Here is a 64,914-nt window from a genome sequence, read left to right as displayed (position 1 = left end):
ACTTATGTCTGTAAGTGTAGTCCTGGGTTTCCAGAAAGTGGCATTAGCATAATATGAGTTGCTGTCAGGAGGAAACCTCCTAACTCCATTTTTGAGGTTATTGATTTTTTTTGTTGCATAAATCACAACCTTTGTCTGTGTGTTGTTTCGGAAATATTGAACCAATGGAAAGTAGTAAAAAGTGCTTTGGACAAAACCACTTAACTCCATTGGATCGTCAAACTGTCTAAAGCAACTAACTCCACCACCTCTCCCCCTCTCATGGAAGTCATTAACAATATAAGTCACAACACAAACTTTGATGAGGCAGTATTGCTTTGTTTTCAAAATATTAATTTCCTGAAAAAAAGAGTTTGCTTGTTTCCTCGCGACAGCAGAGATATTTCCTGTTCTGGTTCATTTCCCATAAGTCTGTTTGATTCTCTATGGTTTGATTGTCTCAGGAGCAGATTTGAACCGGAAACACATATCAAGGTGTCATATGGGTTTCCGGTTCAAACCTATTTATATCCCACCTTGGCTCAGCCTGTGTCTTGGTATCTATTGGTTGATTGATCTGAAGTTATCTGTGCCACTGCATATAGACCCATGGGGCACTGGGTCTTTTAAATTCACACCTGAGCACATTAAAGCAAAATGCCTAAAATGTAGACTAAATGTAAAATATTCACCAGACACTGTGTACCGTCGTAATGTTAACTGTTAGTTGTTAGTGGCAGTGCAATCATTAGCCAATCTGTCTAGAGTAGACAATGGCACAAAGTGTGTTTAAATAAATAAATTAATACATATTATTTTACAGATACATTGTATAATTATGATAGATTCTAAATATATTTACATCATTAAACCTTTTTAAACATTTAATAAAACATATTTTAGTTTGTTATATATTAAATATATGAAATGTATATTCTCGTTCTGTATGGAAAAGCTGTATATTGTCTATTAGCTTCATGGTCATTGTTGTGTCAGTCTGATGTATGAAATACATTGTTGTGTCAGTCTGATGTATGAAATACATTGTTGTGTCAGTCTGATGTATGAAATACATTGCTTGGTTGTACAAAGTGAAATCCTAAACCTCATGCTCCAAAGAGGTTTATCAGCACACAGCTTAACCATTGCAAACATCATAATTAGGGATGGAGCTCGTTAATTTTTTATTGATAACGAGCACCTTATCGATCAGGCTTATCGAGCCAGGTTCTTATTGAGCCCACTATTGAGCATTTTCTATTATTTTGTTTAATGACAGGAGACGATAAATTCTGAACAGAACCAGTATCTTTTATCATGGCCTTCAAATACAGAACCTTTCTAACAGACAGAAGGCAATTGACCTTTTTACCAATAAAATAATATTAAAGAAACTGTTAACTGGTTAATATGTGTACCATCACTTTAAAAGTGCTGGTTAGCAGGTATCAATACACTTTTAGACAGACATGTCTAAAACATGATGAATGATATTCTTCAATTTATTAATGTTAGTAGTAGTGATTGAGTTAATATGTCCTTTTTGGGGAAACTTGTTATTTGTATTGACCCATCCATGGGTTCATCAGTTTGGGCTTCAGTGTCTTGCCCAAGGACAATTTTAAAACAAAGCCAGTGATGGAATAAGTGACCTTCCAGTTTCCAGATTGCTGCTCTACCCGAAGAGCCACAGTCATCCCCAATAAGTACCTTGCTTTTCCTGGTAATCCTAGTCACAATATTAGTATTGTTATTACTAGTGGTGGTGGTAGAATGAGTATAGACCCCATATCAGGTTGCAATAGAACCCAACTGCTCCAAAGACACAGGAAACACTTCAATGCGTTCCATCATGAGGTTTGTCTTCCAGTGTGGAGGTGCGTGTACTGTGACTCCAGCCCAAATGCTGTGACTGCTTGGCGCAGGCTCTCGCTTGCCTAGCTTCTCGCTTGGTTGCGCCTCACAATGACATTAAAGTAAACACACTCCTCAAAACAACTTGTTACGAAGGATATGAGATGTCACTCCGACGCCACTACAGTGACGTCAGAGACGACATCTTCAAGAATATAAAGATAAGGGCCTAGATAGGTTTGAGTGAGGTTAAGCTATTGATACTAAGGATACTAAGGACAACTATAAGATAACATTATCTTATCATCATATATCATATCATCAACCGCCTTCTTCAAGGATTCGTGCTCACCCCTGACCTCAGGACGAATCCTCGGCTCCACAATCGGCATCGGATTAGATTCCCGATTATAAACTGCTTTTGGAAGTTTCTTTCTGCAACCTGTGTCTGTGCACAGTCTCAATGTGTGTATGCTAATAACTGGTTTATTAGTACTGTAATCTCTCAAGATTGATTCGAATCTGTCAGCACCACTGCCCTAAACATGTGGTGTTAGAATAAACACACTGGGTGGAAGTGGACTAAGAAAGGGAATGAGCGAAACTGAGTTCCTGAGGTGGTACCCCCAGAGGCAAAAACGTTGTCTATGACTACGACCAAGATGTCTGGCTTGTGTTGTGGGTTATACCAGGGGTTTTCAACTGATTGTGAACCAGGGGCCACCACCTTAGAATCAACCTGGGGACCACTGTTGCGTTGGGTGGGGATATGGGCTAAGATTAATGCTTTTGTAACACTTACTATGCGGCCATGTGTATACATCCCACTGTTTCTCAACCAATTGTCCACTGACTACTAATAATTTCCTAATAATAATGACTCAACCAGACAATCCGCTGCACTTCGCCCTCTTGAGATTCTTACTCCCTTTTTCTGTTGAATTTCTTGACCTCCAATTTGTCAGTAAATTACTACATGGGCGGTCATCATAGGTCACCGTGTCATTCAGTTCACTGTTTCTCAACTAGTGGAATGACATTTTTAAAAGTTAACAAATCCTACATTACTAAATGAATGCTCAGGCACCACATGCAATACTTCCAGGGACCACCAGTGGTCCACGGACCACCTGTTGAAAACCCCTGGTTTATACCATTACCAGTAAGTAAGTCTTGGTCTCACTAAGTCACTGAAGTATGTAATCTACAGTCTCTACACAGTCACACTAACACACAGATCAAAGGTTAGCAAGAGTAGCTGAACTGCACTATTAAACGGTATGTGCTATTGCATAACACACTAGAGTCTGTCCACACACAATGCAAGGTCAGGTGCCAGAATTGTTATACACTACAGTGTTATAAGTAGATTATAATGCATCTTCAAGTAACCACCACCCTGACTAAGAATAAACCTGAGGACCACTGTAATATATAACATGGGGTCATCTTAAAATCGTTTCATATAAGCGTTGTGGTCCAAAAATAAACAAGCTGTCTCTGCGTTATTGTCAGGGAGGTGTCAGTCACTCATATATGATACAGTCTGTTTCTAGCGAAAATGTAACTAATTCAGTAGCAGTAACAATAGCGTTTTCTCTCAGTCAGTTGATTCTTCATAGCCATATGAGTGAAGCGGCCTGGATGATTTGTTTATTTTTCAAACACAGTTATTATATGAGGCGATCTGAAATCCTCCTATGGGGATTACAATGCAAATAAAAAGTACATGAACCTGTGGATTTGCGCCCTCTACCGATATTGACGTCAGACTTCGTTGCTCTATATGGGCACATTTCCTAATAATGATTCCTCAATCAGGCAATCCAGTACATTTCCCCTTCTTCTAACCCTTGATTTCCTGACCACCTCCTTGACCTCCGACTACCTGGTAGTATGACAACATCATCTTAGGTCACCAGGTCATTGTCTCCACCAGGCCGAAGGCATGGGGAGAGAGTATGTTTTGCACTCCGTCCGTCCGTCCGTGTGTCCGTGTGTCCGTCCGTCCGTCCGTCCGTCCGTCTGTGATCAGCTAATCTCCGGCACCGTTAACCCGCTCGATGCCAAATTTTGCACACACACTCCCTGGATGCCAACGATGAACCTCTGCCCCAAAAATTCCAGAACGGCCTGTTATAGCGCCACCAGGAGGCTGCTTTGTGCAAAACAAGTTTTTGGACAGTACACCTACAGATTTTGTCCAAACATCACGCAAATTGGTACACAGTCTCTCTAGAGCCATTCAACGAAACGGGTCTTTCAGTTTTCTCAGACTCCATCCTGATTGGCTAAGATTGGCCTCCAAAGTTTGCAGGAGTGCTCAGTTTCAAACAAAATGCTGCAAATCATGAACACATCGTGTCATTTCCATGAAATTGTGCAGGCACATTCCCACTAGGCCGAGGAAGAAATGCCACATGAACATTTTCAACTCAGCCTCATGGTGGCGCTATAACTGGCCGAAAAGTGTTTTTACCTCTAACTGCACGGATCTGTGGATAACTTTGTATGCCAACTCCCTAGAGGCCAAGGGAAAACCTTTGACTGGAATTTTTCACATCTGCTCTTTATAGCGCCACCAGGAGGCCGACATATGTAAAACACATTTTCTAATATTACTCCTTCAGATTTTATCCAAATTTCACGCAAATCGGTACACATGCTCTCCATAGTCATGTGATCAAGATGGGTTTGTTTGATTTATCATAATTCACCCTCATTGGCTACGATTGGCTTCTAAACTTTTCAGGAGTAGCCCGCTTTGTACAAATCGCCACAACTACTAAACGCAGCGTCCGATTGTGGTGAAACCGTGCATGCATATTCCCACTAGGCTGTGGTTGTGATTTCATCATACTGTAGAATATGTTATTACTTATAGGCCATATAGGCCATGTATGGCCTATTGTGGCCTACCATGTATGGTCTACTTGTGTGCCACGTGCAAGTTGGTACCTCGACAGAGTGCATTTCTAGTTTTATTTAAAGTCAGCAGAGCTAATTGATGATAATAACCAGATCTTATGTTAATGATGTTTCGGAGACAAGAAACACTTTCCTGGGGGTTTTACGTGGACATCATGGAGCCCATGGACACTTTGAAATACTAAAATATATGAAAACGCATTACCCACATAAAAACACCAGGAAAGTGTTTCTTGTCTCCCAAACATCATTAAAATAAGATCTGGTTGCAAAAGGGGTGAAGTGGCCCTTTAAGACGAGTCTACTCGTCATGAGCGCCTGCATAATTAATTTATAGGACGAGTATGACTGTGATTAGCATCAAATGTGTAATATGTACAGTAGATGTCCCTGTCTCCTGACACTGTCATAAGAATTTCGGTAACACTTGCAGATAAGGGTCATGAAATAATGATTAACTCATGATTAACTAATACATTAGTTAAGCATTAGTTAATCATTATTTCATCATGAATTAATGATGACTTCATCATGAATTAACTGTAGTTAGTTAATCATGATTCATGGCATTCATGATTTCATTTATAGATCAGATTTTTTCGCCCAAATCTATGCCCACGATGAGTGCTCAAAGGCGGGTAGTTTTAGTCAGCAGACGGTCTCTCTGGAGGTCCTTCCTGGTTGTCCCCAAGGGTATTTTTTCTCAATTCTATGCCCACGATGAGTGCTCAAAGGTGGGTAGGGGTCCCTGGTGTTTTATGGATCATTTTTGGACTCACCCATTTTGCCCAAATCTATACCCAGGATGAGTGCTCATAGACGGGTAGGGTTAGTGAGCAGACTCGGCCTCTCTGGAGGTAATTTTTCTCAATTCTATGCCCACGATGAGTGCTCAAAAGTGGGTAGGGGTCTGTCCGAAGCTCTCCCTGCATGGTGCTTTATGGATCATTTTTGGACTCCCCCATTTTGCCCAAATCTATACCCAGGATGAGTGCTCAAAGGTGGGTACCCCTACCCACCTAAACCACCTGGTGTTTTATGGATAATTTTTGGACTCCCCCATTTTGCCCAAATCTATACCCAGGATGAGTGCTCATAGACGGGTAGGGTTAGTGAGCAGACTCGGTCTCTCTGGAGGTAATTTTTCTCAATTCTATGCCCACGATGAGTGCTCAAAGGTGGGTAGGGGTCTGTCCGGAGCTCTCCCTGGTGCTTTATGGATCATTTTTGGACTCCCCCATTTTGCCCAAATCTATACCTAGGATGAGTGCTCATAGGTGGGTAGCGGTTAGTGAGCAGACTCTGTCTCTCTGGAGGTATTTCTTCTCAATTCTATGCCCACGAGGAGTGCTCAAATGTGGGTAGGGGTCTCTACGGAGCTCTCCCTGGTGCTTTATGGATAATTTTGGACTCCCCTCTTCAGAGGTCTCCCTGGTAGTTTATGGGTCATTTCTGGACATTATCATCATCATGAACTAGCTGTAGTTAATAGTTAGTTAATGGTTATTTGTACCCCAAAGTAAAGTGACAACATTTTCATCATGAACTAATCATGAACTAGCTGTAGTTAATGGATATTTGCACCCCAAAGTAAAGTGACAACATTTTCATCATGAACTAGCTGTAGTTAATAGTTAGTTAATGGATATTTGTACCCCAAAGTAAAGTGACAACATTTTCATCATGAACTAGCTGTAGTTAATAGTTAGTTAATGGATATTTGCACCCCAAAGTAAAGTGACAACATTTTCATCATGAACTAGCTGTAGTTAATAGTTAGTTAATGGATATTTGTACCCCAAAGTAAAGTGACAACATTTTTATCATTAACTAATCATGAACTAGCTGTAGTTAATGGATATTTGCACCCCAAAGTAAAGTGACAACATTTTCATCATGAACTAGCTGTAGTTAATAGTTAGTTAATGGATATTTGTACCCCAAAGTAAAGTGACAACCTTTTCATCATGAACTAGCTGTAGTTAATAGTTAGTTAATGGATATTTGTACCCCAAAGTAAAGTGACAACATTTTCATCATGAACTAATCATGAACTCTTGATTAACTAATCATGAAGTAATCATGAACTGGACATTTGGACACAAAGTCACATCAATATAAATAATAGTGAAATGCAATACTAACAATACAATACAATCTGAATCCAAAATTACAATTACAAGCTACCTTCAATTTTGCCATTTTTTATTTACAGCCACACCCTCCCCCCACACAGAAAACTAAAAACAAAAACACATAAGAACACTTCATAAAAAATATACCACAAAATAAATAAAATCGTAAATTACCTGGCTCTTAAAATATATTAAAAAAAGTCCTTTAACAAGGCCAACCAGAGGTGTTTTCAAATACAGTGCTTTTCACATCAGTGACACTAACTATTCTTCTCCAATTATGTAACAAACTAGGGCATTACAAAATAAAGATGACTTTGTATCCATAATTTGGCTTACTGCCAGTGTGCAGCACACATTTGGCATAAATTCACAATAAAACAAAAAACAATTACTTCTTGTATATAACAAGAAGCCTATTGGTCTTTTTTATATCCGATATAGTGCTGATGTAACCCTAGTTACGGACTAGTAATAGAGAATACAGGTAGTAGTAATCAATAGTGTGTATGTCAATAAATGGACTAGTATCAAAAGCACAGCTAGTGTTTTTAAGAGCCAGTGATGTATATCAATAACAAAGTGTTAAATGGCCACTTATTACCAAATAGACAGCAGTAATATGAAAAATAACAAACAAAAATAAAAGCCGGCAAAAATATGAAAACCCTTAGTTCCCAAAGTTTTTGTTGTCGTTGGGGCTCTTTCATCTGAATTGTGACATTGTTCGATTGGTCTTTTTCCTACCACACAAACCGTGAGGGAGGGGAATCAATGTTGCACCATCAGTGTCCAGACTTGGATCCGTTAGCTTGCCATCCAATATGCACTGGGAATTTATCTGGGGAATTGTTGGGTATGGAGACTGTGGAGCCTCACATGGACCTGGGCTCCTCAGTGGATGGGAAGGGAAGCGCTGTCCTCTTCTCCATGTGCTCCAGGGGATGAACATGGGGATCACCCAATCTAAAAATAAATGACCTATGGTAGATCGGACAAGATCCAATAGCATGTTATTCACACACTCTGTGTAAAATGTTTTTAAATCCCCATGAATTAGTACAACTTAACACCTTTTTAACTTGCATTAATTAGCTTAATCATTTTCTTTTTATAGTAATAATTTCAAATACATTGAAAACCATTCAAAATAATTCAAAGTACTTATTTTCTTTTACAATGTTTCAAATATTCACTATATTCAATGAACTGTTCCTTTTCCACAAAAATACTATGAAATGCTCCTTTAAGTATCACAATGCAATGAGTTAAATTGCATAAAGTGCACATTCAATCGCTTTACAGGGTGTTTTGTGCAGTAACTGAGGTATTCATGACTCAAATGTGCTTAGTATCTCTCCCTGGCTAGCATCAGGTGAGAGATGCACTAAAAATGTACATTCAATCACCATAACCCAAAATACTCATGTACAGGAATAAGTGTTTCAAAATGTAAAACACCATTTAAGATAACCATCTTTGTTCTACATTGTCTCACTCACCACTGATCAATGAATGAATGGGCTCAGACTGCAATGTCACCTGTACTACTGGCTGCTCAGTGATTTGCAATACTCGCTCTCACACTGCTCTGCAAAGTTCAAAATGACACAATATACAAATCAGGAGTTGTCTAACAACATTAAGAATGTGAATGATTTGAATTGGAAGATTATGTTTTAGTCTTACCAGGCAGATTGCAAAAGATTGTCTCTCTGTGTTTGTTTACAAGAGCACATGAAGAACCAGCCATGTGTTCAATTGAACAGGAAAAGGACGTTTTCCTGCTTAAATACTAACAGGAAGTGGAATCACTGGTAGGCTGGACACAAATGCTTACAGGCTCACTGATTGGCCACTGGCAATCACAGAGCCAGGTAATTTTAATCCTTTAAAACCTGTTAGACACCCTGTTTGTTTTGCATTTTTTCTCTTTCATGTAAATAGCTTTAGTTTTGTATTTTAAACAGACTTGTGGAGCAACATTTTAGAACTTAAATGTGTGTTATTTCAAAAGCATTTTAGATCGTTTTTAACACTTGTAAATTGGCTGCCTGCTTTCAAGCATGGGTAGGCTGAATTAAAAAAATACTTAATAGGATACATACGTTCATTTCAGTGATTTTTTTTACAGTGAATTAATGCATTTAAGTTATATACAATATATCTAAAATGTTGCTCTACAAGTCTGATTAAAATGCCAAGAAGCTATATACATGAAAGGGAAAACAAACAAACAAACAGGATGTCTAACAGGTTTTTGCAAAGGGTTAAAATTACCTGGCTCTGTGTAAGCGTTTATGTCCAGCCTACCAGTGATTCCACTTCCTGTCAGTATTTAAGCAGGAAAACTCCCCTTTCCTGTTCAATTGAACACATGGCTGGTTCTTCATGTGTTGTTGTAAACACACACAGAGGAACAATCTTTGCAATCCACTTGGTAAGACTAAAAAATAATCTTCCAATTCAAATCATCCACATTCTTAATGTTGTTAGACAACTCCTGATTTGTATATTGTGTAATTTTGAACTTTGCAGAGCAGTGTGAGAGCGAGTATTGCAAATCACTGAGCAGCCAGTAGTACAGGTGACATTGCAGTCTGAGCCCATTCATTCATTGATCAGTGGTGAGTGAGACAATGTAGAACAAAGATGGTTATCTTAAATGGTGTTTTACATTTTGAAACACTTATTCCTGTACATGAGTATTTTGGGTTATGGTGATTGAATGTACATTTTTAGTGCATCTCTGACCTGATGCTAGCCAGGGAGAGATACTAAGCACATTTGAGTCATGAATACCTCAGTTACTGCACAAAACACCCTGTAAAGCGATTGAATGTGCACTTTATGCAATTTAACTCATTGCATTGTGATACTTAAAGGAGCATTTCATAGTATTTTTGTGGAAAAGGAACAGTTCATTGAATATAGTGAATATTTGAAACATTGTAAAAGAAAATAAGTACTTTGAATTATTTTGAATGGTTTTCAATGTATTTGAAATGATTACTATACAAAGAAAATGATTAAGCTAATTAATGCAAGTTAAAAAGGTGTTAATTTTTACTAATTCATGGGGATTTAAAAACATTTTACACAGAGTGTGTGAATAACATGCTATTGGATCTTGTCCGATCTACCATAGGTCATTTATTTTTAGATTGGGTGATCCCCATGTTCATCCCCTGGAGCACATGGAGAAGAGGACAGCGCTTCCCTTCCCATCCACTGAGGAGCCCAGGTCCATGTGAGGCTCCACAGTCTCCATACCCAACAATTCCCCAGATAAATTCCCAGTGCATATTGGATGGCAAGCTAACGGATCCAAGTCTGGACACTGATGGTGCAACATTGATTCCCCTCCCTCACGGTTTGTGTGGTAGGAAAAAGACCAATCGAACAATGTCACAATTCAGATGAAAGAGCCCCAACGACAACAAAAACTTTGGGAACTAAGGGTTTTCATATTTTTGCCGGCTTTTCTTTTTGTTTGTTATTTTTCATATTACTGCTGTCTATTTGGTAATAAGTGGCCATTTAACACTTTGTTATTGATATACATCACTGGCTCTTAAAAACACTAGCTGTGCTTTTGATACTAGTCCATTTATTGACATACACACTATTGATTACTACTACCTGTATTCTCTATTACTAGTCCGTAACTAGGGTTACATCAGCACTATATCGGATATAAAAAAGACCAATAGGCTTCTTGTTATATACAAGAAGTAATTGTTTTTTGTTTTATTGTGAATTTATGCCAAATGTGTGCTGCACACTGGCAGTAAGCCAAATTATGGATACAAAGTCATCTTTATTTTGTAATGCCCTAGTTTGTTACATAATTGGAGAAGAATAGTTAGTGTCACTGATGTGAAAAGCACTGTATTTGAAAACACCTCTGGTTGGCCTTGTTAAAGGACTTTTTTAATATATTTTAAGAGCCAGGTAATTTACGATTTTATTTATTTTGTGGTATATTTTGTATGTTTAAGTGTTCTTATGTGTTTTTGTTTTTAGTTTTCTGTGTGGGGGGAGGGTGTGGCTGTAAATAAAAAATGGCAATATTGAAGGTGGCTTGTAATTGTAATTTTGGATTCAGATTGTATTGTATTGTTAGTATTGCATTTCACTATTATTTATATTGATGTGACTTTGTGTCCAAATGTCCAGTTCATGATTACTTCATGATTAGTTAATCAAGAGTTCATGATTAGTTCATGATGAAAATGTTGTCACTTTACTTTGGGGTACAAATATCCATTAACTAACTATTAACTACAGCTAGTTAATGATGAAAATGTTGTCACTTTACTTTGGGGTGCAAATATCCATTAACTACAGCTAGTTCATGATTAGTTCATGATGAAAATGTTGTCACTTTACTTTGGGGTACAAATAACCTTAACTACAGCTAGTTCATGATTAGTTAATGATGAAAATGTTGTCACTTTACTTTGGGGTGCAAATATCCATTAACTACAGCTAGTTCATGATTAGTTCATGATGAAAATGTTGTCACTTTACTTTGGGGTACAAATAACCTTAACTACAGCTAGTTCATGATTAGTTCATGATGAAAATGTTGTCACTTTACTTTGGGGTACAAATAACCTTAACTACAGCTAGTTCATGATTAGTTAATGATGCAAATGTTGTCACTTTACTTTGGGGTACAAATATCCATTAACTAACTATTAACTACAGCTAGTTCATGATGAAATGTTGTCACTTTACTTTGGGGTGCAAATATCCATTAACTAACTATTAACTACAGCTAGTTCATGATGAAAATGTTGTCACTTTACTTTGGGGTACAAATATCCATTAACTAACTATTAACTACAGCTAGTTCATGAGGAAAATGTTGTCACTTTACTTTGGGGTGCAAATATCCATTAACTACAGCTAGTTCATGATTAGTTCATGATGAAAATGTTGTCACTTTACTTTGGGGTACAAATAACCATTAACTAACTATTAACTACAGCTAGTTCATGATGATGATAATGTTCAGAAATGACCCATAAACTACCAGGGAGACCTCTGAAGAGGGGAGTCCAAAATTATCCATAAAGCACCAGGGAGAGCTCCGTAGAGACCCCTACCCACATTTGAGCACTCATCGTGGGCATAGAATTGAGAAAAAATACCTCCAGAGAGACAGAGTCTGCTCACTAACCGCTACCCACCTATGAGCACTCATCCTGGGTATAGATTTGGGCAAAATGGGGGAGTCCAAAAATGATCCATAAAGCACCAGGGAGAGCTCCGGACAGACCCCTACCCACCTTTGAGCACTCATCGTGGGCATAGAATTGAGAAAAATTACCTCCAGAGAGACCGAGTCTGCTCACTAACCCTACCCGTCTATGAGCACTCATCCTGGGTATAGATTTGGGCAAAATGGGGGGGTCCAAAAATGATCCATAAAGCACCAGGGACCCCTACCCACCTTTGAGCACTCATCGTGGGCATAGAATTGAGATAAATTACCTCCAGAGAGACCGAGTCTGCTCACTAACCCTACCCGTCTATGAGCACTCATCCTGGGTATAGATTTGGGCAAAATGGGGGGGTCCAAAAATGATCCATAAAGCACCAGGGACCCCTACCCACCTTTTGAGCACTCATCGTGGGCATAGAATTGAGATAAATTACCTCCAGAGAGACCGAGTCTGCTCACTAACCCTACCCGTCTATGAGCACTCATCCTGGGTATAGATTTGGGCAAAATGGGGGGGTCCAAAAATGATCCATAAAGCACCAGGGAGAGCTCCGGACAGACCCCTACCAACCTTTGAGCACCCATTGTGGGCAAAGAATTGAGTAAAATGACCCATGGGTACAACCAGGAAGGACCTCCAGAGAGACTGAGAGACCTACCCGCCTATGAGCACTCATCCTGGGCATAGATTTGGGCGGAAAAATTAGATCTATAAATCATCTACAAATCGTGGTTAACTAATGACGATTCATGATGAATCATCAGAATCATCATCATCATGAATCATGATGAATTCATCATGATTCATGATGAATTGTGATGAACTAATGATTAACTAATGCTTAACTAATGTATTAGTTAATCATTAGTTAATCATTAGTTCATGAACCGTATCTGCAAGTGTTACCAGAATTTCAATGTCAATGTCAGGATCTGTGTAGTTCCGTGAGAAAAACATACAGTTTGTATAGACATGCAAAAGTGTAGCTTTTCGGCGAAAATTGCCGTTTTTATTCCAAATAAGGCACTTGTGTGATTCATGCAAATCCGTTAAAAAAATGTTTGGGGGGGTGAGGGGGTCTGTGGGTGGGGGTGGAGCCCGAGCCCGCTGCCCGGAGCATTCTCTGACAGACTCACGAGACACGAACTGTAATGATTCTGAACGATATTCTGCTTGTATCTGGGCGGCATCATGATCATGATGTGCGCCACCGCTGGCCGCTCCGCGAAAAAAAACCTGTTTGTGTGGACGCGGGACTCGGCGGGACTCGGCGGGACTCGCCAGTCAATCCCATAGTTTAGCTGCAAGTGCAGCTGCTACTAGTTAGCATTAGCAACGTTAGCACCTTGCGTTATACTGTCTGTGGTGTGGACCATGGTGTGGACACGCCGGCGTCAGTTTCTCTCGCTGTGTGTGTGTGTGTGTGTGTGTGCTCGCGTGTGTGCATACATGCATGCGAGTAAATTAATAAAGCACGTGCACGTGTGTGCATGCGTGCGTGCGTGCGTGTGAGTAAATAAATAAAACGCTTGATACATACAACTTGTAGTCCTACACCCCCCCCAGGGCTTATATATACTAAATAGATATATTAAAAAAGAAAACATGCAGCTCAACTGTTGAATAAGGAGAGGATGTTACTCTTATCTACATGTCTTAAATTGACCACGGCTAAAATAATGAAGTAAACTGACCCTGTTCCAAAACTATTTTTATTATAATTTATTATTTTGCCAGTGAATATAATTTCTATTTGACATGATGTGAAGAGTGTAACTATAAGGGATTTTGAGATGGGAGTGTTGGACCTGTTTTTAAAAATCACACCTGTGTGAAGTGAGCGGCACTCTTACAGTATCATCATACATCATCCATTCATTGTCATTTTTGTGACAATGAATGTGTAGGACAAAAATAGCTGATATATGACAATTATTCTCCATTCATTGTCAATGGCATTTAGGAAAAATCTACACTATAGCTGAATATAGGAGGGGCTAGCACTCCTCAAACTGTTGGAGTAAATTAATTGTTCTATGACTATCAGGAAATTAATGTTAACATCTTGCTCAATACTGACTATAGATTTGTACTGATTTAGTAAATAATCATCTGTCATTTTTGAGTGGTGCAACCACTCTATAGACAGCTACAGTATGTGTGTGGCTGTGTCCCTGGGTCTGTCCCTGGCTGTGTCCATGTGTCCCTGGCTGTGTCCCTGTGTCACTGGGTCTGTCCCTGTGTCCCTGGCTGTGTCCCTGTGTCCCTGGGTCTGTCCCTGTGTCCCTGGCTGTGTCCCTGTGTCATTGGGTCTGTCCCTGTGTCATTGGGTCTGTCCCTGGCTGTGTCCCTGGGTCTGTCCCTGGCTGTGTCCCTGTGTCCCTGGCTGTGTCCCTGGGTCTGTCCCTGGCTGTGTCCCTGTGTCTCTGGCTGTGTCCCTGGGTCTGACCCTGGCTGTGTCCCTGGGTCTGACCCTGGCTATGTCCCTGGCTGTGTCCCTGGGTCTGACCCTGGCTGTGTCCCTGTGTCCCTGGCTGTGTCCCTGGGTCTGACCCTGGCTGTGTCCCTGGGTCTGACCCTGGCTGTGTCCCTGGCTGTGTCCCTGTGTCATTGGGTCTATCCCTGGCTGTGTCCCTGGCTGTGTCCCTGGGTCTGACCCTGGCTGTGTCCCTGTGTCCCTGGCTGTGTCCCTGGGTCTGACCCTGGATGTGTCCCTGTGTCCCTGGCTGTGTCCCTGGGTCTGACCCTGGCTGTGTCCCTGTGTCCCTGGCTGTGTCCCTGGGTCTGACCCTGGCTGTGTCCCTGTGTCCCTGGGTCTGACCCTGGCTGTGTCCCTGGCTGTGTCCCTGTGTCATTGGGTCTATCCCTGGCTGTGTCCCTGTGTCCCTGGCTGTGTCCCTGTGTCCCTGTGTCATTGGGTCTATCCCTGGCTGTGTCCCTGTGTCACTGGGTCTGTCCCTGGGTCTGACCCTGGCTGTGTCCCTAGCTGTGTCCCTGGCTGTGTCCCTGTGTCCCTGGCTGTGTCCGAGCACGAACATAGCGTTATAGTGTTTGTTCACCACCAAGTGTCACTGTTGCACAGCCTAACACACAGACACACACAGGCCGGGGAGGAGGGCTAGTACAGTACAGGAAGTAATTCATTTGAACATCTTTCTACATACTGAGAGCAGGGCTGGACTGGCCACAGGTCATACCGGGCATTTTTTTTTTTTAAGATCAGGCCGCCAGTTGATATTAACCTGCGGGCCGCATTAGGTGAAGGTGGGGGCCACATGTGGCCCTCAGGCCGCCAGTTGATATTAACCTGCGGGCCGCATTAGGTGAAGGTGGGGGCCACATGTGGCCCTCAGGCCGCCAGTTGATATTAACCTGCGGGCCGCATTAGGTGAAGGTGGGGGCCACATGTGGGGGCCCAGTGTGGAGGGATGGTATGACAGACTGACTGGTATAAACAGTGCCCCCAGTGGGGAGGGATGGTACGACAGACTGAATGGTATAAACAGCGCCCCCAGTGGGGAGGGATGGTATGACAGACTGACTGGTATAAACAGCACCCCTGGTGTAGAGGGATGGTATGACAGACTGGTATAAACAGCGCCCCCAGTGGGGAGGGATGGTATGACAGACTGGTATAAACAGTGCCCCCAGTGGGGAGGGATGGTATGACAGACTGACTGGTATAAACAGTGCCCCCAGTGGGGAGGGATGCTATGACAGAGAGACTGGTATAAACAGCGTCCCCAGTGGGGAGGGATGGTATAAACAGCACCCCCAGTGTAGAGGGATGGTATAAACAGCGCCCCCAGTGGGGAGGGATGGTATGACAGACTGACTGGTATAAACAGCGCCCCCAGTGGGGAGGGATGGTATGACAGAGATACTGGTATAAACAGCGCCCCCAGTGGGGAGGGATGGTATGACAGACTGACTGGTATAAACAGTGCTCCCAGTGGGGAGGGATGGTATGACAGAGAGACTGGTATAAACAGCGCCCCCAGTGTAGAGGGATGGTATAAACAGCGCCCCCAGTGTAGAGGGATGGTATAAACATCCCTCAACTGTAGGCTTGGGGCCACATGTGGCCCCCAGCCTACAGTTGATATTAACCTGCGGACCGCATTAAGTGAAGGTGGGGGCCACATGGGGGCCCCAAAGTGGGTTTAGTACTGATAAACACTTCGCCCGCGGCACAGCGCCGTGCCCCGCACACTGTCACCTTTTTCACCTTGGGCCTGTTTGCATGCCTGATTTATAGTACATACAGTTTGACTCTCCTGAGGGAGGATGAATATAGTCAATAATCTTACTGATGCTAACAGAGGAATGTACATATTTGACATCACAAGTTGCAGCTCCTTGACATAAACACACACCTGAGGTGATGGTGTGTGTGTGTGTGTGTGTGTGTGTGTGTGTGTGTGTGTGTGTGCGTGCGTGCGTGCGTGCGTGTGTGTGTGTGTGTGTGTGTGTGTGTGTGTGTGTGTGTGTGTGTGTGCGCGCGTGCGTGCGTGCGTGCGCGCGCGTGCGGGCGCATGTTCTGTATGTTCTCCGGTAGTAATCTATTTATTGATAGATAGATAGATATCCAATAGATAGATAGATATCCAATGCACTTGACAAAGATTACCATTCGTACATGCATATATTCATTCATACACCGATAGCGGATGCAAGGCAAGACTAAAACTAAATCACATTTTATTCACTCACTCCCAATCTTCCGCCGTAGTCTGAAAACCCACCTCTTCAGACTCCACCATGGCCCGTAGCACTTGCCCTAGCCTAGCCCCTTAGATAGCACACTATGTAGACTTAGATAGTATTTTAAACAGACTTATAGCTTGTTACGTAGACAGCTCTAGAACTGCACTTTATGTAGTCATAGCACTTTATAGTACACATGTATAATATATTATATGGTATAGTATGTATAGTTTACGTGATTGACTATCATTGCACGCGTTCATGAATGAAACAGCGCTCACGTGTCATCATGAACGCGCGCAATGATTGTCAACGGACCAGCGCTGGCCCAGCGCAGCAATAGAGCGTCGCAGTCCCGCCTCCTACCCTGGACCAGGAAATGAAACCCAATGCATTATTCTCATAGACATTTCTTAAAGTATTTATTTAAAGACGGTTACGCCACGGACAAAGCCAACTCGAGTCGTGACAACTCATGACAACACAAACAATATTTTGGACCAAACAAATAATTAGAAAGAAGAAAAAAACGGCAGGTTACAACACTTTTTTTGTTGTTTTTCTTCTTTGTAATTATTTGTTTGGTCCAAAATATTGTTTGTGTTGTCATGAGTTGTCACGACTCGAGTTGGCTTTGTCCGCGGCATAACCGTCTTTGAATAAATACTTTAAGAAATGTCTATGAGAATAATGCATTGGGTTTCATTTCCTGGTCCAGGGTAGGAGGCGGGACTGCGACGCTCTATACCACTATGTCCATTTGGCCTCAGGGTTTCCTCCGGGTGCCGTCTCTATTAATATATACTCTAAGGTTCGTCCATACGTACAGTATAGGTTTTTGACGACTGCATGGTTTCAACACTGGTTACAGCACTGTACAAGCTGCCCAGGTCGTCTTTTGAAAGGTTGTTGTGAGGTTTTGGGGACCAAAAGAGAACAATCTCAGTCTTATCTGAATTCAGATGGAGGACGTTTTGTGACATCCATAGGAAAGGACCATGCATCTATTCTAAACCAAGGGTGCCCTGAAGGTAGATCGCGATCTGAATCAGATCACACATGGTAGACCACATGACATCCCCCTAAAAATAAATAAATCAAATATTATAATAAATCACACCTGTCTGAAGTGAGGGGCGCTCTTATCATCATACATCATGCACTTTTTGGACAAAAAAGTAGCTTGTAGGAGCAGCAGTCGTACCCAGACAACAGAGAGCTACTAAACCCATTATTGACCTTATACCGACCTTGAAATATACCGTAGTTACGTCACCAATAATAGTGGTCCCTTATTGGCCAAGGCTCTTCACCGACATACCGACAGACATACCGACAGCCGATTTGCTCAGGCACATATGACGTAAATTCTCCATTCATTGTCAATGGCATTTAATGTTTGTGTTCAGACAGAATCTACACTATAGCTGTTTATAGGAGGGGCTCGCGCCCCTCAAAAAACTATTGTTGCCATCTGCCATTTGAATTAAGGTCCCCTGAGTGATTGACATCTGTGCCTGTCCACTCAGTCCACGGCTTCTATAGTAGGCAAACCCACAATGTAATACTTTGTTTTCATGAGTGTTAGGCGCAAACGTGAGTAGCATTACGAAGTTACATTAAAATAAATCCCCTCTATTTCCCATTCCAAGTGTGTGTCTGTCCTATATATGTAACGCCAGCGCTGCTATATTCCAAAGCCCCCTCAGGTACATTTTAAAAGTATTTTCAGCAATGGGATTATAATTTTTTTTGGTTGAGTAGCTCTTGTTGAGCTGGTCATTTTAAAAGTAGTTCTAAACTAAAAAAAAACATGTGAGCACCGCTGATCTAAACCATCCTTGATTCTTTGGACTTGCATCACAGCCACCCGATTCGGATGCCACGGCACCCTTCGTTGCCACGGACGGAGCCCACTTTGAGATGCACTGAACTAGACGGCGCTGGCTGTAGTGCAGTCAGTTATTGCATACAGTCCCATACCCTTGGTCTCGTCCGGGCTGACACCTAGAGGTACCCATCAATGTCGTTCAGGCCAAAAGTACCTCTGGTAGCCACACCTCTGATGGGTGGGGTTTAGCCTTAAGGGGTGTGTTTTTTTCACCCACTGTGTAATATAATAAATGGACAGTAGGTGGCAGTAGGACAGAGGCCACAGCAACTATACATTCCAGCTAAGTAATTTGCACTGCAGTTTTAGGGATTGTCATTGCTGCTGTCAAGGAGTGAAACAATATACCCATACTCAACCTTTTAATTTTAATTTACCGTAGTATCTCATATATATATATATATATATATATATATATATATATATATATATATATATATATATATACAGTTGTGGAAATGTAGATCTGCTGTTTTCAAAAGATTGAAAACTTTAAATGATACATTATGTACATTACATCTGTAATACAGTTGTGTATTCTTATGACATTAATTTCATTATATATTATTATAATTAGTTAAAAGCAGGCTCTGTACCCAAGTCTGTCCTCAGCAAGTGGTCACAATTTCAAACTGCCAAAAAAGTGTCTAATACTGTCACAATCACATAAATATACATACTAAATGAATGTCCCATTTTAGAAAGAAATGTTATGCGAAAAACCTTCTCAAGATTGGTAGTTAAGACCTGTTTCTACAAATACATCCATTTGAGTGAGGAGATGGAACTGGTTATTCTGCTTTTAGCACTATGTGCAGGAACAAAAGCCCCAAAAGTTGACTATACCCCTCCCCGAGGTATAACAAAACGGGACATCGTTTTTTCATATCTTTAGGATGTCCCGTTCATGAAATGGATTGTCCCGAGATTTACTTTTACTGCAAAAGTCTTAAAATGTATCCATGAAGTGACTCACCACATAGGCAATAAAAAACGCCTATCTGAAAGAGGGAGTTCCAAGTAAATCCTCTGTCATTTTTTACCTGCTGTTTGTTTTTACATCATACTTGCACAAATTGTCTACAGGTAGTGTGCCTACATCCCAGAACAATCAGAATGCCAATATCTGGTTCTAATGTGAATCAGCAGCCTTTTATATAAGGCCTTAAATTGGCGGAAATAGCAAAAGGTTTACTTTTCTGACATTCACTTGTAATTTTGGTCCTACTATTTATCAACAAAATGTGACATTGTTTTTTCATATCTTTAAGATGTCCTCTTCATGAAATGGATGGTCAGAAGTTTTACTTTTACTGCAAAAGTCATTAAATCCATCCATGAAGTGATCCCCACTGAGAGAAACGCCTACCCCACCACACACACACACACACACACACACACACACACACACACACACACACACACACACACACACACACACACACACACACACACACACACACACACACACACACACACACACACACACACACAAATATTATATATTTTTATGTTTACATGGAAATGAGAATGTATTATTTTACTGTCCAATGACACAGGCCAAGTTATTGTGGAACATCCTAGTTGGATATTTCTGATGTGAAATGGCACAAGGGACCCCCACAAAAAGTCCACCCCAAAATGGTGCCCTTTTCTGGGGGTTGGGCACCTTCCCCCTCAGTGCTCTCTGCCCCCAGGATGCCAATATTTGGTTCTATTGTGAATAAGCAACCGTTTATATAAGGCCTTATTGTGACCGCAGGTCGCGTTTACTATGAAATCGTACATTTTTGTCCGTCAGTCAGTGTAACACTCTAAATCCCCATACATGGGAAAGCCCCAATATATGGTGCCCAGGTCTCATAACATCACGTGGCATCGGAGATCCCTGATGTCATAGTAAATACAACCTGATGTCGCAATTAAGCCCATACAGTATATGGAGATCCCTGATGTATCAATATTGGCCAGCAACTCTACATCTGACCTCAAACCGCGCCCGGCAGTCGGCGAAAACTAGAGTTCTCAACAGGCCTGAAAATTAAGGCCCAGCTCATGGGCCCTCATCAAACCCTTTACACTCAAGACACTGCCCCCGCTGCCACCCTTAGATCTATATGGAGCTGACCTGTTCTGACATTCCATATGTTGATCTGACCTCATCAAACCCTGTACACTCAAGACATGCTCCATATATGGCCAGTACATAATTCATTCCATATGTTGATCTTACCCCCCATGCCAAAGCGCCAGCGCTCGCCCAGCAGTCACCCAGGTGTATGCGTGCACGTCACCTCGCCCTTTATGACGCGGTCGCTTCTCACCCTCAGGCGTCTTATAAGTGGATCTATCTATCTATCTATCTATCTATCTATCTATCTATCTATCTATCTATCTATCTATCTATCTATCTATCTATCTATCTATCTATCTATCTATCTATCTTTTTCTTTTCAAGAGTTACTTCTAAATGTTCTAATCCTGATCTAATACTGTAAAATGCCTATACAAACTTAATAACAGGAAATATATTTTGATGCCATGTTTTTAGTTTACTCACATTCATGTGGAATCTAAGGATGTTTCGAGCCTATGCCTCAAAAAAGCTGGAATGACAAAATATTGTTATATAAGGCAACATTGTTGTATGCTAGATGTATAGGTGTGAGTGAGGCCTAACGTCTTCTATGGTACTACTTATTAATCAGCAGCTTATTCTCAATGTCATCTTGAGCATTGTGGGGGGAACTGACTGACTGGGGCCAAATTGGTTTCCATAAGCTGCTGATTGTTGATTATTCATTAATAATGGCACACACAGGGGCACGGTGGCACAGTTGGTAGTGCTGTCGGCTCACAGCTAGAAGGTCCTGGGTTCGATTCCCGCTCGGGGCGCTGTGGGTGCTGGCGGCGTGTTTCCTCCTCCGCGTCATCAGTGCCCATACCCGAGGCGGGGTTGGCGAAAGGGGCTTTCTGTGTGGAGTTTGCATGTTCTCCCCGTGTCCCCTAGGGTAGGTACCCTCACAAAAAACATGCAGTAATCCTGGTCTCTAAACTGGCCTCCCCCTGGCCAGCCGGGGTGCCTGATGGAGGGGAAAGGAACTGGTTGGAATAACGTGTTCCTTCCACGCGCTACGTCCAACCAGGGAAACTCCCACTGTCAGGTGTAAAGGAGCAACTTGGACACTCAGGCATGAAGGAAGCATGAGTTCAAGTCCGTTGCTCTCCCCATGTCCCCCATATATGGGGACTAGGTTGGCGGAGGGTGTGTAGAGCCCAGGATCACATTAGATAATTGACACAGGGGTGAAAAATGGGTTACAAAATCGTGGGATCAAAATTATTTAAAAAAAAAAGAATGGCACACACAAAGCTGTGAATTCTACAGCATTAAACCATACTGCATTTAGGCTATATGGACCTATAGAATACAACATCAATGATTGATGATGCTTTCAGGTGTAGCGATATTAGGTCCATCTGAGAATAATAGATTCTATATGAATATGAAGTGGCTGGGTAAAAACATATTGTCTCCACTAGGCCGAAAGGCATGGCATCTCTATGTTTTTCACCCTGTCTGTCCATCCGCGTGTGTCCTTCATCTGTTCAATAAAGAAACAGTTCTTTCAGATTTTTCATATTCCATCCTGACTGGCTAAGATTGACTTCCAGCCCACAATAACCTGTAATTGGTCTGGCGGAGACCTGTACTCTTGAGTGTAACACCTATGATTCTAACCCAGAGTGCCTATAAAACCCTAGCCTGGCTAATAAGCCAGACTCAAATTGCCAGAGGCAATTGTTTTTGACAACGGCTGATTCGTTCTGGCTTATTAGCCAGGCTAATAAAACCCTGCTCATGTAGGGTAGACACTGGGGTCACTGTATGCACTTTTTTTGGTGCAAAAAGTTAATTGAAGAATTGCATGACTTTTGCATTCAAAGTAAATAGATTGATGGTTGATACTGCAGTTTCTATGCTTTTGGCTATTTCTGCCTCTAATAAGGCCTTATATTAAAGCCTGCTGATTCACTATAGAACCAAATATTGGCATTTAGGTTGCTTTAGGATGTACCTAACTAGACCATCTGTGCAAGCATGACATAAAACCAACCATGCAGCAGGTAGAAAATGACTTGGATCTCCCTGTGTCATGATTGAGGCGTTTTTTCATTATGTGGTGAGTCACTTCATGGATTAATTTCATGACTTTTGCAGTAAAAGTAAAACTTGGGACAATCCATTTCATGAAGGGGACATCCTAAAGATATGAAAAAACTATGTCCCATTTAGTTCTACCCCTGATAAACACTACCTGTAGACCATCTGTGCAAGTATGATGTAAAAACAAACAGCAGGTAGCAACTGCACTTGCAACTGCACTTATATGGCCAGGGGCCAGGCACAGGACAGGATTAACCAGACTCCTAATTGGAAAACGGATGCCCACCAGGCTGGGTGGATGCAGCCAGGGTTGTTACGCTTTATCAACATACTCAAATATTGAGTTTGGGGTTTAATGCAAATATGAATGCAAGCTGTTTTTCTCCTAAAATAAGCATGACTACAGTATATAAAGAGCATGGTTTGAAGCAGGACGTATACATCGAGTCGATCAGCTTTGATCATCTGACGATGACATGGCCGCCAACCTCCGACTCCTGTGTGTCCTCATTGGTCAGTATCCAAGCTTGTATTTCAATAACATAACAACAAGGACCATATTTTATATTCGGAATTGATGTGTATGATGTGTTTTGTTTTGACGAGCTGTGTGTGTGTGTGTGTGTGTGTGTGTGTGTGTGTGTGTGTGTGTGTGTGTGTGTGTGTGTGTGTGTGTGTGTGTGTGTGTGTGTGTGTGTGTGTGTGTGTGTGTGTGTGTGTGTTTCAGTGCTGGCTGCTGTGTGCTGGGAGGCTAACAGTAAGAACACCGAGAAATGTAAGTATAGGGCCTACACTTCTGTCTTCAACAGGTTGAATAATTAATGTTGGATCTTCAATTTAATTGCATAATTGCATTTTAGTCATGTGATCAAGACGGGTTTGTTTGATTTATCATAATCCACCCTCATTGGCTACGATTGGCTTCTAAACTTTTCAGGAGTAGCCCGCTTTGTACAAATCGACACAACTACTAAACGCAGCGTCCGATTGTGGCGTCCGATTTGTGTTAATGCAAAAAAAGAGAGAGAGAGAGAAAGAGAGAGCGCAGTGGCTGGCCACATGGATGAAATCAATGGTCAAAGTACATTCAGCAGCAGATAAGATTAAGGTCTAGCTGCAGCATATAGACAATCAAACACACTGGACATGACCACCATGTGGTTAACCAGAGCCCTCAGAGCACACAGCACAAATAGGCATTCCTCATCAGCTTACTGGCCTCTGAAAAAGTGCTTACTCAAAAATGCACATGCAAACCGGTTACATACATAGACATGCATTTTATTCGCACACACGGAAACATGTACACCACGGACAGACACATTTGCATACATTGCACACACACACACACACACACACACACACACACACACACACACACACACACACACACACACACACACACACACACACACACACACACACACACACACACACACACACACACACACACACAATGCAGAAACAAGCAAAGGCTGTCCACTGTCCAGCAGGGACTCAAAACCTTCCCCCTCCTCCTCTTACACTCTTTTTTCTTCTTCCTCCCTCCTTTATTCTCTCTCTCCGTTGGGAGGTGGTCTCTGATTTAATCAGTAACCTCAAAGAGGTGTTTCTTTTTGCCTCCAACCCTGTGCTTTCATAGACCGACTGTCACTGTCCCCATGTCGACAAACAGAGCAGCCTCCTTCTCTTCCCCTGTTCCCTCTCTCCCTTATTCTGTCTCCCCTTTTCTCTCTCTCTCTCCCTAGTCTCTGTCTCGCTTTCTCCTTTCATCTGAATGGAGAAACCGGCCGGTCCAGATCCGTCTGCCAGCCGGCCGCCGGTTGCCGGGGCTCCTGATTCCATGGGGGCCCGTGCTGTGGCCGGGGTTGAGGGAGACGAGACGCCGGCCGTCAGCTCCAAACTGTTCCGGTGTGCGTGGTTGCAGCGACTGCTACCTTTGGCCTACAGGGAGGAACTGTACCATGTCCTGCGGCTTACAGGCCCGCTGGTGAGTAGGGGAAAGTTGGGAGCACAGCGGGGGGTGCTGTTAATGCTCCCCTAGTCTGCAGCTGCATCCACGCTGCCCTGTTTGGACAGTCTGTGCACTGTACGATTTAACATGTATATGTGCCCTCTACCCCCATTAGACAAAACAGTACTTTTATCTGATCAATATTTTATTCCTGATGTGCATGGTGTGCATTTAAACTTCCCTGTCTTGTTTGTCTCTCCCTCTCCCTGTCTCCCTACAGCTGATATCTCGGATTCTCAACTTCTTCTTGTCATTTGTGAATACCATATTCTGTGGTCATATAGGCAACGCAGAACTGGCTGGATATGCACTGGCCTCAGCGGTATGACTTAATACTGCTATTACTACTACCACTATTTCTACTACTAGTACTAATAATAATATAAATATTCACATTCACTACTGTAAATGTACATCATGTAAAATCATATGGATAGAGAAGGGACAGATGGGGACAGAGTGGGGCAGAGGGGGACAGGGATCAGGGATCTCCTGTGGTGGGGGTCAGGGAGTGAGTGTATTCTGAATTGATGCTATCAGTGAATCCCCACTGTTCATTTAACTCTGTGAGTGTACAAATTAAACCAATTGGGGGGGGGGGGGGGGGGGGCAGCCCCTCCAATGCGTGGCTTTTGAAGATTACGTTATGTGGCATTCAAGTCTATGGACTTTTTAATGTTTGTTCAAAGCACTTATGCCGTAAATTATTTGCCAGCCAAGTCTATGGTCTTTAATGTTTGTTTAGGACACTAAATGACAAAGTAAGACACCATATGGCTGATATATAAATAGTGGGTGCCCCTCACTTCACACAAGTGTGATATCTGCCCAGCTTTGTGTCTGTGTATCACAGAATGTGATGATTTGATTGGCTGAGCACTGAATGTGATGATGTATGATGTTGTATGATGATAAGTGCGCCACTCACTTCACACAAGTGTGATTTGTGTTATTTTAATGATGACTCGCTGTAGAGTGCCTAATAGAGTGTTGGGCGGACAGTGCAGTGCAGATAAAGGAAGAGCTGCTCTTGCAGGTTTCAGTCCAAAGCCAACTGGGGTAAAGTCATAGTTCTGCAGGCAAGAGTCTTAACATAACTACTTAACTACAGTACATAACACTGCTTAACTCCATAGACTAACTCACACACACTGACTGGTCTGAGCACAGTGCCCTACTTTTAAAGTGGTGTGCAAAACGTAAAGCCAGTGATGCTGAGGGGGGAAGTCTAGACTGGTCTGGGAGGTTCTCGTTGACACTATGATAACCTCAGTGTTGTGTTGCTACAGTCCACTTCAAGAATAGCTTGTCACTGCACTCAGTGAACACTGCACAGCACTCATTAGACATCTGAGGGCAAAATAGACCCAGGTTGGTCATATAAAAAATATCACTTAACCCCAAGTAAATTGATAAAGGTTTTTCAATGGATTCTAGTAGTATTGGGCAGGCTAAATGACATACAATTGAGATATAGCCATGATAAGCTCCTGCAGGTGGCAGCCATCTTAGACTCCATCTTGAAAACGAGCCTTTCCAGAACGTATATTTTCCTAGATTTTTGAGGGGAGCTCACGCTAGCCCCTCCAATGCATGGCTTTTGAAAATGACGTTATATTGCCGCCAAGTCTATGGGCTTAATGTTTGTTTAGGGCACTAATCACAAAGTGTGACGTCATGTGGCCAATATAAATCCATCTTGTGACTGGTTTCAATTTATACAATAATACTGCATTCATGTCTTATGTAACGTATATAGTGGCAGACTGGCAGTGAATCTGCAATGAATGAATGCCCCTCATGTGGCAGTCACAGTGGGCGCCCATCACATCACACAAGTGTGATTTTTCATTTTTCGTATGCATGCCCAATACTACCAAAATACACACGTACACACAGAGACGTGGTGCATTTACAGATCGATAATATATAAACAGAAATAGCTGCTACTTCTGTGAATTATAGTATATAGATACTATTAAGTGGGAGTGACCCAGGTAATACTGCTATAGTCACAGTCTCTGTGAAATAAGAGAGGTGAGGATGAGATGGTTTGGACATATGCAGAGGAGGGATAAGGGGTATATTGGGAGAAGCAAGTTGAAGATGGTGCTGCCACGTAAGAGGAGACCCAGATGGGAATTAGCCTAACCCTAAAGAATAAGAACGAAAAAGAAGAAGACAGTCTCTTTCTCAAAATGATAGGAAGAGCACTGGAGTACAAATGCATTATTCCATGTAAAAATGTTGCTTTATGTTGTGCCTACTTTGCTCTGCAGGGTACAGAAAATCTCTTATCTATAAGCTCACAAAGGGTTGCAACCGTAACCGTGATCATTGATGCGTTGTGACTGTGAGCTTACAGATCGGCTATTTTAAGTAGTTTTGGTCTGTGACATCGTTGTACAACAAAGCATAAATCGAGCTTTGCAATAAAGCAAGATTTAGCATAACTGATGGAGAGAGTGCTCAGAGAACAATGCCTAGGTTGAAAGAATAATGCCTGGATGTGAAAGCTTAGAACAAACAAAAAGGTAGGAGTGCACACCAGTAGTGGGGAGGTGCTGACCGCAGGAGATGGATGTGAAAGCTTACAATGGTACTAACATGAAATGAAATTTCAACATAATCATGTAGTAAATTAAGTGAAGCCACTTTTAGAATACGCAGATGGAGAGAGTAAGATGACTCATCCTGTCGTCGCAAAACCAGAACAGGAATACATTTAGTTAATTTCCCTACATTATGGTGGTTCTGCCTGCCAGAACAGAAATACAATCTGCTGGTTGATCTGCTCATACTGTACCTTAAGAGTTATACTTTTTAATTTGTCTTTTTTATTTTGCATGCAGTTCACTTTTTTCATGTTCTTTATTTGATTTAGATGGATTAGTTACAGCACATGTTTATTTATTTATATCAAATTTTGTTTTAACCAGTATAGCTGATTTCAATCCCTATTAAGTTATTATAGCCATTTTGCAACCTGGAGACTACAGCCAGAGGCTATGTCTATCTGGGGTCCTTGGAATGGAGCAGTTTAGGAAGCCACGAGTTGAATTAGAGGGGAGGTGAAAGTAGGGTCCAGTCTGACTGACCAGCAGTGGGTAGCCCTCTAATTCAGTGGTTCTCATAGTGGGGTCTGGGGACCCCCAGGCGTGGAGGGGTCCCAGGGATCGAGTCTCCAGCAAAAGTAGTTAATATAGCACCACAATCATTTAACCACTTTATCCATTTATGTTAGCCATTCAGAAATAGCAAATGCTTGTGTGTGTGGTTAATGACCGGTTTAAACATTTTGCTTCTTGGAAACATGACCAAAATAGGGACACCAGGTTGAAAGTAGTGCCATGAAGGTTCAAGGTTCAAGGTTTCTTCATTGCAATAATAATAAAGCTGCAAGCAGCGGTGACCGGGCCCTCGTGCGTCTGTACACGTTAGGGGAAATATCAACCAATCAGAACTGGGAACAGAGCTAATGAAGGATAAAATTATGACAAATGATAGAAACTATGACATACTGGCCAATCAGAAGAGTGGGACGGGGATAATTGAGTCCAATTAAGGACCAAGTCCAATGACACCACCCACAAGTCTGTAGGACAATCAATTCAATACTTAGATCTTGATCTTGTAAATCTGCTATTTTCACTTCCTGTTTGGTGTTGAAGTTTGACACTTCGCCACAGTCACGCCATTTTACGTAAACTCACGCTTTTGATATCTTTTCATTGTTAAAGTCTTTTGTGTACGCTGATCGAGTTTGATTTGGAACTGACCATCCTGCTAGGAGGAGTTTGTTAAAGTGTGACCCGTGAAAATGGCATAAATTGTGCCAAAACGCTACAATAAATTCAACATGGCTGACTTCCTGTTTGGTTTAGGTCTAACAAGATACAGGTGTACCGATTTGTATACGTGAAACCTTATTGTGCAGTGGAGCTTTAACCACTAACTTTTGTAGCTAACCTATTGAGCCATTAGGCTCAACTTTTGGAGTACGTTTTGCGCCTCAAAAACGTGATTAATTCAGGGGAATAATAATATGAATCATTGCAATTTCAATAGTACTACTGTGCAGTGCTTGGGCTCAGGGGGGGGGGGGGGGGGGGGGTTATTTCCCAAGCTTACTTTTTTATTTTTCCTGCTGGCTTGTTTGTTCATAAGTCTGGGTTGACAATTCCAGTGGTGGTATTGGTAAACAGATCTTTATCGAGGTGTATGTATGGTCACAGGTTATCTCGGATGAGATTACAAAACCACAAAGCTTGAGGTTACTGGTATGTATGAGAGAAGTGGAACAGAGTTCCAAAACTAATCTGTACTTCCGCTCTGGACCAATGGCCCAGGATGGTCAGCATCCACAGTTTCCCCCACAATCTCTTTTTTCGCTCACTCCCCCTACAACTTGTTCCTTATGCCTATTGCCCGTGTCACTCCACGAGCCTCACAGTAGCACGACAATGTACAGTATCAGTATACATTAGCCTTTCCATCACATCCTGTATCTCCAAATTGTTGATTGAATTTTGCAATTGTTGTCAGAACGGTTCCAGAGATAAACATGTATAGTATTTGTGATTAAGGATTCTTGCCTGTGGGACAAAGTTGACACAAACAGACTGACTGACTGACAATACAATACAATTCTCAGTGTTCATTAACTCTGTGTACACATTTGTACACTCAGGGTTACAAATGGATGATTGAACACTATGTTTTACTGTGCAGGAGAGGGACCAGACAGGTGGAGTTGTGGACATGTGCTGTATAGAAAGTTTATTGGAGTGCAGCTCAAAAGAACATTCTACACTCAATGAACTCGAGCTAAGACCGTTCACATGTATTCCAAGGTAGAGAGGTTCAGCCAGATGAACAGACTGTAAAAAACGGATTCATGCTGTGGCCCTGTGGGTAGAAAATGCAAAATCAAACAGTGTGCCAGATACACAGCGAAGCGAACTTATTGGTGGACTCATGCAGGAGCAATATTGTCAGGGGGCCTTAGTCTTCGCCAAATATTGTTACACATCACAGAGAAGTAGCCGATTAGCTGCCGATCAAAAGGACAGCCATGCCCAAGCGCTGGTATATGGCATTGGAATTTGGACCGACGGCTTTTTATTCCAAAGCATTCCAATGGTGCTTATTATTAGTAACCCTAATCTGAACATCTGAACAGCCTATTGAAGTTTCAGAATATTGGGCTGTCATAACACTGGACAGGCCCTTCCCAAACATGGTTGTATGCATCTATTGTCTAATTTTCCATTTTGTTTTCCATTTTGTCAGACTATCAACGTGAGCACAGCATCCACAGGCTTTGGCCTCGCTGTTGCTTGTGACACACTCATTTCTCAGGTGAGCACAGTACTGTATGCTATTATAATAATACAATAATAGTTAATAATGGCATCATAGTGCCACCCATGGACAGGGTTTAGTATTGAACTGATATAAAGCCACTCATTTAGATGCCCAGACCTTACAGTATGCTTGCTCTTCTACTAGACCTATGGCAGTAAGAACATGAACCGTGTGGGAGTGATCCTCCAGAAGAGCATGGTGATACTACTGCTGTTCTGTCTGCCCTGCTGGGGTCTGCTCATCAACTCACACAGCCTGCTCCTCCTCCTGCAGCAGGAGGACGAGGTAGCCAGGTAAGTTCACACACAGATGAGACAATAAATACTTTGCCAAATTGACCCTTGGTCAACGGAGAGATGGCGCTTCTGGTCTTCAGGCAGCAGGATACTCGAAACAAATGCATCCATATTGTCATTTCCATGATCTATTAATTGGACACCTTATCTCATTCTTGGGTCATGTGCATGCATTACAGTACTGTACGTGCATACTGCATGTAAGTAATAATAATGGTTCCTTCGGAGTTCGGAATAGAAATGGACAAGGACACATTTACGGAAATAAATACAAAATACACATTATTTGTACTGAAGTGATAAAAGGTTTGTACTTTTCTAGAATTGCCCACCTGTATGTGATGGCATTTCTCCCTGCTGTTCCAGTGAGTGTATTTTACTAAACTTCTCTGCTAGAAGCTATATGAATTAAAATGTTCTGTAAATAGTATTGACTACCTCTGTCATTTTCTTATTACAAAGTATACACTAGCTTTCTTTAATTTGAATGACAATACCTACAAGTCAGTGTATTGTACAGTACAGAACATAACAGACATAAGCCTAGCCAGCAAATCATATTGCTGGCTATGCAGCAAGTATACTACATAGCATGGTTCCGTGTTTGAGATTGTATTATACGCAGGGGTAGGGTCTTCGACGTATAGCAGAGCACGGGCGTAGGCGGCGGTTCCGCATGCGTCACTGTCTATGACTTGCACTTGCCCAACTGAACTGTGCACGTATATGTGTATGGTATATGTAGATTGTCTGAGACTGAGGGAGAATTTATTCCTGGAAAATATATTTTAGTTAAAAATCTACATGTAAGTGTGTTTGTGTTTGAGAGTTCTGCTGTCTGAATATTACATACCCCCCTACAGGCTATGTTCCTGCATCAACTACAGGTTTCTTACCTTCAGAATCAAGTAAGGGTTCATTACTACGGGCTGTGTTGAGAAATACAAACAACCTCTTTAAGAAATATTGACTTTGGTCTGACTATAACCTCCCCTGTGACTGTAAATTCTATTTTGTTTTATGGGACAGGGGATCATTTTGCCCCAGATGTACACAGCTGCAGCAGCCAACATCGTCAACGTGGCTTGCAACTACGTTCTGATTTTCGTCCTGAAGATGGGCGTGATGTAGGTGTGCCTGTGATTTGCTCTTCCTGTCCTCCTCACACTGTTTTCCTCTCCCCATAAGCCCAATTTATGCAAGTAAAAATAACGTAGCATCAACACTTTAAGTCCATCAATTATTAAATTCCTTCCTTTTTAAATTAATTGACTTGTCAGTGTGAATTGTCCTCAAATATACTAGCTTAAGAATACTGTAGGTTATTATGTTAAATCTGAACATCTACCGGTGGTGAAACACCTGTGTGTGTGTGTGTGTGTGTGTGTGTGTGTGTGTGTGTGTGTGTGTGTGTGTGTGTGTGTGTGTGTGTGTGCGTGTGTGTGTGCGTGTGCGTGTGCGTGCGTGCGTGCGCAGAGGAGCTGCAATAGCTAACGGCCTCAGTTGGATCACCATCTGTCTGCTTCTCTATGGTTATATCCGTTGGAAGAAGCTTCATAAACAGACATGGGCAGGTGAGATATAACAAAGCATGCATAGTCAATGTCATGCATGCCACACACGCAGACGAGCTATTAAATAGAGATCAAACATAGAAGGAAAAGCAATCACAATCATCTCTGTCTTCTCTGGATTGTGTGTGATTCTTTGGCACTCCATCTAGGCTGGTCTAGTGAATGCCTTCAGGACTGGGGTTCCTATATGCAATTAGCCATTCCCAGCGCTCTCATGGTCTGCTTTGAATGGTGGATCTGGGAGGTAGGAGGTTTCCTTGCAGGTCAGTAATTGAGAGTCTGTATTTGTGTATCCTGACTTTAAATGGCATATATATGCTATAATATATATATATAGGTCCGTTTGGAACCTCTATAGCTCATCTCGGAGCTAAGCACAGCAGCATAGATATAGAGCTTCCAAACGGAGCTAGTTGTATAAGGCAATTGCAATTTAAATAAATTGTGTTGTGAAGTGTAATAATGGGTTCTATATTAGGCGTTTTTGCTCTGGCGAATTTAGTTTTGACGACTCATACATAACTGTAGAGTGTATGGCTTTGCATGCTTCCTGATCTTTAAGCATGATGAGGGTGAAAGTTAACTGTATGACAATTTAGCCCCCTACAGTACCTCTTCTCTGCTCCAAAAATATTAATAAACTAGCCTACATATCCATTGTGGAACAATCTAGTGTTACTTTTTCTTGGCATTACAGTTTGTATTTTGATTGCTGCTATTCAAAACAGTCAGTAATGATGAAACCCCATCACCCGGCTGGATTGCATTGGTTTTAAATTAATTTGTTACTATAATGTTCATTTACATATTACGCAACACATTATGGAGTTATTTCCTATCACACAGGTGCAGAGCCACAAGCTGAATGTCAGCTGTAGTCTGTGCTGTTTTTCTTTAAATGAGAGATGCCATCAGACCCAAAACGATCTGATCATTCGCCGTAACCGCTGGTCTCAACAAGTCAGCTCGGTCTGTCACGGCCTTAGAGCCGTTGTTTTGAGTATATTGGTTTCACACATATTTGATTTGTACCAGTATTACTTATAGCCAGGTGACAGTTTCTCAGCAAAAATAAATAATCATAAAAAAATAAAAATGCAAGTGCATTAATACTGAGTGGTATTACTGTTTAGGATTAAATCCTGAACATTCTCTAATACAGGGATATTGGGAGAGGTGGATCTTGCGGCCCAGCATGTGTTGGTGGAACTGGGAGCCATTACATATATGGTATGATCACCTGTCATTCTATCACAGTGGTTCTCAAAGTGGGGTCCGGGAACCCCCAGAGATCCTTGAGGGGGTCCCAGGGGGTCATCAGCTAAATTGGTTTAACCACTAACCCTATCTAGGCCTGCACATGATCGGCTATTTGATAATGGCCGATCTACAAGCTCACAATGAGTTGTCAGCTTGTACAAAGAAAAACATACAATTATTGGAGGTATTGGAGAACACCTTTAAAAGTAACTGACCTCCGGTATCAGTTCCCTCTAGGTGTCCATGCAGCTGCCTGCGTGCGCGTTGGAAATGCCCTCGGGGCTGGTGACACTCCAAGGGCCATCGTTACCTGCAGAGTGACTCTGGCTTTGTCAGGTATGAGGAACAGAGGCATACACACGCACACACACGCACACACACGCACACACGCACACACACACACACGCACACACACACACGCGTGCGCGCGTTAAATTGTATATTCTTTCCTAGGCATCCTTGCTGTGTTTCAAGGTGTTGCTATTGCTGCCTCCAAGAATGTGATTGGCTACATATTTACCTCAGATGAGTGAGTAAGGCTTTATTTATACTCTGTTGTATGAAGAAGTATAATCAGGCATTACACAGCACGTGTTCCTGTCATATTAATATTAATATTAATATTAATATTAATATTAATATTAATATTAATATTAATAATATACCACAATACATTTAATAGATGAAAATTATTGAAATGTCTCCTTTCTATATCTGCAGAAAAATTGTGGCGATCGTTTCAGAAAACCTCACACTTTACATTTTCTTACAGTTCTTTGATGCACTATTGGTAAGTTTTGGGGACTTAAGAAAAAGGTTTTTGTGATGTTTGGGCTAAATATGTTCCTCCAATTCAGCACACACAACAGCCTCCTGCTGAGTCACTGGTGATTCTATGTGTATATCGAAAGGCATGTGATTTCATCCCTAGGACCAACCATTCCAAAGACCAACCAGTAGGGGTCAGTATAGTGACAAGACAGCACAAGTGTGTCTTAAAACTGGGAGAAAAAGGGGAACATGTGTCATATTAAGTAAAATATCCAATCAAGCCGTGAAAGGAAGGAGTTTTCTCGATCACTTTGTTGGTTTGTGCTTCTCTTATTTATTTCTGTGTATCTTCAGTGTGTTTGCTCTGGGATCATGGTGGGTGCTGGAATGCAGAAAATTGCTGCATTGTCTGCAGTGTCCTACTACGTTGTAGGGTTGCCAATAGGAATAGCACTGATGTTTGCTGCCAACCTCAGAATATTAGGTAATGGCTAAATACACACACGCACGCACGCACACACACACACGCACACACACACACACACACACACACACACACACACACACACACACACACACACACACACACACACACACACACACACACACACACACACACACACACACACACACACACACACACACACAGGTTTAGCAGTACAAGTACACACTAAAATGCACAGTAATATGTCTCCCTTTGTTTCACTGCTGTCACATCAGCTGTGGTTGTGAATAAGCTACTCATTTTGATATTTTCCTGTGTGTGTGTGTGTGTGTGTGTGTGTGTGTGTGTGTGTGTGTGTGTGTGTGTGTGTGTGTGTGTGTGTGGCGTGCGTGCGCATATGCTCTCCCTATGTCAGGCTTGTGGGTGGGTATCTTTATTTGTGCAATATTTCAGACCAGTTTCTTCATTCTCATCATCTTTAAAATGAACTGGAAGAAAGTCACAGCGGAGGTAGGATGTCCCCTGAATCCCATAAGCCTATCATAAAAACCTGTCTTACCATTTTAATTTGCCAACAACACACACACAGTTTTATGTACTGGAGAAAAGAGGATAACCTGACTTCTTTCTCATCTGAACTGGGAAACAAGTTGGACAAACTGTGAAAGTCAAGATTTCTCTTTTTGAAAACCAAAAAGAGAACACTCAAAAAAGTCCAAACTCAAGCTATGTCTAATATGGGGTCGTCACAAGTCTGTCACAAGCAAATACGGTTGATACGTAGCTTAATCAAGTTATTAAAGTCTTTTCAAAGTGAGTCCTTGCCCGAGTGTTCTAGAAATTTGCCCTTTGATGGGACCCCCTTTTCATACACGTATACAGTATTATATTTGTGTGTTTCCTCATGTGACTGGCTCTCATGTGCTTTTGCAGGCACAAATGCGGGGTGGCAAGACAAAGATTGTCACATCAAACCGTCCTGTTATTCAGCTGGTGACAACACTCCCTGATGTGTCTGACTGTCCTAATACAGTAAGTGTTTTTATTTAACAATACTGATCTGTGTCACTTAACCAATTGAACCCTAGCATCCGTATTCTGGTGGTGGGGGGGGGGCGTCTGATCTACAAGCTCACACAATAGCTCATTTCTCAAACTCCGAATGCTAGAGTCCGTTTATCAGCGTTCTCCCTTAATCATCAAAAGAGCTTCCGTGTCCCAGACAGTATGGTTGGAAGCATTTGAATTTTTTGGGAGGCAACAGTCTGGCACCATTATCCTTCTGATAATTGTGTGACAATGTATATGTATTTTTACATAATGTTTATTATCAATAAAGAGGTCAAAGGCATAGAGGGAACGAAGAGCAGACCAAGTATAGAGCCGACACCAGTCAAGTTTACGTAGTTGGAACAAATTACGAGTTATTTTTTAAATCTGTTAGACGAAAGGGTCCTGGTGTGTGGTGTCACTGAGGTTCAGAGCAAATAGACATCTGGGAATGGAGGGAATGCATCATCCCCATGTCATCCTCTTCGTGGATGGAGACAGCATGACTTTACCATGCTTACATGACTTTAGAAGATGGCATCAGAGAACATGTGGAGGTGGAGGTGACATCATGCAGAGTTGCAGTTAAAGTTGTTGTAGGGCAGGCAGTTGACATAATGGTGACAGCGAGGGCAGCCCTCTGCAGGGCGCCCTTGAATTGCTTCTCACAGCATGTCCGCGGTGAGCAAACCGAGTCCCACTGTTGGAGAGACAGTCTGTCATCCAGTTAAGGTATGGTCTAGCTGCTTCACTCCCACAGCAGTTGGGAACAGAAGGCGTTAAAAACAAGAAAGATATCAAAGAACATACTTACTGTATGCCAACAACACACCAGTACATTCTGGCATCCCAGAATAAGTGTCCAGTTATTGTGTAATTGCCAAGATATCATTCCGTTTAGGACATAAGGTTTTGTTTGTTGTGGTATTACATTCTCCACCTTTTTCCTTCTCTTAAAGGCCCAGCTGGTGGGTGATGGATTTCCTGCTGGCTACAGCACTGTCAGCACCCAGGATCGGGATCTGAAACAAAGGCCTGAGATGGATGGCAGCAGCAAGGGCCTCATGGAGACACAGGGAGAAACAGAGGGTGGTAAAAACCCAACTCCTCAGCTCTCTCGCACTCAGCTGATCATCCGACGAGGACTCACCCTCTTGACCACAGTTCTCATCCTGGCTGTAGGCATTACTGTGCACTTTGTCTTCCCCCCACCAGAGGTCTCTGCTCAGAGCAGGAGCAACTTTACCACAGACTGGGCAAATAACTCCACACCAACAGCTTACCTGGAACTGACCACACACCCCTAAGCAGTATTGAATGTATATGTCTTATGGTTCTACGATCACAAGCGGAACCTTTTAGCCACATTTCATACACTGCAAAATGCAGTGTTCATTTAAAGCTCAGATTTCTCACTCAAGTGAGAAGTCAAACCGAGATTGGCCTGTGACCCAGCAGACATCTACTAGTGTTTGTGGTCATTTTGTTCCCTATGTTCTGTGAAATAATGGCAACTGAAAAGTTTTTTTTTGCTACGAACTGCATGTGGGAAAAAGCCAGTATACCGTGTCAAAGGATACAGCCGTTCTCAATTCACCATGGCAGCTTCGAGAGACTGAAAATAGATGAATTGAGTCAGCAGGTGTGTACTGCATTACTGAGCACATTCCAACAGAAAGCCATAAAACACAATATCTTCATTCTTACAGTCTTGTTGTGGTTGGGGTGGTACAGTGGAGGGTGGGGATTAAGCAGGACAAACGGTACATGGCAAAAACTGTTTCTTATTATATTTCAAAATATGTCATATACTGTATGGGAGAAAATACATTTTGAGAGGTCCAAAATATGTACAGTATCTAAAATACATTTTGTGAAAATATTCCAATATAAAATGTTCAACTGTACGTTTGACCAGTTTTTATGGGGTAGTGCAAAACCCTGACCAATGATACATACTGTACTACTGTATGCAGTGTTGGACAAGCTACAGCTCACTCATTTTTGGGACTATACCAGGTCCTACCAAAACATTTCAACACACTCATTTAAAAACTGATTTATACTTATATTTATAGATTTTATACTGAAAATATATTCTTAAAGCGTATGATTACATACATAGGGTGATTTATACAATGTTTTGGTCTGGTTTCCTTTTTCTTTTCTAAACTTTCCCTTTGAGAGAAAATAACCATGTGTATTGATATTCTGCCACTGATTGTAACGAGCTATGCATCCCATAATTTGTTCCAGCTGCATTATTATTTTTAAATATCATACAGTTAAAGTTAATCTCTTTTACATGTATCAGCAGATTTTTCCCGAAAACATTTTAACTGATTCCGCCACACCACCCCATATACGCAACTAGAAACTACACATTACATCGCCATGAACTTATAATCATGAATCATAACCAATCAAAAAAGGTGGCAGAAAGCACCTATGTATGTTTAAATGTAGCCATGTCCGTAGCTATGTCTGCAGATAAATATTTTCTCTTCCTAACCACACACACTGGAGCTACACCTATATAAGGAGCTACTCCTCTACTAACGTGGAAAAGGTGACAGTAACGATAACGATGTTACCTCTCTATGAGGGAGAATTACAAATATTCTATATAAAAATAACAGGTCAGAGATTTGTGTGCACATCTTATGCCTGTATTTAGGCCAGGTGCTGGACATCATACTAGGCATCAAGGCGAGTATCAAGGAGAAAAAATAACATAGGCCTACACTTGTTTTTTAAGCTCTGAGGACGTTTCGAGATCAGGCAAGGTAAATCTTTTCAGGTTTAAACAACATTAGGAAACAAAACGCAAACGCCCCAAATATAAAATGTACAAGCAACTTTACAGAAAAACAAGCCAGAAGTCACTCATAATAAGCAGACATGGCAACACTGTCAAACAATCCAGACAGATTTCACAGGCCATCAAAAAGGTTTCAAATGTAAACACTAAACAGCTACTGATAATTCCTGCTAAATATAGCTCCAATGTTCATGTGGTAAATTTCATAATTGTATCTAAAAACTTTTTTTTAACAGTACCGGTATTTAAACTTTTACCCTCATGTAACATATTTACAGTTTACTCACTTAAGTGGCACCATTGTGAGACAAATCAGGCATTGGACACAAAACATATACCTTCAAATATGATGTGATGGTCAACTTTGAAGATATGTCTGTAAAACAAAGCAGCTATAATTTTGTAATTGTGTGTGATGAGACATTGCATGCAGATGTCTAAGTTAATATTGTCCTATTATGATAGTCCATGCCGATAACCTTGTCGCTTCAACAGGATTTGCCGAATGTATTCAGTGCAACTGAGGAAATTGCTTAATGATAGAGAATCCAGCTCAGTTGTCATGAAAAATACTGAATGTATGGGGACATCATCATACAGGAACGCCTACTGATTGTCAAAAAACTACTTTCTGGCCTTGACAGCCCATACATCCAAATATAAAAGTCCTATATGATTGCATTAAATAACGTTAAACTACATTAAACTCACTTTGCCACTCACTTTATGCACGTGCATACCCTCTATTTATTACACCCAGTTTTATGAAACAATAAAATACAATCTATGAACAATTATGTCTTTGAGGGCCTGTGAGGCCCTGGGTGTGCGACTGTGCGTCCACACCCATGTACTTTTAGTGCTTCTCCTACCAATAAAGAAATTCCTTTTTTTCTGATGTTTCAATACCACTCAAGTATGCCAATAAAATTACTCGAAGAGGGGAGGGGCGGACTGAAGGAATGCTGACAGGAATCGATGAGGTGAGTAATTTGTAGAATAGGAAGGAGTAAGGCAGTGGGATGTGGGTGAACATATTGTTGTAGCATATAAAAGGATCTGCAGATATCACCTGAGCCTCAGTCTAGCCTACAACCTCCCGCTGACACGGAGAGAGACAACCTGGGGTAATACAAAGGTGAGAAAGCTGTTTCAGAGAAAAGTAGGCTATTTCTCTTGTATGAATCTTTTGGGATTTTCATTTTACATTTTGCTGTTTTCATTTAGCATCAATCCAGACCTCACCAGGAAGTGTAAAAACATTTAATTCATCAAATGTGAATTTAAAATGAGTCACAGCGAAATTTTAACTAAAACGAACCAACACCTACTGTAAAAGACACTTAGGATATACTTTATCATACTCTGGAATTGGAATACTGGTAATACCGGTGTTTTTTTTTTAAATGTATTTTGCTCAAAGTGTATTTTAACCCATAAAACGTTATAGACACCGTAGGCTATTATTTGTTGACGGCCTACTTTTGTATTAAATACATATATGCACAAAATCTTGTTGCTGAAGCATAGGTCGGTTGAAGAATTGCAAGAGAAGCAGGAGAAAAGACCACCATTCATTTGGAAGCACACTGATGGTTTGGCTTTGTTAGAGAGACGGAAATACCGGTAGTCCCAAAATCAAACTAGAACTGCACTCTGTCGAGTGCCTACTTGCGCGTTGCACACAAGTAGGCCATAAATGGCCTACTAGTGCGCAAGCAGAGCACGCAAGTACTGTCGACCGCTACGAACTTTCAAATCTCAGCCTCTCTGTAAAACATTGAACTTAAAAACTAAAGTCTGGTTATAACTGGCTGTCAATGGTGACATAATTACGATATGTTTCAATATTGGTTGGGTAACAGGTAACATGTATACATGTATGTAAGTTAAAAGTACTATACTGTGGTCGACTGGCTTTTTTATGTACGTATGCTTGATTGGTATCAACGTCCCGGCATTGGAATAAAACATTGGAATTAAATACTAAAGTCGGTTTATAACTGGCTGTCAATGGTGACATAATTACGATATGTTTCAATATTGGTTAGCTAACAGGTAACATATATGTATATGTAAGTTGTAAGTTGAAAAGTACTATACTGTGGTCGGCTGGCTTTTTTATGCGTATGCTCAAGGTTATTTTTTTATTAGTGTCCCCGAAGGGCAATTGGTTTTACAGCAGGTCATAAGGCTTGAAACACATATACAATACATCAATCAAACCAAACTTATTGCTGCTGGTCGCTGCGTGCGCTGCGCCCGGCCTACTTGCATCTTCAGAAGAAAGGGGGATAGGGGGGGTTGGGGGGTAGGAAGACATCACATCACATTACAATTATCATTGTATAGTGCAGGCACGGAATGTACTTGGGTGGGGGGATAGGGGGGGGGGGGGGGGGGGGGGTGGTTGGGGTCGCGGGGGCTTGGGCCAGGCACAAAAAAGCTCTCCTCCTACGCATACCATCGAAAGGGATGAGCTGCGCGGGGGGAGGAAAAAAAGATAACCTAGCTGGAGCAGGGGGGGGGGGGGGGGGGTGGGGGGGGTAGAAGGCGGCTGTATGTGTAGACATGTGTGTCCATGAGAAAAAGTTCGGTGGAATAGTTCATTTCCCATGTGTTTGTGTAAGTGTGTTCCTGGCATATCTTCCGAAGGTCATGTCACGTTGCCTCAAAGTCCTGCGTTATCATGGCGGGTTCAGTGGAAACTAACACGGCCCAGTCTGAAGACACAACAGGTGTCAGGGAGGAGGGGGGGTGGGGGTTGAGGTGGGGGGGGAGGCAGAGGATTCTTTTCTTGCGCTGTCTCTTCGTGTGGAGATTGTCAATGGGGGGGAAATCCAGATTCGTTTTTAGAGCGAGGGATATAGCAATATGGCTATTTCTCCTCTCTGTCCGTTATGGCTCTCTGTCCGTCATGTCTCTCTGCAGGGCGCTGACCTTTTCCAAGATCGTGTCCATCTTCTGATGTAACTCCCCAAGTGCCCTGCCCAGCTCGGCCACGGCAGGCAGCATAGGGGCTCCGTTCAGCGCTGCCACTTTTCCAATTCTTCGATACACAAGACTAGTGCACAGCCCGATCAGCAGAAATCCTGTCAGCGTAAATCCAAATAGATATACCTCTTCTACGCTGATAATCTCCATGCACATTACACGCCAAGTCTTGTAGTCTTGGGTATAACTTGCGGGTGAAGATCCATCAGGGTATTGAGCGGGCTCTCCAGAACCCAATTTACATGGAAAAATGTTGTCTATCACGTACAGAGACCAGCACACTAATTCCATGAATAGTTCCATGTTCTCGGAGGTATATATACTGATTTTGAGTGTGACTTAATTAAGATATGTATCAATGCCGGGGTATAACAAAGAGTAACAGTAGACAATACATATGCACTTCAGAATGCTATAGTACTATATTAGGCTGCCCCGTGGGCCGTGGCTATACAGTTTTATGGGTCATAAGCTGTGGGAGGCTGAATTTCGAATGAAACCAGAGCCAAAGAACAAGGAAAACATGGTAATAGAAGAATACAAACGTCATCATCCATGATCTTTTCCTTCTTTCCAGGTTGACTGAGGGACCACTAAAATGGAGCTGATTTTGAAAGCTGTTTCCCTCCATTTGCTGCTTTACTGTGCATCTCAGGCATTAGGTGAATCTCCCTTCTGCTATTAACATTCCTCTTATTCATACATGTGTGTACATTGATGGTTTAATACATTTCCCACTGCATCTTTCTCTTCCTTTCCCTCTCATCTATTACCCCCCTATTATCACCCTATTATCTTCTCCTGCCCCCCCCTCTCTCTCTGTCGCTCTCTCTCAAATTCGTATAAAAAGCTTCAATGTGTTTCACATTGCCAAAGCATACATGTAACATTTAACAACAAGAAATATAACAACAAACAAGGACAGTGATATGGAGAAGCTAGTGAGGTTTGTTTTTTCAGCCAGATGTGCTCTCTCTCTCTCTCTCTCGCACGCACGCACGCACGCACGCACTTGCTCTTCCTTGAACCACTGCACTTGACTCCTTGCACCTTAATCCGTGTCCTAGCACCTTGAATATAATGTCTTTAAGTATAATGCAGTACAAAACGGCTGCTATATGATACGTGAGATTATATCTTATCTCACGTATCATTTATAACTATGTTTTTTGTGGGAAAAGCTGAGAAACCCTTTGGTTGGCAGTGTGTAGCAAAAGCTTGTAAATAAGCTAAGAGAGCCTTCAGTTCTATACCGTTTGTAGCAAAACTTGTAAATATTTAAGAGCCACACAGAAGAAAACTCTTTACCTGTACTTTTAGTGGTAAAAGCCCTCAAACTTTCTTTCTTTTCCTGCCCTAATTTCTCTCTGTACTTTACCTCTTTTTAAGATGTGAAGATCGATTCTCAGCCCGAGGTTGGTGCTGAGGGGTCTATCTGGGCACAACTGGATGAGACGGTATCTCTGAACTGCGTGACTCTCCCTGAGAACGAGGTGGAGTGGCGGAGGAACGGAGCTTTGGTTCAACTCCTAGATGGCAACAGGAAGGGTCGCAGCAGCCTGTGTGTCTCTCCTGTCATCCGCGAAGACGCTGATGCAACGTTCTCCTGCCAGCTAAGAGGAGACGCCAGTGTCAATGCCTCCATCACCCTGAATGTCACCTGTGAGTCACTTTCAAGTGTGTGTTGCTTTGATTTTCAGAATACAAGCAAGCAGATTAAGGAACAATCCAATACACTCATAAAAGTCAACAAAACATGTTGACTTTTATAAATACAGTCCTAAGTCATTGAAGAGTCTACTCACCGATGAGGACACACAGGAGTCGGATGTAGGAGGTCAAAGCAGGACAACTGATGTATCCAGCTTCCAGCTTCAAACCGTGTTTCTTATATGCTAGTCCTGCTTATGATAACATTTACATACATTACATTACATTACATTACAGTCATTTAGCAGACGCTTTTATCCAAAGCGACTTACAATAAGTGTATTCAACATAGGTAGGGAACAAAAACTACTAATCACCAGAAGTCTTTAGTGCATTTTCTGCAAAAACAAGCAACCAAGAGTATACCTAGCGCTAAGGTAAAAGTGCAATATATCAGCTACCTATTTCCTTAAACAGATGAGACAAAATAGCTAAATCAAATGAGCATGAGCTAAAACAATTAAGTGTAACGACTAAACAAGATCCAATAAACAATACAACAATAGAAAACAAGCGTTCGTACAACTAGTTAACAACAAGTAGGTCAGGCAGAGAGGAAGGGTAGTGTTTCCTGAAGAGGTGGGTTTTCAACCTGCGGCGAAATATGGGCAGTGACTCTGCTGTCCTAACATCAGTGGGAAGTTCATTCCACCACTGTGGGGCCAGAACAGAAAAGAGTCGTGACCGTGTGGATCGGCCAGAAGGACCCTTGAGTGACGAGGCAATCAGTCGCCCCGAGGTGGCAGACCGAAGTGGTCGGGCAGGGGTGTAGGCATCGACCATAGCCCGGAGGTAGGAAGGAGCTGTATACACTTACACTTTGGTGCATACTGTTTGGGAACAAACTGTCTGCACCAAATGCAATGTTTGAGTACCGGGTAAGTTTATTACCTCCCATGGGGCGCCCTTGGGGCGCATTTAGTTCCATTATAATTTTGCATGTTTTTTTTGTTTTTTTTCAACAATGTATTTATTGATTTTCCCTTTTCCCACACAAATGACAAAAATCAACAATGAACATTACAAGACAATTACTCATATAAAGAAAGCAAAACAATAACCAAAAAAAGAAAAACAACAGCACTACTCCTCTTCAGCTCCATCCATTAAATTAAATTGTTCTTAATATATCTTATAAAACGGCCCCACACCTCCTGAAACATTTCTTGTTTGTCCTTAAGAATGTATGTAATCTTTTCCAAAGGTAAACATAAAGACAATTCCTTGAACCACTGTGCAATACTTGGTTTGTCTGGCCTCTTCCAGGTCAATGATATCACTCTCTTAGCTTGTAAAAGACATATATCTATAAACATTTGTTCATTACGCTTTATCTTGTGTCCCTCTGGATATAGACCGAGCAGGAAGAACTTTGGTTCTGGTATAATAGTTATTGACAAAATCTTCTGTATTTCCTGCCCGACCTTCCCCCAAAACTCCATCAATTTTGGACAGGACCATAGACAGTGGAACAATGTACCTCTATCTTCACCGCATCTGGTGCATACATCCGGAATATTACAATTATACTTATTAAGTTTAACTGGTGTGATGTACACTCTCATAAGTCAATTGTATTGTAGAAGTTTTAGACGAGTATTCCCAGTCTGGGATTGAGCTTGTGCACAAGCCGTACTCCATTGTTCCACTGTTAAATCCTCCTGAATATCTGTTCTCCAGGCATTAAGCATATCTTCCGAGGACTCTGGAGAAAAGTCAACCAATAGAGCATAAAAATCTGATATTATCCCCCTTCCGAATGGGTCATTAACCAAAGCTTTCTCCAGCACAGACATGGATGGGGCCAGCATGGATTGCTCCAGATTAGTTCTAATAAATTCCCTCAATTGCAGATATTTAAAGAAGTGTTTGCGAGGGATATCATAATTTTGCATGTTGGTCTTTTTCAAAGCACTCAACCCCAGTAGGCTACTTGGGTCAACATATAGATACTCCTGGTAGAGTACTACTCAACTACAAGTGAAACTACAGCAAGGGGCAAGGTTATTTGTCACTGTTCTAAAATCTAAATTATCGATTCCATTCTCCTGCATGAGGACCACACACACTGACTGAGTGGTACAAATAGGCCTACAAAATTACCAATAATTGACCCCTTCCCAACACACACACACACACACACACACACACACACACACACACACACACACACACACACACACACACACACACACACACACACACACACACACACAGCAAATAGCCAAAGCCTTAGCATTTATCTTCCTGCCTGTCTCCCCAAGATGCTCCAATGCTCTCTGGAACGGAGAATGTGACAGTTGAGGAAGACGCAGAGCTTTTACTGCAGTGTGACGCCCGTGCCAATCCACCAGTGTCAGTGTCATGGCAACAAGACGGAGATCCCCTGGACCTATCGATCCGCGGCTTCATAGTGACCAGTGACGGCATCACGACCCAGCTGAGGGTCCGCAGGGTGGAGAGGGAAAGGCATCAGGGAACATATGAGTGTGTAACAGTATCTACCATCTATGGGAAACGCAGCAGGCTCTTCCACGTTGAAGTCACTGGTCAGTGTATACAAGCAGACCCATGGTGAACCTTTGTTTTCCCCTCCTGTGTCCCCTCCTGTGACAGACGATCTATCATGTGTCTGGCAGTCAATTTCCTCAGTGTGCCTTTAACTCTCTGAGAGTGTAAAACTGTCAGTTAAATTAAGTATTTTTCTTTGCATTCACCTGTTGTCCCAGGCCTTTATGGTTCACTGGTTATACTTCTCCTCCTCATTAATCGACATGTTCTCCATCTACAGACAAAACTATCAAATTCCCTTTGATGCCGATAATTGCAGGGGGGGTAGTGGTATGCCTTACCGCTCTTCTTGCAGTTGTCTCACGATGGAATCGAATTGTGAAGGTAATACACACACGCATGCACACAGCAACGCACGTGCGCACACGTGCACACACACACACACACACACACACACACACACACACACACACACACACACACACACACACACACACACACACACACACACACACACACACACACACACACACGTGCACACACACACACACACACACACACACCCACACACACACACACACACACACACACACACACACACACACACACACACACACACACACACACACACACACACACACACACACACACACACACACACACACACACTCATGTAATTTAATGTAGGTTTAGGGTACCCTGATACACTAACACGTATGTAATTGTCCTTCTTTGTTGCCAGTGTTGCAAGTGAAGCCAATCCAGTGACCCAGGCCATTTGGCAGCATGTTATGTCAGCCTGCACGTTCTATTCCATGATCAAGTGAGAGAAGTTGTGGAAGGACTTCCACTGTACAAGAGACTTAAGGAAACCTTTTATACACAATTGTATTAATTTATTTATAGTTTGAAGCGTATTAAAGATAACTACACGCTCTAAGGTTTCTTATGCAGTCTGGTCTGTTATTTTAGACATGTGAATGGTACTATATAAATCTGTCAGAATCCCAAAGTATCTAAATACGTTTAATTCTGTTTTGTTTTTTTGCAATTGATTGAATTCCTAAATAATTTTGCGGCGACAATGACAATCTCAGAGAATTCTGGTGTGTGTTTTCAGTTTCCCCATCCTTGAAGATTAACCTCTGACTCAAGAACATTTTGTTAGGGCCCATTAAAAATCTTGTTACACATTTACTGTCACTGAGACAAAGGGACACATTTATGCTAAAACACACGCCTCTACAAGACATGGTTCAAGGTCTAAACTAGGTCATACTGTCCAAAACAATAAAAGAATGCTTAACAGTTTCTCATAAAACATTGTTAATACTACTCAGTTTATTGATGTGAACCAGTGGTAGTGATGAAAAACTGCGGTGTACTGTGCTCTGCATATCACTTCACTGTAGGTGAAACTAAACGTATAAAGTACTACTAAGTAATTCATCTCAATCATTTCATTTGTAATTTTGTAGAGTTTAAGTGGAGAACTAGAGATGCTGCTTGTTCACAGAATTTTATATTAATTCATGAATATCAACAAAGGAAGAAGTAGGAATACTAGATATAAAACAAAGGAGGGATCAGCATAGACTAGACTAGAGTATAAACATTAAAACAGGATGAGCAGAGTGAAAAGCAACAGCCATCTCTTTACAGACACCTCCTGGTGGTTCATTTCATCACAAATCACTTATTTCCCCCCCTTATTCTCAAACACTGAATTTAAGAATTATCGCATACATATATATTATGTCTTTGGCATGTGTTTCTACTTATGATTCATTCTCATAAAAGAATCCTCCTTAAAGAATGTCTATGGACGTTTTCACACTGACAACAAACATTTTGGGTCTAAAATCCTATTGCAGTGTTTGTGAATCAGTAGCTGACAAAAAAGGCCTGTGTGCCATTACATATCTGTTATGGTTCTAGTATGGCACCTTGAACCTGCCGCCATCACATTATTGTTGCACCTTAAACACTTTTGTCTTACCTCATGTACTAAAATGTACCTACCTATACATTTTATATTAATATATAATTATATTTATAATACTATATCTAGATTTATTTTTCTCCTTATGCTCCTTCCTCTGTATCATTGCTTTTCTGAAAACTACAGTGGAGCATGAATAAAATCATTCCATCCGTCAAATTCGACCCTATTTAACAACAGCTGCAAAGATGTATACCTTCATTGTATGATCTTATCACACATACTGCTTCACAAACTGGTCATTTACTGGTACAAAAGTCATCACACCCATAGAAAAACTTTTCAAGAGAGCCATTAAGGTATTTGATTAAAGAAAAACAAAGAAAAACAAAAAAGAACCTCATATCATCATTGCACCATTTTGGAAAAATATCTTTTGAACTTTGAAAATTTCAGAAATGTCAAAAGTGCCTGTTTTATCTGTCTAAATGATTTGGCCCCTCCTCCTCTCAAGGAGTTTATACACAGGAAGAGAGACAGCGGTTAGCCGGTTATGGTACCATATCTGTATCCAGACCAGGGGTGACTGTGAGGTAATAATATATATGGCAGAAAGTCTACAGTCAAAATGTTCTTTCCATCAAAGGTTGTCAATACTGGAATGAGCTCCATGTCGCACTGAGGGAGATCCACACTTTCACAGCTTTGAAATTTCACAAATTGAAACAGTGGCTAAAAAACAACCAGTCTTGTGACCAGTAAGACTGAGACACTCTACCGGAATAATGTAACTTCATTATGTTTTGTTTGTTTTTTTAAATCAAAGGCTACTTAATATCCAATATCCAAAGTGCAGCAAGTGCCTATATGAAGTGTCTTCAGTGTCTATATGAACTGTGGAATGAACTAGCTGGGGAGTGCATTTCACATGGGGTTTGTTATAGGCCTATAGACGACTTGGTACTGCAGCCTGGAATATTTCTCATGCTATTTTAACAGGCATGAGATGTGTTTTAACTTTTAAATGATACATCTTGCAGGAAAAGAGACAATGAGAGCTTTACAACAGAAAGCCAACTATTAGGGGACTATATTAAACTATTAGGGCATTTGAGCATGCCTGCCAGTCACAATGTGGGACAGGGTCCCAATTTGTGGGACGCCTGAAGTGAAAAAATGAGCTGTCCCACGCAAAGGGCGACATCTGGTCACGGTGACGGATGACGGTTAATTATGACAGACTGACCGTCACCATCCACGACCACCGGGGACTAGTATGGAGGGCGGCGGGAGCCGGGATTTAGCAGCACTGGATTTAGGATTGTTGCGTGGTTACGTCATTGGTCTGTCTACGTCTGACTTCGGTGGTCCACCCACCCTATGCACCGCCCACCCACCGCCAAATCACCAAATTCAAATAGTGGAAAGAAAGAAAGAAAGAAAGAACCCAACGCGGAGCGGCAGAGAAAAGTACACTCAAACTTTTACATTAGACGGTAAGTTCCGGCAAAGTTACTTTTTACTTTCCGCTTGTTGTTTTATCTATCCATGGGATGGGTAACGGAGAACATGTGGAATCTCAGTGAGCACATTGTGATCGAGTGTTGGGCTTGGATCTAACGTTAGCAGCTTAGCAAAACAAAGCCTCCAGAACCGCGTGAGATCAGATTTCTTAATGGTTTGTCAATTTAATGTGATTTAAATGTGCTCGTATTAAGGATCGGTACGTCCTCTTTTACATGTTTTACATTTCCAAATGTATATTTGCACATGAATAGTTGATTCACAAATATGACATTATCAAAAACTATAATGAGGCTATGGATGGGGATAAATATGAAATTACATACAGTATACCGGTACAGGACATAATGAACAGCAGTAAATACAGGAGTGTGTGTGTGTGTGTGTGTGTGTGTGTGTGTGTGTGTGTGTGTGTGTGTGTGTGTGTGTGTGTGTGTGTGTGTGTGTGTGTGTGTGTGTGTGTGTGTGTGTGTGTGTGTGTCCTGCTGTGCTCACAGTATACATTTGTAAATACACTACTCTTTATTAGATTGAATCTACATGGCCTCTTCAGTGATGAACGGTCTTGGTCTTGCTGTGGTGGGAGTGTGGCGGGCCCACACGACCCTGGATGAGTCTGACGAGGCAGAGGGCTCTCCAGAAGCCCCCGATCGCTTCCGCAAGCTCCGCTCCTCATCCTCGCTTAACTCCCTTCGAATGTCTTTGCGGAAGCGGCTTCCACTGCGGTCTGTCCAGGCCAACTCCCTCCCTGAAAATCCAACCTGGGAAAACCTGCAGGAGGAGCCCAAAACCAGCACCATCCGCAAACTCACCCGCAGCGCAAGGAACTCTGTTACAGAAGTATATCAGGTAGGTCTGTTAAATGACATGATTTGAGTGTTGTTAAATCAAGGCCCAGTGATGCGCTGACAAGTGAGAGAAAAGAATATTCCCTCATGCTGTCCCTGATGCCCCATTCCCTCCCTCCCTCCCTCCCTCAGAGAATGCAGAGGAACTCTTCACGTGAAGAGTGTTTGGTTGCAACACCGGGGCAGATATGTGATGGTGAAGAGAATGGCATGTCATTGTCAACCTCTCGCACCCCAAGACGCACTCCTGGTCAACATGCTACCACCACGACTCCCGGGCGGACACCAAGACGCACCCCGAAATCGGCAGCCACGCCCCGGCGTACTCCGGGCTCAAGACACAAGTCGGGGATTAAGGGGGTTCCAGAGGCTGATAAAGATGTGCGGGGGGTGAAGGCAGGTGGAGGACGGAGGCAGCTTATCCGCATGGCTGCGTTACGAAGTCCCTTTGCCTCCCCCAACACCCAGAACCAGAGACAGTGAGTGCTTTATGTACAGCCCTGTACATAATAGTAGGCTATAACATAGGCTGTGGAGCATATTTGTAAATTAGATCAAATTTTATTTCCACATTAAGCAAAGTTGTGAAAACATAAAACTCCCCCATTTTATATTGTTTTATTTTTTAGTTATATTGTATAATTTACCCCTATTTATTTGATCTCATTGGTTGCCTTTCTTTTCTGACAGGAAGTTTGACCAGGACTTAGATAGTGTTTCCAGTGGGCTTCGGAAGTTGAAACGCCTGTCCAGAGCCTTTGATGACGTCATCAGGAGAGAGGACAGGTAAATTCTCAATGTTGTTGACAGTGCTGTCAAGACGAACATTGTTAAGGCCTATTTATACTAGTTTTAGGTGATAAGGTGACCACCGAACACTACAACATGATGTCACTCCAGTGGTAAATAGGGTTGGGACCCGGAACTGGGTCTGAGATTGAAGAACCGGAGCCGGTTCCATCGTATTTAAATTATCGGTTCCCCAAACGGGTCTCGTCTGTCTTCATTTGGCTTAGCTGTGTCTGTGTGAATGCATCCAAGCGGCTGTGGTGAAGTCACGCCACCTAAACGTGTGAGTGAGGTGGATACACCCACTGATCTAATAGGATCGATATGCTAGTAGAAGTGTGGTTGGACTTTACCAGTGGGTGCAATCCTTTCGTGCAAAGGTGGTAGCACGTTGACTTTAAGGAAACCTCTCCACAGAAACAAGGTTATAATATTATCTAATCAATGTATCATACCTAGTCTGACCCAACCCAAAGCACGACAAAATACGTGACCAATTGGACTCGCCCAAGTTGAAATAATAGTTGTACAATTTGTAATAATAGTGTTGTATTTTTTATGTAGCCTAGTAATCACGCCAGGGAATCACTTTTTTATAAGTAGAAATTCTACCGTTAGGAACCGGACTTGTTAAGAGGGACCCGTTAAAATCCTAACGAGTCCCAACCCTTGTGGTAAGCGACCAAACACGTCTCTGTTTTTACTAACCACTGTTCGGTGGTCACCTTATCACCTAAAACTGGCGTATGAATACTCACCGAACACATCGCTAGTTGTTTTGTTATTGCTGAGGTAGTGGAAAAGGTTAATTTCATTTGACAGGTTAAGTGTCTTTGTTTTGTTCTGATAGGCTACCACTCTACTGCCCAATTTACTGTATAGTCATCCACAGGCCCATGTGGACATGCATGTATAGTGAACCCGACGCAGACCATAGGAGTAATTCATTTTTTGTCTACGTGTATCTGGCAAAAGGCAGTGGACATTCCATCCATATTGTGTGTGTGTGTGTGTGTGTGTGTGTGTGTGTGTGTGTGTGTGTGTGTGTGTGTGTGTGTGTGTGTGCGCGCACACACACATACATACATACTTTGGATGTAATAAAATGGGGGACAATGTAAACAGATGTTGGGAAATAAAGCAGAATCCATTGGGCTCTAGTCTAAAGGATTCAAGCTGTGGTCATAGGTGCTGGAATTTGTGGTCTCTGTATGTGCGTCTGTTTTCAAGTTATCAACTCTGGGTAAGGAAGGGCGGCAGTAGCAGTAGAACATGTGAATATGGATAAGTGAAAAATGTATTTTAAGGAGATAGATTTACATGGATTTTTATGAATGGACTCATTTTCCATCTCCCTGTTGTTGAGCCATGATATTCATTTCTGATGATTTATTAGAAAACATGTGCTGAATGCATGACTGCCCCGACCTTCAGTGACCCACCCACCCACTAAAAGAATCCCAGTGTGCTCTGCAGCATCTCCCCCAAAGACCCCTCACCCCTCCCCCGCTCACATTCTTCCCGCCCGAGTTTCAAACTGGGTCTGTGTTTCTGGTATTTAGTTGAAGAGGGTGGGGTGAATGGGGGCAGGCAGTTGAGGAAGGAAGCCTGATGAAAAAAAAAATCATATAGAGGGGTGTGTGTGTGTGTGTGTGTGTGTGGGGGTGTGGGGGTGTGGGGGTGTGGGGGTGTGTGTGTGTGTGGGGGGGGGGGGCAGTGACACTCAAACATTTGAAACATGCAGGCAATGAACTTTGCCTCTCATCCCATAAAATAATTGTATTATGTTGGAGGAGTGAAATTCCAACTGCTCAGTGAACATTCAATGCCTGGAACAAAAGCAAATTAAAAACATGGATTATTATTTTTATAAATGTAACAGCATTCACATCACTATTTATTTTACTCCCTACAACAGGCGGTTCAACTATTCCCTAATTGCAGACTAGGGACGAAGGTACATTTGCATCCAGAAATGTGAATGATACTGTAATAAGTTAACTGTATGCTATATTTACTAAGAGGATGGCATGTTTGAGCATGTCAAAAAACAGCATGGTTGATCTTGCTTGCCAGATGCATGACGGGGCTGCTCATCAGAGCTCTCAGAGCGCTTTCTGACAGAGAGTCAGAATGCAAAGTTGGTTCTTCTTCTTGATGTTTTACTTAACTGGTAATATACTCACAGTCACATTTTCAACAGACAAATACATACTCTTCTGCTTGCATCTCACTTCACTGGCCTCTTCAGCTCTCAAACCCAACTTTTTCTTCTTTCCCAACACTTATGTGATACTTGGACTAGGGTGATGTAATCTATGTTTGACAATTATTGACATGATATGCAGCATTACCGCAATATATTTTCTTTATCAATTCCTGTTGTCGTGTCACTTATCTAATATTAACTGATCATAGCAAAACATTTGGGATTATGCAGCCCTAACATACACTAATTCAGAAGTGCTCTTTTGACATTTTGATAGATTTTTCTCTCTCTCCCTCTCCACTATTCCTTAGAGTCCCTACCAGGACCAATGCAGTGGATCATTATGGGGGCATGATGAGGAGAAGATTGGACCCCAGCGGTAAACTCAGCCGCTCCAACCTCTCGCGCAGAGCTGCAAACCTCTCGCACACATTAGGAGGCTGGGCACACACAGCTGTCAACAATGTCCGCAAGCCTAACTGAAACAAATGTTTCTGTGTCTGTTTAAATGAACAAATGGACCTTTTTTGTAGACAATTTCTATACATTCTGACTGTTACATTTGCAGTTACGGTTTATGTGGACCTCCATGGGTAGTACCTACTTCATGTAAACTTCATGTGTGTTTACATGTCTCAATGTAGCTTGTATTGTTGTCGTAGCTACCAAAGGGATTCCTATGTCGTTATGTTATGTACGTGTTATAGCTGCTACTTCTGTGATAATTTTGTCACAGCTGGGAAAAGCTGTTGTGCTTTATGTTCTCTCTATGCTCGTCAAACAATGAGCATGTTTTCCTGATCTTTTTGGGCTTATGACCAAATTCTTTGCAAGTACGTTTCCCTAAATACTATATTTTGTACTCACACTAGGGCTGGGCAATATGGATGAAATCAAATATATTTTTACCAAATACTGTAATATCAATATCGTGACAATATTGTGAAGTTGGCTATTGGTGCATTCACTACATATTTAACACGATTCTTGATAAGCATTAGAAATGCTTATCAAGAACTAAGTGGGTAAAGGAAAATCATAGAACAGTCAGTAAACTTCAGAAAATTACTATAATGCACTAATGCAGCCTTTATCACAAAGAAAAGACACCACTTCAAAATCCCAGACAAAGTGCCATATACCAGTAACTCAAGCTATGCTCAAAGAAAGTGGCTGAAAACGTCACTTAGAAATCATGAGACCAAAATGATGTGATAATAAACTAACACAAAATCTTTGACAGGAGCTATTTGCCTGTTTTGTGATGTAGGCAATAAATAACATTTACAATACCTTAATATCAATATATTGTCCAGCCCTGAATCACATTATTCTCATAGAAACTGTGTCTTAATACCCAATTAGAAATCATTATATGAGACCATAATTGTATGTGATAAACTAACACTAAATATCTTTGTGACAGGGCCTATTTGCCTCTGTTCTATTAAGTATGCAATTAATAACTAACATTTATTATACCCTTTTAAGGGTTTGATCCTGCCAAGCTACGTATATATACTGTAGTATACGTACTGTGAAAGACACTTTTATTTTTGTACGTTTCTCTGTTGGAAAGTCAGATTACCTGAATATTGTTTATTAGACCAATACATTATACATGAATGATTCTGTAGTATCCAGGAAGATGTGAAGGTCTTGACCTCATTCATTGGTTTGATGTAATGAAGCCATATATAACTATGGGGACTTTGTTTTTAGTATTATTTTATATATCGACGACTAGCTCCCAGTTTGTCTTATATAAACAAAGGGAGAAGAATGAATTGTAAACCTTATTTGTAACTACACGTACACAGCAATAAACCCTTTTAGGAAAAAAAATGTTTTTGTTGATTTTTAATATTACACAACTGAAGTAAAAATGTACTTGACAGATATCAAATGATTACGATTATTGTGCTCATAGTTAGATAATTCATTGTTACAGTACACTATTCAATGGGAAAGCTGTTAGTACAACTACATTGAAATGTATGGCATACATCAGTACTATTCCTATTAAGCTTTGAGTATAATTATATTAAGCTATTAAGACCTTTTAAACAGGTGACTCCTAGCCTCGGTCCCAGGCTCACTTTGGTGACTCCTCTCGCACTGAAGGCAATGGTGTAGCCAAGTGGTGGAACTATGCAATAACCATTTTCCAAATTTGTCCCTCACTTCTTTCCGTCGGTAAGCACAGCATTGACGGTGTATAGGCCCCTCCTCTCCGCTCTATCTCTCTGGCTTTGTGTTTAGTGCCGAACCCACGCTGCAGCTGCCTTCTCTTGGATACCCGGAGCTGCAAAACACCTGAAAATGGCCCTCCACGTACCCAAAGCTCCGGGCTTTGCCCAGATGTTGAAGGACGGTGCTAAGGTGAGACTCGATAGCAAGATGAAAGGAGTGAACGAGTCTAAAACGAGACATTTGTGATTTTGTGAGCTAGCTTCTTAGCTAGCATCTTGAGGAAGCAGCGCAGTCATGGGCACAGTGTCATCATCATGTGGGAGAGTTCTAGAAGCACCGCTAGGCCGCTCGGCTCAACCTGTCAGCATGCGGTACCACCACGGCTTCTAGTCGGTCAACTACTGTATCCTCATTGTAGAATATGTTTACGGATCGCGTACATGTGTCCTGTGGACATCACATTATATGCTGTCCTGTACACACTGTTTGTTAGCGATTAGCCATTGTTCAACATGGAGTTGTAGACACGGATACACCCATTGTACACGCAGATAAATCCGAGCCATGGCACTGAGTAATCTTTCAAGTGATGCTCAGAAAAGTTGGGATACATTTTATTTAAGCCCAATTTAAGGCTGCAGAAATTCCCATTTGTTGCAGCTGACGTTAATATTACTTTTTCGTGCTACGGCGTTGGCTAGCCCGAAAGGGGCTAGGCGTTGGAATCGAATGACTGCATAAATAACCAGTACATGTTTTAATATGACTTTATTTCAAAGTCGTAATTACACTAACAATCTGTATGATGTCTACTATCATTTTCAGGTCTTTTTAATTTTTGGACCCCCAGTTTGATTTTTGCCTCTGGGGCCCCAATCTACAGTCTAAAAACCCTCTTGAGTTACTTTCAGACCTGTAAGGGTCTCTACTTAGTTGACCATCAATCATTTAGCTGATGACCCCCTGGAAACCACACAAGAACCCATGGCGGTCCCCAGACTGCATGTTGGGAACATGCAGTTCCCAACATGGCCAAAGAACAGTGTTCTTTGGCCTTAACCATTTATTGATTCATTGTGTCTTTGCTCATTTCAGCACTATTCAGGACTTGAGGAAGCAGTCTACCGTAACATCCATGCCTGCAAGGAGCTGGCTCAGACCACACGCACAGCTTATGGGCCAAATGGTAAATGTCATAAATATTATAAGCTCCTCCATTTCTGATAGGAAAGTGATTTGTAAACTAAAAACTGGGAGTTTTGTGAAGCCCATTGATACTACATACTGATTTCATAATGCATGTTGTCGTCCCAGGCATGAACAAAATGGTGATCAACCACTTGGAGAAGCTATTTGTCACCAACGATGCTGCCACCATCCTTAGGGAACTTGAGGTGAGGCTATCAATGGTATTTGTTCAACACGTTCCTCTCGAATGCAAATTTAAATTCAACAACTTAATTATCCTCTCGCGTGTCATTTACAGGTGCAACATCCAGCTGCCAAGATGATCGTGATGGCCTCCCACATGCAGGAACAGGAGGTCGGTGATGGGACTAACTTTGTGTTGGTGTTCGCTGGTGCTCTGTTGGAGCTGGCAGAAGAGCTACTCAGAATGGGTCTGTCTGTGTCTGAGGTAAGTTATACTCCTTTTACAGAACCATAAAACAAAGCCAGTAGCTGGACTTCAGTGTTTCCCATACATACAGTTGATGGGCTTTTTGTTGAAGCCCATCAAATTATCCAATCGACCTGAGACAAAGATCATGCATTTTGAAATTACAACTGATAACGGTGTGTTTATTGATCACATGGGGGAAATTAAGTTGTACCACAGCTGGACAGATGTAGTAAAATCACAAGTGAGGGGTGCTCTTATCATCATCTAATAATAATAATAATATTCAACAGACAGTCATAAAACCAGATAAATACTGTAGAACATTCAATTTAAAATTTAAATTTAAAAATAAATGTAATAAACACCCATTTCCAGTCATAGAAAGAATTCTTCATATTTTTAAAACTGTTCAAATTAATTACCTTTGTTATATTGTTCCACTCCTCCACCCTTGTGTATTGGAATTTGGAATTAGCTTCTACCTACCTTATGTTTTAGGTTTGGTTTAAGATCAGCTGACCTAAGATACAAATTATGAGGTATGATGTATGCTTAGCCTCCCTATCCCACTTTGTCTTGTAGGTGATTGAGGGCTACGAGATGGCACTTAAGAAGGCACTGGAGATCCTGCCAGAGTGTGTGTGTTCTTCAGCCAAGGACCTCCATGACTTAGACGAGGCCACAGCTTTGATCCGCACAGCCGTCATGAGCAAACAATATGGCAACGAAGACTTCCTCGCCAACCTCATTGCCCAGGCCTGTGGTGAGTCAGAAAAATATTCTAGTTGTAATATAATTCAAATGTATTAGAAAATAATTGCTTTAAAATGATTGAGGAAACCAAAAAAGTTAATTGGATTACATGGTCTTTGTGACTACAATGTTTTAATTTTCACCTAATTCTTTATTATTATTCTGTTGCTGCAGTCTCCATTTTCCCGGAATCCGGCAATTTCAATGTTGATAGTGTCAGAGTATGCAAGATCTTGGTGAGTGTGGCATTGTATACTTAAAGACAATCTAAAAAAATCAGTGTGGGTGTTGGCTTCTTCTAAATTGCTATCTGTGGTGTCTCAAGGGTTGCGGTTTGACGGCTTCCACCATGCTGCATGGCATGGTGTTCAAGAAGGAGGCAGAGGGAGACGTCACATCAGTAAAAGATGCCAAGATCGCTGTTTTTTCCTGCCCGTTTGATTGCATGGTGACAGAGACCAAAGTAAGGAAGGCTTCAATGATTTTCTAGTGCCTTAACAGTGAAGCCGAAATTTACTTGCATTAGTTTCTGTTGACAGACAGTGGCATGTCCAGGGGGTGGCCTGGGGTCATTACACATTTTGTGCATTCGGAAATGGAGAGCTGGAATGCACTCGGCATACTCTCTTGGGCGTTGGGGAAACTCTGAGTGTTGCCGATCGAAGACTCGCAGTACTGACCGATTATTTTGTAGGCTTATGTGACAAGACAACAATGATCGGTCTAATTAAGTTTCATTGCAAAATGCGATCGTGGTTGTGGCTTCTTTCTACTCTAGCGTATTCAAATGAAACAAATCTATCTGTAAAGAAACAGGTTATGTTTATACATTGGATAAAGTCACTTTGGATAATTAACATCATGTCCTGTGTTTTTGAAATCATACATTGGATAAACATTCTTTTGAATGCATTTCAAAAGACGAAAATAGAAAATGATTACTAGAAAATAATTACTTTCTGAAATTGGAGCAGATTCTCAACATTTACAAACATTTGTTGCGTGCCACACACTTGTTGCCATTGGTAGATGTGTTTATCGTTTAACTTAAACTCTATATTGTACTGAACATGCTGTCAATTTCTCCATGTCTTAGGGTACAATATTGATAAAGAATGCTGAGGAGCTGATGAACTTCAGTAAGGGGGAGGAGGACATGATGGAGGCCCAAGTGAAGGCGATCAAAGCAGCCGGTGCCAACGTGGTGGTGACTGGAGGCAAGGTGGCTGATATGGCACTGCACTATGCCAACAAGTACCAGCTCATGGTGATCAGGTAGGAAAAATATGACATCCCTGAAATGTTGGTGATCAAACCACATGAAAGATTTGATCCGAATTGGTGAACCGGAAGAACAATCAATCATTTCTGGGGCAGCTGGGAGCTATATAGCGCTGATATAGTACCGTGAGGTCGCAGGGATTTTTTTATTGAGTTCCTAAAACATCAATGTTCTGTATGATCACCTCAATCTGAGCTTCAATTCCGAGATAAACGCCGCTAACCGGTAAAAATGATACTAGCGATGCTGGATGCGTTATAACACTAATAACTCGTTGTCGTCCTAGGCGATCTGGGACTTTTAATAAAAGTCGTCCAATGTCATTTTTAATCAGAATGAGTTAAAATGATTCAGTTCCTTTCTTACATCGGTTGTATGTTTATTTTATATAATTTTGTTCCTGCTTTTATCATTTGTCCTATGTTTATCACTAGCTTTATCATAGCATTTTTAAACGGTTATTTTGAGTTAAAATAAGTTAGATATCAAGCCAATTTATCTTGTAGATAATTAGTGTCCAACTGAGTATGAGTTGTGAGTTCTGATAAATGCACATTTCAAAATAAGATGATAGTTTGCCCTAACCTTATGAGACACTGCATGCCTTTCTTAGTAAATCCTAAAATAGCCAATCTACTGTACAAGCTCAGCACGCATCAAATCGCAGAACGCTTAGCTTGGCACACGGCACTGCTGCATAACTAAGTATACATTTGGCTCAACTTACTCTTTTATGTCCCCCTCCAGGTTGAACTCTAAATGGGACCTCAGAAGATTATGCAAAACAGTGGGAGCTGTTGCACTCCCCAGGCTGGTGAGTTCTCAAGAGTCTGGTCTGTGTTAAAATATTACAGTAATGGCAATACCCAAGAGGACCTTTTAATCTCACTATGGAAATGGCACTGATGCAGTGCCAAATGAATCAATTTGATTTGGTATTGTGGCTTTCATAGTCCATGGTTACCAAGCTAGGCCACACGCATAGAAAATCGGAGAACAAGAAAGGTGGCCCAAATAGCTCCATGGCTACCACCAAACATTTAATATCGCAATGTTAAGCAGTTCATTATTTTAATTTTAAAAATGGACTAATCAAACTTGCTGAAATTGCAGATGTATTTAAACATTAATAAACAATGTGCTCTGAGCAGTGAGCATCTGTGGCAATATCAACGTAACCCACATACTAGGTTACCACTAAGCAAAATGTGGGTTCATTAGGCTGTTTGTGGAATATATTGGCACTCATCAGAATGCCTCTCAGCCAATCAGAATGTGAGGCTCTAACTGGTATATGTATCAGCCATGTTTGACATCAGTTTTGTTGTGTTGCAGACCCCTCCCACTCCAGAGGAGATGGGTCACTGTGACAGTGTCTACATTTCAGAGATGGGAGACACGCAGGTGGTTGTCTTCAAACATGGTAAGAATCTCAGACCTGGACCTTTATTTCTCCAGAAGGTGTTTCACCTTTTTAACACATACATCTAAATAATTGTTAACAGAGAAAGAAGATGGAGCCATCGCCACACTGGTGATCAGAGGGTCCACTGACAATCGGATGGATGACATTGAGAGGGCCATCGATGACGGAGTCAACACCTTCAAGGTCCTCGTCAGGGTAAGTCCCTTTTCACAAGGACACATGCAGCATTGTAATCAGATTAAGTATTTAACAATGAATGCAACCTGTGTGGGGTGTTTCAGTCTGATTTCAATAATTGGGATGGAACATTTACGATGTATCCACTAACTACTGGTAAGCTTAAAAAAAGGAATTGTAGTAGTAATAGTATACTCCTTGGTAAACCAATAAATATTAAACTATCTATGACATAAGATTACATAGAAACTAGTAATCTCTAGTTGTATTGTGTTCTTATCTTAGAATTGTGCTTAAGATATACTATGTGTACAGTCTCAACTCTTTAAAATAGAGATGTGCCCATATTTCTGCACTTATTTTTGGTGCAGTAGAATACTAGAATAGTGTTAAACAGAGGGTGAATAATGGCAAATGTTTTGCTAAAATGTCCAGACATCTCTGTTGACTCTGCGTTGTTCACAACAGCAACATTCTAAACATTGTTATTTCTTTTCTCTAGGACAAACGTCTGGTACCTGGGGCCGGAGCCACTGAGATTGAGCTGGCCAAACAGATTACATCATATGGAGAGGTACACAGAATGGATTGTACTGACATAGGCTAGGTTTACACTTAACCATTTATTATATGAATGGGTGGATGTGTACGGTAGTATAATTTAAGATATTTTTGGGGCCTTTTCTGCCTTCATTGATAGAGATGGTAGACTGACAGGAAATGGGGAAAGAGAGATGGGGAGTGACACGCAGCAAAGGTTGTCGAGATTAGCAGCCTATGTGCCCAGACGGCTATGCTAGCTGGCCGGGCCATTATAATTTGATCTTGAGGGGAACCAGATATCATATTGTAAAGGGCCATTCACATCAAGAATGATAACTATTCTAACTTAAGTGAATTGCAGTCCAAACGACCATAATTATAACAATAGCGGTCAACAATATGGCTTGGATCACTTTCGGAGTGATTTGATGAACCTTAGAAACACTGACAGGCTCGCAGCATATCAAAATCCACCAGAAGGACAACTGGGATGCAGTCGGTTGTTTTGTTATAATGGAGAGTACGGAGGGTGGGAGATGATTATGCTAATACAGTAGCTAACAGTGGTAGACTAGCTGGTATGAGTGTGGACGCTCACATAATTATCGTTATAGTTATTGTTTTAGTTATTTGACAAGCCTTAAGACTTGCATTTCCTGCACAGTAATAATGTAATAGTCTATCTTTACACTCTGAGTTAAACTAACTGATTTTTCTGTGTCCACAAACATGTCCTGTCTTTTCCGTCTCCCTAGTCATGTCCTGGTCTGGAGCAGTATTCCATTAAGAAGTTTGCTGAAGCCTTTGAGGCTGTGCCCCGTGCCCTGGCAGAGAACTCTGGCGTCAAGGGCAATGAGCTCATTTCTAATCTATACGCAGCTCATCATGAGGGAAACAAAAACATGGGCTTCGACATTGAGGTATGTGTACTCACTGTGCATTAGTGCAGATGTTAAATCATAAATACTTTGTTGTCTGAGGAATTGTGTCCCATTGTCCGATGTAAAATACTTATTGGATGTATTTTGTTGCTTAAAGGGTTACCATTACATGCACTATATTTCAGACCCTATGACTAATTGTGGGGTTATGTTTGTGTGATGTAGGCAGACGGTCCTGTCCTGAAGGACATGCTAGAAGCTGGTATCATGGAACCTTACCTGGTCAAATTCTGGGGCATCAAATTGGCTACCAACGCTGCCGTTACAGTTCTTCGAGTGGACCAGGTGGGTGCCCACCCACACTCATACATACACAAACACACAGGCACTACAATATGTGTAAACTCAAAACGGGGCTTAGTGTTTTCACTGATTTGTTTTCTTGATTGTGCTATTTAAGTTCTGTTGTCTATGACCATATGTTTTTGGTGTTTTCTCAAGCAGTTACTTGCTTTTCATGTAAGGAACATGTTCCGAGAGCACAATGCAGGGTATTGATAATACCATTTACGACTTACTAAGTGCAAGATGAGAGTTAATGGCATTAACCCTAGTCGGCAAACGACAGGGTAAATGGTCACCCTGTCGTATTAGTTAGTTTTAAGTGTGCTGCCCTGTGGGATGTTAGGTTTAGGGTGAGGGTTTGAGATAGGTTCTAGTTGTAGGACTAATGACTGGTCTAACCAATGACTAGTCTAAACCAAAAACTGTCTAAACTAAATACTGCACCCATTTTGAGTGAAACTCAGCCGATCACCAATCGGTGGCCGATCGGAGCACCTCTACCTACCATCTGACAAGCAAACGGATACATTATCTAAATCCAATACAGTACATGTATGTGAACAAGTAACCAAAGAACATACATCTACATAAAATAATTGGCTTCTATCAAAATAAGTGATGCAAGGAATGAGTGATAGGAGGTGATGTAGAGGTAAATCTTGAAATAATTGTATTGGTACATTTTATTTTTGAATGAAACCAAAGCATACCAAAATATTTTTTTTTTAACCAACAAGGACTAGTATGGAAGGCTGTTAACATATTGGATGCCTAAGACGTGTATGCACGTCTTATCAAATAAAACCGTTGGATGCCTAGGACATTGTATACTTCTTAAGGCGTTTTATATTGATTAATGTAGGCCCCGGTCCCTAAGCTACATCTGGCTAGCTCTGGAATGCTAGTGCGATCTACACAGGCCATGACCTGAACATCTAAATGGCTGAGCCCATTGAGTCACGGTCTGTATGCCTTATCTCGGATTCAAATCCCAGAGTCGCGATTCTAATTAAAATGTTTTTGTTTCGGATGACTTAGATATGCGATCCGATAGATCCAACGTTGGTGGCTTTCACTTTCGGTTCACGTAGAATGGAAGGCATGGCAGAGGCGAAAATATTTAATACCTGACAAAAGTTATAATGTACACTGTATGCATATGATCAGATCATCATGGCCAAGCCTGCAGGGGGACCCAAGGCTCCCAAACAGCAAGGCCACTGGGACAAGGATGACTGGGATGAGGCGCCCGATAAGTTTGAGACTCACCATTAAGGGTGTGCTCTCTCTCAGCAGGTGCTGGAATGTGTGTGCGTTTGACACCGGGGCAAAATGCTGCACCAATATACTGACATAACTCAGACACTGGGGGAAATGTTGTGTTCCAACTGACTGCCTGTCACTACTAACATTAGTTTGTACTGTAGGCCTATGCGTGTGACACTAAACTGTGCTCAATGGTGTTTGATTAAAATGCAATAGATTTCAAATGAGAATTCTGTGTTTTCAATTCCATTTTAATATGCACGAGGTGTGTCACTGACATGATGAGACTAAATCACTTCCAAGTCTTCCAGAACTCGGATATGGTGTGACTGCATGATGCATGTATTCAGTGATCCATTTTAACTGCAACAGTTGGATACAGAAGTTGAAGAAATGGAAATATTGCAAGTTGCCATTCTTGATAATCCAACTGTACAATCAGGAGATTCAGGACATACGGTATCTGAGAAATGCAAATAAGAGATGTGGTAGATGAAGGTAGACAATATTTTTAAGATATGCTCAATTAAGCTTCAATTGTCACTTTGTGAGCTGGAGAACGTTGAACTTTTTAGTTCTGTTACTTTGATTAATTTGTCATTTAAGCCTAATTTATACTTTTCACAACAACGTATAAATTAGGTTTTAGCAGGTATAGCCAGCAGTCTGGATCCCAGAAAATTGCTTTCTACTTGTATGGGAAAACATTGTTTGACTGCTCTCATTCTCCTTAGATAATTATGGCCAAACCAGCAGGGGGACCCAAACCGCCCAAGCAGGGAAAGAATGACTGGGATGAGGAGGACTGAACCTGAACCCCTAATCTCTCACCCTACCCACAGAGAGCAACCCTACCCACAAAGAACAACCAGTTCTTGTATCAAAAACACCCTTTTTTCTACTTGTTTATTTAACGCCCAGCTGTTGGTTTTGTTTTGTAGCTATGACCATGCATTTGCTTTACAAAGAAAGATGTTGTTTAAAAAAAATGTGATGATAACTGTCTGCATTTTATGTTCTGAGTCCCAAAAAATAAAAGGCACTTGAGCTGTCAACATGTCATGTTTATTTGTATGAATGTACACATTGTAATTCATGTATGACTTGACACCAGCTAATCTCTCCAGAACCGAAGGAAACTAACAGCAGATGATGTTTTGTTTTGCCAATGGGTTTCCAGATTGGACTCCAGCTAATCCTAATGCACACTTGACCCTTCATTAGTGGTTGCAAGTAACTAGTTGAATGTACTCTTAACTGCTGTTCATTGGTACAGGCCTTTATACACTACTATAGGATTAAGGCTTTCATTGAAGTAATTCAATTTGCCAGTATTTGTTAGCATAAGGAAACAAACTTTACTGCTGCTGCTGGACAGCTAAGTGGACTCACTGTTTAGTTTGAAT

The 64,914-nt window shown here is 41.6% G+C and overlaps 4 protein-coding genes across 7 annotated transcripts; all 4 read left to right on the top strand.

Annotated features, from left to right (window-relative positions):
• Positions 1-24,673: 24,673 nt before the first annotated feature.
• Positions 24,674-36,980, top strand: LOC306928792 (multidrug and toxin extrusion protein 1-like; the record flags this gene model as incomplete). Its single annotated transcript, XM_079509065.1, has 17 exons — positions 24,674-24,886; positions 25,131-25,232; positions 30,203-30,271; positions 30,422-30,570; positions 30,896-30,938; positions 31,437-31,481; positions 31,603-31,700; positions 32,050-32,147; positions 32,297-32,410; positions 33,310-33,377; positions 33,635-33,743; positions 33,861-33,936; positions 34,128-34,197; positions 34,533-34,662; positions 35,039-35,133; positions 35,557-35,655; positions 36,633-36,980. The coding sequence occupies 17 exons, from the start codon at positions 24,674-24,676 to the stop codon at positions 36,978-36,980; spliced, it is 1,926 nt and encodes a 641-aa protein (XP_079365191.1).
• A 2,528-nt stretch (positions 36,981-39,508) lies between these two features.
• On the top strand, positions 39,509-46,588 carry tmigd1 (transmembrane and immunoglobulin domain containing 1). Of its 2 annotated transcripts, XM_079508113.1 has the most exons (6): positions 39,509-39,632; positions 42,066-42,150; positions 42,878-43,150; positions 45,463-45,747; positions 45,990-46,093; positions 46,452-46,588. In XM_079508113.1, the coding sequence occupies exons 2-6, from the start codon at positions 42,087-42,089 to the stop codon at positions 46,461-46,463; spliced, it is 738 nt and encodes a 245-aa protein (XP_079364239.1). In that variant the 5' UTR covers positions 39,509-39,632; positions 42,066-42,086; the 3' UTR covers positions 46,464-46,588. The 2 variants fall into 2 exon arrangements, with proteins under 2 accessions (XP_079364239.1, XP_079364240.1); XM_079508114.1 differs by lacking the exon at positions 39,509-39,632 and having other exon boundaries at positions 41,963-42,150.
• A 2,394-nt stretch (positions 46,589-48,982) lies between these two features.
• Positions 48,983-54,841, top strand: pimreg (PICALM interacting mitotic regulator). 2 transcript variants are annotated; one of them, XM_079508087.1, is made up of 6 exons: positions 48,983-49,147; positions 49,705-50,024; positions 50,156-50,502; positions 50,714-50,809; positions 52,731-52,769; positions 53,333-53,436. In XM_079508087.1, exons 2-5 carry the CDS (start codon positions 49,716-49,718, stop codon positions 52,759-52,761), a joined length of 783 nt encoding a protein of 260 aa, XP_079364213.1. In that variant the 5' UTR covers positions 48,983-49,147; positions 49,705-49,715; the 3' UTR covers positions 52,762-52,769; positions 53,333-53,436. The 2 variants fall into 2 exon arrangements, with proteins under 2 accessions (XP_079364213.1, XP_079364212.1); XM_079508086.1 differs by lacking the exon at positions 52,731-52,769 and having other exon boundaries at positions 53,333-54,841.
• Positions 54,842-55,244: 403 nt separating this feature from the next.
• cct8 (chaperonin containing TCP1, subunit 8 (theta)) lies at positions 55,245-64,563 on the top strand. 2 transcript variants are annotated; one of them, XM_079508887.1, is made up of 16 exons: positions 55,245-55,403; positions 56,310-56,400; positions 56,529-56,608; positions 56,701-56,850; positions 57,418-57,598; positions 57,763-57,824; positions 57,914-58,051; positions 58,685-58,863; positions 59,618-59,684; positions 60,206-60,293; positions 60,376-60,491; positions 60,976-61,047; positions 61,772-61,936; positions 62,123-62,242; positions 63,410-63,538; positions 64,243-64,563. In XM_079508887.1, exons 1-15 carry the CDS (start codon positions 55,344-55,346, stop codon positions 63,515-63,517), a joined length of 1,677 nt encoding a protein of 558 aa, XP_079365013.1. In that variant the 5' UTR covers positions 55,245-55,343; the 3' UTR covers positions 63,518-63,538; positions 64,243-64,563. The 2 variants fall into 2 exon arrangements, with proteins under 2 accessions (XP_079365013.1, XP_079365014.1); XM_079508888.1 differs by lacking the exon at positions 63,410-63,538.
• Positions 64,564-64,914: the final 351 nt, after the last annotated feature.

This window comes from Electrona antarctica, assembly GCF_951216825.1.
Source record: "Electrona antarctica genome assembly, chromosome: 8".
In the NCBI taxonomy this organism is placed as follows: Eukaryota; Metazoa; Chordata; class Actinopteri; order Myctophiformes; family Myctophidae; genus Electrona; species Electrona antarctica.
The sequence above is the reverse complement of the archived record's forward strand: the minus strand, read 5'-3'. Positions and strand labels throughout refer to the sequence as shown.

Bases quoted from the DNA above. Each gene is read 5' to 3' on its own strand.
- tmigd1 (XM_079508113.1), top strand. From the start codon at position 42,087: ATGGAGCTGATTTTGAAAGCTGTTTCCCTCCATTTGCTGCTTTACTGT. The intron at 42,151-42,877 runs GTGAATCTCCCT...CCTCTTTTTAAG, and splicing joins CTGTGCATCTCAGGCATTAG to ATGTGAAGATCGATTCTCAG. The intron at 43,151-45,462 runs GTGAGTCACTTT...TGTCTCCCCAAG, and splicing joins CATCACCCTGAATGTCACCT to ATGCTCCAATGCTCTCTGGA.
- pimreg (XM_079508086.1), top strand. From the start codon at position 49,716: ATGGCCTCTTCAGTGATGAACGGTCTTGGTCTTGCTGTGGTGGGAGTG. The intron at 50,503-50,713 runs GTGAGTGCTTTA...CTTTTCTGACAG, and splicing joins AACACCCAGAACCAGAGACA to GAAGTTTGACCAGGACTTAG. The intron at 50,810-53,332 runs GTAAATTCTCAA...ACTATTCCTTAG, and splicing joins GTCATCAGGAGAGAGGACAG to AGTCCCTACCAGGACCAATG.
- cct8 (XM_079508887.1), top strand. From the start codon at position 55,344: ATGGCCCTCCACGTACCCAAAGCTCCGGGCTTTGCCCAGATGTTGAAG. The intron at 58,864-59,617 runs GTAGGAAAAATA...GTCCCCCTCCAG, and splicing joins TACCAGCTCATGGTGATCAG to GTTGAACTCTAAATGGGACC. The intron at 61,048-61,771 runs GTACACAGAATG...CCGTCTCCCTAG, and splicing joins AGATTACATCATATGGAGAG to TCATGTCCTGGTCTGGAGCA.